The sequence below is a fragment of the Lactuca virosa genome, chromosome 3, assembly GCF_052849685.1.
Source record: "Lactuca virosa cultivar CGN04683 chromosome 3, Lactuca_virosa_CGN04683_v6, whole genome shotgun sequence".
Classification (NCBI taxonomy): domain Eukaryota; kingdom Viridiplantae; phylum Streptophyta; class Magnoliopsida; order Asterales; family Asteraceae; genus Lactuca; species Lactuca virosa.
Genome location: NC_136428.1, coordinates 386,898,172 through 386,970,260, shown reverse-complemented (window position 1 = coordinate 386,970,260; position 72,089 = coordinate 386,898,172). Strand labels below are relative to the sequence as shown.

The following is a 72,089-nucleotide window of genomic DNA, read 5'->3' as shown; positions in this document are numbered from 1 at the left end:
AAATAGAACTCTCATAATGTCAACCCAATACATCATCATAAGCATGTGGGAGAGACTATAGATGAATACACAAAGTAAGTCGTCATATTCACCCTTTTATTCATGTATAATTTGCATTGTAGTCGAGTTTATATTTCCAATATAGAAAGCCATTAAGAACAAAAAAGTGTTAGCAAAATCTACATCCCCTCAAGGTTTTTCATGCATATTGGTTTACAAGCTAAATATGTCATTTGGATAAGAAAATATATATAAAACGGGACTTATACCACCTTTTAACTTCTAAAAGACAATTATTTAACTTTACTTTAATTAGTTTCTAAAATACTAGTGTAACATCCCACTTTCCAATGCGCAAGCAAGCCATAAAGTTTCATCATTTGTCCAAGGTCAAATCTGGAAAATTACTACAACCAAACAAACACATCCACAACCGATCTAAAAACAAATGAAGGTAGCTACCACACACATTACTATTCTATCCGTACGTCTAATTTTTGAGTTTTAGCAAAAAGAAAAGAAAGTAAGGAGAGAAAAGAAGAGAAAGGAAAAGAAAAAAAATATTTTGTATTCCTAAGTTGGAGAGAAGTAAAAGAAAAATTAAACATTTTGTTCTTTTCTTTCCAAATCCTTCAAAATTAGAATGAAAGTTAGGAGAGAAAACGATCATTCAATTTCCTTCTACTTCCATCATTTAATGAAACTTGGAACACCAAATTCTTTTACTTTTTTCTCACTTCCATTCATTCATTTCTTTTCCCGTTAAGTTGAACTTGGGAACATTGTGGTAGTGTTCCAGCTTTAGACATGGCCATTCCCTTTTCTATTACCGACAATGATGAGGTTTCATAGGGTTGTTTAATGAGTTATAGTATAATATTTGTTAGAGTATATTAATTAGTTGTAGTTATCAATAATAATGACAAGTCATCTGTTGAATTTTCAAAAATAGAGCTAGGGTCGCCATAAGGTCTAGTGAGTTATGGTTTTATGAACAACGTTTTAAAATAATACAAAATCCACAAATCATTTCACTAGCAAAAGTAAGTCATTCAATATGCTCAAATAGTTTTTAACAGGAAGAGAAAGAACAGGCTCTGTTGCATCTTAATACTTAGTGATCTTAATACTTAGTGGTTGTGAAAATTAAGACAAGCCAACATTCAACCTTTATAACAGACTTTAGTATGTTTTATAATGTATGTATACTTATTCAACTAAGTTGCAATAGTGTATATCAATACATTTCAACCCCTTTTTAGCAAAAAAAAATCATATTACAATACAACTCACTCACTAAATCATCCACCGTATACAAGATACAACAAATATTGTTTATGCAATTTAAACGTTCATAGCATACGATCTAAATTAGCATGACACAAATAATCAACATATTTCAAATATAACAAAATATCACAAAAACCTCATTTGAAAAATCACATGGGCTCACCTTAGTAAGAAGGCTCAAGCATGTAGACTTTTACTACTTGAAACTCCTACAAGTTTCAACGAATATTCTAAGGCATTACTACTTCTTATAATTCTTAATTCTAAATTAAACGTGTCATATTACATACTAGGTTAAGTCCCCATATATTTAGTCCAGTCGGGCATTTAACTCAACCCTCGACTTGGCCACCAAGACAATGTCATTAACAAAAAGCATATATCTAGGCACCTTGTAACACCCCGTTTATTTATTAGATAAATAAATAAATTAATGAGGGAATAGAAGCCCTAAAATAAATAATTATATATCAAATGATGGTCTCGTAGAGCTAACTGTCACACTTCAAGAGATTGGGGTTAAAAGTGTAAAATCCGGACTTAATTTGTAAGTATTAATGAGGGCGGGGACTAAATTGTAACTTCTGGGCTTCATTTGAAGGGATTTTAGAGGCTTAGGGGTTGTATTGTAAATTAGGGGTTTTATTTTGTAAGCAATTATGGAAGGGAAGGCTAAAATGTAAGTTTTGGATTTCATTTGAAAGAGAATTGAAGGGCAGGGACTAATTCTGTCATTATGGTTCAAAGTTTTAAGGGAGCCAGTATATATGGTGTTAGCAACCAGCAAACCCTAACCCTAAGCGCCCTAATCCTCCAGCTGCCACCTTCTTTGCGTAGCCGCCACTCCCATCGGCTCTTCTTGTTCCGATCAACCAAAGACCGTCGAGACTACTGCTGCCGGTGACGTCGTGAGTGGATTGAAGGGCCATCGAGACCGGAGATAGAGATGCGAACGATGAAGAGTGGGCTGCCAAGACCATAATAACACCGGAGCTTGCTTTTCTTCTCCATTTCTTCTCCGGTGGTGTCTATCGGGCGTCGGTTGGTCGGGGTCGCCTCTCCGTGTTTCCTCTTCTTCTTCCGCCAAGTCTGGCGACAAAGCTGTAACTACAAGATCGGCGACCTGCTGCTCCCGTGGACCGGTCGGACTGTCGTGTTCTCCTCCGCCTTCTAGCCATCACGACACCGCCGCTGCTAGCCACTACTGTTGTCACTCACGTTGACGTGCTTCGGGATCTTAGGCGACGATTGAGTGTGTGTGATACCTTGCTGTCACCGAAAAAAGGGGCTCGTGAGGACCTCATTTCGTTAGGTGTTGCTGCCTGCCGCCGTATTGTTCTTTGCCACCATCAACCACCGTGTGTGGGGCGGCTGTGGGATACATTCTGGGTGTGTGCGTGTTTGTTCCGATGGAGTGAAGGGTGGAGTATTCGTTGGCCGGGAAACCCAAGAAAAGCCACCGCCACCATCTGCCGCCGCCGGCCACCACAAGGTGGCTGTGTGTGTGTGTGTTTATTTGTTTAGTGTGTGTTATTTTGATATTTAGCATTGTAAAATGTAAATTACAGCTTGGAATAATAAAAGAAACTGAAAACCACCACCTTAGGGTGGTGGCTGCCGCCACCGACCGCCGTGTCAGGTGGTTGTGTGCCTTGTTGGATAGTGACTAATTTTGGGTGTTTGGACAAGGGATTAAAACCCTAGTGGGCCCAATGGATCCCTAATGGGCCAATAAGGCCCAATGTGATCTAAAAGCCCAACCAATGGACTGGGCTAGTATTGGGTTGGTAAACCCTAATTAGGGTTTGGAAAACCCTAAGAGCATAAAACCCTAATTGGGGGAATTGTTCGGGACACACACAAGAATTAATTATTAAACTTAAAATAATAATTAATAATCATTGGCAAACTAACTTAAGGCAATAATGGACTTAATGGATTAAGTCCTTAATGGGTTAAGTGAGAAACACTTAACCCTAATCATCATTTTATGTGAAACCCTAATTCCACTTGGGTTTATTGTTGGGCCTTTCTATTGGGCCTTGATGATTGGGTAATTAATGGGCCATCTAGGATCAAGCAAATGGACTAGAATAATTAATGGGCTTCGAGGTAAGGCCCATATGAGGAGTTGGGCCCAATTTGGAAAATTAGGCCATAGTTTGGGCCTTAATGGTTATATGATTTTGGGCCATAGAATGTCGAATGTTGGACTGGACTTTTGGTTGGGCCTCAGAATGAGACCATGTGAAGGTTTGGGCCCAATTTGGAAAATTGGGCCATATGTTGGGCTTTGAGCCATAGTTGGACTTTTGGGCCTTTGGATTGGGCCTCGGGCTTGAATCAAGCCAAGTTAGGGGTAGAGTAGGCTTTTACCCCCAAGCATAGACTTATGGTTATGTATTGGAACCCAATTATTAATCGGGTATTGTTTGATGTTGACAGTTTGGGAATCTGTCAACCAGCAGCTGGAGTTGTATCTGCGGGACTTCAGCAGTGCCAGGTGAGTTATCCTCACTATACTCAAGGGTCTAAGGCACCAAGGCCGTCCCTTTGAATTGTTATTGGTTATGTTATGCTAGTATGATCTGTTAGATCGATATCCTAGAGGGTAGGATGATAATATGTGATGTGTGTTATGACCTGTTAGTTAGATATCCTAGAGGGTAGGATATAATATTATATGTTATGTGGTATGATCCGGTAGATCAGTTTGTTGTCTATAGACTGTTATGTGATTATCTGTTATATGTGCACATGTTTGTTTGACGGTTGAGGATTATCTGCTTTGTGCGAAAGCCAATAGACCTGGGCATTCCAACCTGTTGGTTGTGGGCCGTGAGTATTCCATCCCGAGGATGATTGGACTCATAGTATGTGGGCATTCCAACCTGTTGGTTGTGGGCCTGGGGTATTCCAACCTGATGGTTGATTGGACCCATAGTGTGTTGGCATTCTAACCTGTTGGTTGAGGGCCTGGGGTATTCCAACCTGATGGTTGATCGGACCCATAGTGTGTTGGCATTCCAACCTGTTGGTTGAGGGCCTGGGGGTATTCCAACCCGATTGTTGATTGGACCCATAGTATGCTATTTATGATTATGTGTGTATTGTTTTGGGTATGGGTATTTTGGGGGAACTCACTAAGCTTTCGGGCTTACAGTTTCAGTTTATTGTTTCAGGTGCATCAGGGGATCGTGGCAAGGCGAAGGCGTGATCGTACAGTTCCTCACTTTTTATGACTTTGTTTCTGGGATACTCTGATATGATACATTTTGAAAACAAGTTTTGTAATGGTTAATGGATCTGAAATGTTTTTAAAAGTTTAAATTTGGCATGATTTTTTTATGGGTGTTACACACCTCCCCTAGATCCCACTAGACATCTCATCCAAGATCAATGCGAAAATGTAGGGGCTAGGATTTGGACCCTGGTGTAGGCTGATTTCTACCGAGAAAGTCAAGTATAGAAAACAAGAATTGCAAACAATCTTTAATCAAACTTCTCTTTGATTAATTGGAAAATAACTCAAAACCAAATTGTAATTATACAATCTCATATCTCCATATCGGCTAAACAAGAATTGTATTAGGACTCTATAACCAACTTGTCAAAGTCCCAAGTTTACATGGTCTCCAAGTCCTACTCGACTTAGGATTCCAACAATCACCCTCGAATCTCTAAGTCCTTCTAGAGACTTCTTCGATCCCAATCAAGCTCCACATTTCCTTGAACTTGGTTCGAGCTAGTGGTTTTGTAAGAATGTTCGCCTTTTGTTCTTCACTGGGAATGTACTCCACCTCCATTTGATCGTTTTCAACAGAATTACGAATGAAGGGAAACCTCGTGTGGATGTGTTTACTCCTACTATGAAAAATAGGATTCTTCGTTAGTTCGATAGTTGACTTGTTATCAACTCTTAGAACCTCCTTCTCTTGCGCTTTGTTCATAATTTCTCCTAGCAAATATTTAAGCCATATTGCTTGGCATGCGGTCGTCGTGGCCGCCATGAACTCCGCCTCGCAAGATGATAAAGAAACGGTATTTTGCTTTTGCGAACACCATGTTATCGGAGATGACCAGTAGTAGAAAATGTGACCGGTTGTGCTTTTTTCGTCATCCGGGTCAACATTGTGACTACTATCATTATATACAATGAGTCGGTTTTGTCCCATTCTCTCGTACTTGATTTCGTATCCCGTTGTTCCCCGTAAGTACCGTAGGATATGCTTAATTGCCTCGCCATGTGTTTCTCTTGGACTTTGCATGTATCGACATTGTGACTACTATCATTATATACAATGAGTCAGTTTTGTCCCATTCTCTCGTACTTGATTTCGTATCCCGTTGTTCCCCGTAAGTACCGTAGGATATGCTTAATTGCCTCGCCATGTGTTTCTCTTGGACTTTGCATGTATCGACTAATGACTCCAACCGCATATGTCACATCGGGTCTTCTTTGCAAGATATATCTAAGGCATCTTACCACCTTTCGATATTGTGTTGGGTCGATTTCAGGTTCATCTTCGGCCTTTGACAATTTATTTCCCAATTCCATTGGAATCTGGGTCAAACTGCAATCATGTAAACCGACTTCTTTTAGAATGTGTCGAGCATACACTTCTTGGTTTATAGTAATCCTCGATTCTTGTTGTTTAACTTCAATGCCAATATAGTAAGTTAATCTTCCAAGATCCGACATCTCAAAGTTCTTGGACATCTCTAATTTAAACCTTTTGATCATGTTCAAATTTGTACATGTTACAAATAAATCATTAACATAAATTGCTAAAATCAACAAGTTAGCTCCTTTATTTTCCGGTACATCGATGGTTCTTTCATGTACTTTTGAAACTTCATACTCTTCAAAATCCTGTCAAGCTTCATGTTCCATGCTCGAGGTGTTTGTCTTAGACCATATAGTGCTTTTGTAAGGCGAGATACTTTATGCTCGTTGCCTTTCTTTATATAGACTTCCGGTTGTGATATATAAATGGTTTCCTTTAATTCTCCATGCAATAATGTCGTTTTAACATCAGCGAAAGTGGTACCAACGGAACCGGTAGCGGTACCCATGTAACAAACCCCGGAGTTACCCACGCACACCCACGGGAGTGTTCATATAAGGACTTCATGAGTTGCAAACCCAAATCCTTTAATGGAAATGGGGGAGTCATTGCTCTGATGTGATGGTTCAAGAAAACAGATTCGGTCTTCGCAATCTGTCTGTGCCCAGAAGGGAGCAAAGTGAAGTTTGCTGCCTGCACCTTCTCCGACAGAGCCTTAACATGGTGGAATAGCCATGTTAAGTCACTGACCCTATCAGTGGCTAACTCAATAGGTTGGGAGAACCTAAAAGAGTTGATGTTGTAAGAATACTGCCCAAGGGGCGAAGTTCAAAAGCTGGAACAAGAGCTATGGGAGCATACCATGGTCAGCTCAGACATAGTGACCTACACTGACAGGTTTAGCGACCTGGCATCACTATGCCCTGAGATGGTTACCTTGGAAAATAAGAAGATAGAAAGGTACATCTGGGGTTTATCTACCCTGCTTCAAAGAGATGTACTGTCTTCTAAACCAACTACATTCGATAGCGCTAAACGCTTGGCCCAACGACTCATTGACCATGGAGTCCGCCACGGCATAGTGGTCCCTGTTCCCGAGCCATCAAAGGGAGGAGACTATAAACAAAAGTCGGGGGAAAAAAGGAAGGAATGAACAACCCAGGAAACCCCGCAGGAGCAACAAATGGGTACTATATACACCACCACAACACCTGCTATTCCAGCACCTGCTAGTCGATATGATGGAACTCTCCCGAAGTGTGGAAAGTGTAACTACCACCACACGGGAGTATGTCGGGAAATGCAATGCTTGAATTTCCACATAACTGAGCACACTACCCGGTTCTGCAGGGCACCAACACAACCGATCTCCCAAGTCCCTGGAGTTGAAGTAAACCAGGCCTGCTATGGCTATGGTGAGACAGGACATTACAAGAGGGACTGCCCAATAACGAAGAACTCAGGTGCAGATGGATGGATTCTGATGATCACCATAGGAGAAACTTCCCCGGAGTCCCCAACGACCAACGGTACGTCTTTGATGTGTGTAAAATGCACTGGTTTTAATCCAACTTTTGAGTTATAAATTAAGCACACAAAGGCAGTGAACCTGTCTTTTAGTGGTATAGTTGGGTAAGTAGAGTGTCGAACTCAGGGAACGGTAAATTAAAACTAAAGACTAATTTTATCTAAATTAAATAGTAAATATGGGTTTTCTCTAGTTTTACAAGACTAGAAACTTACTAATACTACTTAAGCTAAGAACTAGAAAAACAAGGATTTAACTGAATTCAATAATAAAAGGGACTTCTGTTTAGTTCAACTCAATTGATCATATGGTTGATATTATGGTAATAGTGCAATGGATTAATTCTTCTATTGGCTACCGATTCAAGTGATTAGCCTTGCGTTCGCTACGATAATCCTTAGAAAACAAACTAACTCAAACAGTGATCAGTTGTCTAATTTAATTTAGTTCACTAGATTATTTATTCGGGTTAATTTAGACTTGTAATAGCTAACTAAATTGGTCCTTTAGTTAACATCTTGCTGATGGTCATCAAACAAGCTCACACATGAATTTACCTAATTTTTCTATTAATTCTAGTTTCACGTTCGTTAGTCCTAGACATATGATAAAGTGGTCACATAAACATATGGGGTTGATAATTAAAAGATGTTCATACTATTCAATTATCTTCCTATTAATAGAAAATTAGTTATCATTCACACATAAGGTTCTTTAACAAGCTAGAATCAACAAAATCACCAATATTAAATTAATCCTACCATAAAATCAAACCATAATATCAATTTTGTATCCCCAAACAGAAGTTAAAGAGTTTTAGCTCATGATTGAGGTAATTAACAGCAATAAAACGAATTCTAATTGTCTAACCATAATTGAGAAACAATATATTAAGTAGAATGATGAGAATGTGCCTCAAATCTTCTTTGGAATTGGATTCTAGGTTGTATCTTCGTTCTCTAGGGTTCTTCTGGCTCTTCAATCGCAGCTTGCTTCTCCCCAAAGGTTCCAGAAGTCCCTCAATCGGATTAAGACCCGCTATTTATAATTATCACAAAACAGGGGCTACTCGGCGAGTAGGTCGTGGACTCGCCGAGTACTAGTGTGAAATCCGTGTTCGGCAAGGAATCTTGACTCTTCTTTCGGGAACATTCTAATAAACTCGCCGAGTACATGCGTGGACTCGCCGAGTAAGTGTGTAGTTTTCCCTTTTCCTTCATTCTTTGGTCTCTAATTGCTTCTCCTTTTTCCTTCTGCTTCCAAGCATGTCTTTTGGACTGAAAACACAATATAAGCATTATTAAGTACCTTTTGTCCATATTATGCATATAATTAGCCAAAAATGAATAGAAATATATGTTAAACATATGATTAATTATGCACATATCAAAATACCCCACACTTGATTTTTGCTTGCCCCCAAGCAAAACTGAATTTTAACACATTAGAATCACATAGGACAACTCACGTCGAACCCAGCCATTATGCCAAGACCGCAACGCGCACATTTGTGTCTAAAATTCCTAATAACCCCCATACTCTAAATACTCACAATCCTCATAAACATTCGCCCACTCACCCCGAAGTATGCTCATTTTATGCATCCCTCCGAATCCATCCTCAGAAAACCTCTTAACCTCAAGGTGTTTTTGGTTGAGCAACCCAAGCATACATAATCTAGACAATTACAACTTTTTGATACCACTATAGAGCTCATTTGGAATTCTTCACTTCTTGATAATTTGAACTTTGATTTCTTTGAATTCACCACTTTTTGATTTTTGGTATCTTCACTTTTGAACTTTGGAATTTTTGATCTTTAAATTTACACTTTAATAGCTCCAAAACTCTTTCAACTTTTCTTGTAATTCTCTCTCTCTTTTTTTTTAACATGTAACTCACTTTTTTTTTCACTCAATACCTACATGCTTAAGCAGGAGCGCTCAACTTCAACCTTTATTGATTAATGATAACAATTTTCCTGGATACATTTCAAGTACACGATGCTAAACATATTGCATCCTTCGGGCTAAGCGAGGTTGTGTTTTTGTCTCATGATTTCACTAGAATAAGGGAGCCACAAATGCACTATAACGTATATAGGCTCAACTAAACATTTGGGTCCTCATGGAATCATCAAATATAATACTAGCATGATCCCTAATTGTTTTTACCAAAATATCTAAATTAGCCCTAGCAATTTTATGCAAAATTTTAAAATTAATCTAAATTTTAACTAAATGTAACCAACCCCCTACCCCACACTTAATTTATGCAATGTCCCCATTGCATATTAGGCATGAATAAGAAACATAAAAATAAAGAGGGAATTGGAACAAACTCCCCTGGGATAGTAGTGGCGAGGCTGATCATCTTCAATTTAGCTCCATCTTTGAATGACTTTAAACATGGGAACAGCTCATCCATTTCTTGGGTGTCATGTCGCGTGTGGTAGACTTGCAAATGACTCAAAGATGTAGGATACAGCTCCTAGAAACCTTCAGCAATGATCCTCTATGAAAGAGTTGTATAAAACTGCAATGAACGTGCCCAAAACAACTCTGGAATCCGAAAAATGATGATGGACTCGGCGAGTAAGTCGTGTACTCGGCGAGTATGTTGCTAACTGGCAGAGAAGTCGTGAATTTGTCCATGCACTCGCCGAGTAGGGTATGTGCACTCGGCGAGTAGGCGCTGAGTTTTCCATTCGACTGAAGTGTTGGATTGGGGTAATTCAGTGACTCTTTTTCTAATTACTTCAGTAATAAAGCACTCTACACTCCCAACTCTAACGGACTCGAACTTAATGGAAAAGACTTCGCACTCCCAATTGAACATTCTTTACTTGAACCTTGACCCATAAGACTTCTAAATGCATCCTAACCTTCCAATCCTGAAAAAAACAGACAAAATTGAAAGCAACCAAAAGTCCTAACGAGAAATAAAATCATCCAAGTTTAACAAGTTGTCCAAATCAAACATCACGAAAATAAATTAAAAACACAAAAGAAACATTCTTCATTCTTCATCATCTACGTCGGCTCCTCCAGCTCCACTTCCTCCTCCTTCATTGCCTTTCCTCATCCTTTCTTCCCAACTCATGATGTAGGGGTAGCCGGGTCCAGGTCTCGGTGCGATGTTCATTTGTTGGAAGAGATAGTCAAATGATTGATTGTTATAGTTAACTCCTCTTCCAATATCATCCAAGTAGCGCCGGTACTCAAGTTGATTCCATCCATCGTTCTCTTCTTCCACCGGAATAACCGGTGGGTCTTCCCGTACCCGCTCACTTCTTTGCCTCACTCGCCTTCCCGGCTCCTCGGGGTTAACCGGCCCATCCACATGAGGAATAGAAAAAGAATCACCAAATTTTTCCATAATCCTTGCCCTCTTATATAATGCGGTGTTGAACGGAGGGGGATAAATGACCGTCAGCGCCCTTGACTCTTGCAAATCTAATACCCCAAATGACCTTGCAAGCCTCGTCACAAACATCCCTCCATTAATCTTGGAGTTCATCTTCTCCTTGACAGCCCCTTCAGCAAGATACTTGGCTATGCGATAGGGGAGATTGCAGAAAACATCGGGAGTAATAATACTCCAAAGATAAAAGATGTCAAGGGTCGGGACCTTGTCCCAGTCCTTTCGCATATTAATCGTGCTAGCAATGAACCGATGAATGAGACGGTGGATCGGTGAACGTATGTGACCCTCCTGTGCGGTAGATGGGATGTACACCCGGTTAGCAATAGTATTCCACCAGGTAGAAGCAACCACTCCCTCGGGGAGATCTTTGTGGCAATTCTCTAAAAAAACTTCAAAATCTTCATTCAACATAGTGCTTTGCTCATAGATTCCAAGCCTCCATGAAAATTCAGCCATGCTGTATTGTCGCAGCTCTCCACCAAGAGAAAAGGAAACTACATTGGGATTGTAGTACTCACTACTACCTCGGAATGAGATGGTAGCAAAAAACTCCCAACATAATTCAGCGTAGACTGGTTCTTGAATTTCGAAAAGCTGTAACCAACCATCACATATGATGGTTGAATCCCCCAAATTACATTCTTTCACCAAATATGGTGTTAGCTCTTCTTCCAAACCAACTATCCCCATCCAATCCCAATCCACTGCATTGGGTAAATGAATCTCTTTCTGTTTTAAAGCCTCTAACTTGTTTTTGGCACGGGCTTGAGACGATTTAGATGTGATTTGGCGGAACGAGAGCCACGGGATGTCCCCTTGGCTTCCCCCTCTTGAAGACTGACCTCGTCTGGACATGGTACCTGCATGACAACATTAAGAAAGCACAAACAAACAACACCCAGTAATTAAAATTGAATAAAACAGATCTGTATAGCCTCCTACTCGCCGAGTTCATGTCCTACTCGGCGAGTAGGATGAACATCGGGACCAGAATCTGTCGAACACATATGGGTCACTTAAAACACCCAATTTTGCACAGGGGTTTGCTGTACTAAGTCCATTAACCACTAAACCAAAAGAAAATTTTCCTAACAACTCCTAATTTATGGTAAAACTAAAACCCTAGAATTTGAGGAAACCCCCAAATCCGAATTTAGATAAAATAGGGCAAATCAGTGATAAAGCTTGAACCTTTGATGAGTTGTTAAGTGTAAAGATCATACCCTTTCCCTTGAAAGTCGAGGATTAAGCCAAAAATCACAGAAATCGCTTGAAGGAGGCTGTGCACGGCGAGTGTGTGGGTAAAATGGGTAAAAACCCTTATTTCTCATATTTTTATACCGTCTGTGTAAGTAGGCTACTCGCCGAGTAGAAACGGGCTACTCGCCGAGTACAAATGCTTTTACGCGGTTTTTTTTGGTTATTTAGGCAAGCACTCGCCGAGTACTCGTACCTACTCGGCGAGTAAAGCTTGCAGTTTGACAAAAATTGAATTTAATTAATTTTTTTTTAACCCACTACCCCACACTCTAGGCATTGCTTGCCCTCAAGCAATCATTTAGAACATATTTCCAGAAGAAGATGAATGAAAAAGATCCTAAAGAATTAAAAAGAAAGTAAAGGAAAAAGAAATGCAAACTCTAAACTCGGGTTGCCTCCCGGAAGCGCTTCTTTTTAATGAGTCATTAGCTGGACTCCTCCCATTCTACGTGGCTGCAATCCCTTCCAGCAACATCAACTCTTCCATGCCGTCATTCCTTGGAACTCATTCTTCATACTTTTTGACTCTATGTCCATTGACCTTGAACGGGGTGCCATCTTTTGACAATAGCTCTATAGCACCATGTGGAAACACCTTCTTCACCAGAAAAGGACCATCCCATCTTGACTTGAGTTTGCCCGAGAAGAGTTTTAACCTTGAATTAAAGAGCAACACCTTTTGCCCTTCATGAAATTCTTTATTTTCCTTGATCCTCCTGTCATGCCAATTCTTAGTTTTCTCTTTATAGATCAAAGAACTAGTGTATGCATCATTTCTAAGTTCCTCAAGAGCATTCATTTGCATTAACCGGTTGTTCTTGAGCTCCTCCATGTTGAAGTTGCACATCTTTAAAGCCCAAAAAGCTTTATGCTCTATCTCCGCCGGTAAATGACATTGCTTTCCATAAACTAACCTATATGGTGTAGTACCAATAGGGGTTTTGAAAGCTGTACGGAAGGCCCAAAGTGCATCGTCTAGCTTATCCGACCATTCTTTTCGATTGCTCCCCACCGATTTCTCCAAGATTCTCTTTAAAGCTCGATTTGTCACTTCGGTTTGTCCACTAGTTTGTGGATGGTAGGATGTTGAAAATTTATGGGTTACCCCATATTTACTTAGCACCTTCTCTAGTTGATCATTGGCAAAATGAGTGCCTCGGTCACTTATGAGAGCTTTCGGGACCCCAAATCTTGAAAATAACTTCTTTAAAAACCTCACCACTACCCGACCGTCATTAGTTGGCAAAGCTTGTGCCTCCGCCCACTTGGATACATAATCCACCGCCACCAATATGTATTTGTTGCCTTTGGATATGGGAAACGGTCCCATGAAATCGATCCCCCACACATCAAATACTTCGCACACTTGGATACTATGTTGTGGCATTTCATTTCGAGATGAAATGTTTCCAGCTCTTTGACATGCATCACATTTTTTGACAAATTGGGTTGCATCTTTAAAAATCGTGGGCCAGTAAAACCCAGTGTCAAAGATCTTCTTAGCAGTGTAATGTGCTCCATGATGTCCACCCGTGGGCCCGCTATGACATTGCTCCAATATTTTCCAGCTTTCATTCCCGAACACGCATCTTCGTATGATTCCATCCGCGCAGCTTCGGAAAAGATATGGTTCATCCCAAAAGTAATACTTTATCTCGGAAAAGAATTTCTTCTTTTGTTGACTTGTGAGATCTTTTGGGAGGTAATTTCTAGCTAAGTAATTAGCTATATTTGCAAACCATGGTTCTTCTCCCACAGTCACCATAATATACTCGTCCGGAAAATCATCTCCAACTCTATCTTCTTGCAATCGTGGGTTTTCAAGCCTTGACAAGTGGTCAGCTGCTACATTCTCCATTCCCTTTTTGTCGCGTATCTCTATGTCAAACTCTTGAAGAAGTAGAACCCATCGTATCAATCTTGGCTTGGCATCCTGTTTGGCAAACAAATACTTGATAGCAGAGTGGTCAGTAAAAACAGTTGTTTTAGATAAAACTAAATAAGGGCGGAATTTATCAAACGCGTACACCACAGCTAATAATTCCTTTTCCGTGGTGGTGTAGTTTTCTTGGGCTGGATTTAAAGTCTTGCTAGCATAATATATGGGTTGGAAGTGCTTATCAACCCTTTGACCAAGGACAGCTCCTAATGCAAAATCACTAGCATCACACATTATTTCAAATGGTAAATTCCAATTTGGTGCAACAATGATCGGGGCATTAGTCAATTTTTCCTTTAAAAATTCAAATGCCTCTAAACACTCTTTAGTAAAATTAAATGGTGCATCTTTTAGGAGTAATTGTGTTAGAGGTCTAGTTATTTTAGAAAAATCTTTGATAAAACGCCGGTAAAAACCCGCGTGTCCTAGAAAACTTCTAATACCCTTCACATTAGTTGGTGGAGGTAATTTGGCAATGGTGTCAATCTTTGCCCGATCCACTTCAATTCCCGATTTGGAAACCTTGTGGCCCAAAACTATACCCTCCTTAACCATAAAGTGACATTTTTCCCAATTAAGGACTAAGTCGGTCTTTTCACACCTAGCAAGCATTAGGTCAAGATTTGTGAGACAATCATGGAAGGAAGATCCAAAAACAGAAAAATCGTCCATAAAGACTTCCATGAATTTTTCCACCATGTCGTGGAATATGGTTGTCATGCACCTTTGAAATGTCGCGGGTGCATTGCATAGCCCAAAGGGCATGCGTCGATAAGCAAAAGTCCCACTTGGGCAAGTGAATGTGGTCTTTTCTTGGTCCAATGGGTCTATGGGTATTTGGAAATAACCCGAAAATCCGTCTAGGAAGCAATAATAACTATGGCCCGATAATCTTTCTAACATTTGATCAATAAAGGGTAAGGGAAAATGGTCTTTACGAGTGGCATCGTTTAGTTTTCGATAATCGATGCACACTCTCCAACCGGTTACCGTTCGTGTCAGAATAAGCTCATTCTTTTCGTTGGTTATGACCGTCGTCCCTCCTTTCTTGGGCACCACTTGAACCGGACTCACCCATGGGCTGTCGGAAATGGAATATATAATCCCCGCATCTAAAAGCTTGACCACTTCTTTCTTGACCACCTCTTGCATATTTGGGTTTAGTCTTCTTTGGTGCTGCACAACCGGCTTTGCTCCCTCTTCCAGGTTAATCTTGTGTGAACAATAAGAGGGACTTATTCCCTTGATGTCGGTAATGCTCCATGCTATGGCCCGTTTTCGCTTCTTCAAAACTTGCACTAGTTCTTCCTTTTCAGAATTGGAAAGGTCAGAGGCTATAATGACTGGCTTTTGATGGCCATCTTCAAGGAAGGCATACTCCAAATGTTCTGGTAACTTTTTGAGCTCAGTTTTTGGGTTCTGTTTGTTGTACTCGCCGAGTGTAGGTAAGGGACTCGGCGAGTTGGTAGCTGACTTTACGAATTCTGTTTTTTTTTCGCTTGGACTCGGCGAGTAGATCGGCCCTACTCGGCGAGTTGAAGTGTCAGATTGCCTCATCAACTCTTCAAACTCAGCTTCTTCCAGCAGCCTCTCGATGTCCATTAAGTCTTTTTCTGCATCAAATTCTTCATCAGAAATTGTGAACTTGCTGGAATCTTCACTTATGCATTCCTCCAATAATTCATCAAGCATGTCAATTGAGAATGTCGTGTCGTCACTATTCCGTGCATACTTCATAGCTTGATCAACCCCAAATGTGACTGAATCTTCTCCTACCCGCAAAGTGAGCTTCGAGTCCCTCATGTCTACTATAGCACTTGCCGTGTTGAGGAAGGGTCTTCCAAGGATGATTGGGACTTGAGGATCCGCCTCCATGTCTAGAATTGTGAAATCAGCGGGAAAGACAAACTTGTCCACTTTGCCCACTAAGTCTTCACATATTAGTATCGGCGATGGTTTCGATTCGAGCTACCAGAGCAAATACTTCTTGAAAATCAATACCGAGTTGTTGTACGTAACCTTTAGCAACCAACGTTGCCTTGTATTTATTAATGGTGTCGTCTGCATTTTTCTTCAATTTGAACATCCATTTGAGTCTGATTGGCTTCACCCCCATAGGTTTGTTCACGATAGTCCAAGTATTATTCTTTTTTATCGAATTGATTTTCGCATTCATGGCTTTGACCCACTCTGGTTCTTTATTCACCTCTTCAACCAATACCGGCTCGTCATTGGTTGCTAGGAGAAATTCTTCAAGATTATGTAGATCAAGGTCATAGTCGTCAAATCGTTTTGGACGTATACTTGGTCTTGAAGGCATTTGGTTTATAATTCCTTGTTGAACATTGTTCACATTATTGTTGACCTGACTGGGTTGTTTATTTTCTTGTATATTAGCTTCGTCTTTGAATTCGTGATCCGATTCATTTGGTTCAATTGGATCAATGTTTACATCGTTTCCTTGGTTGTTGTTCGTCTCGTCTCCCGGGTAGTCCCATGGTATTATGAATGATCATGGTTCTTCATTGTTGGTTATTGCTTCTTTAACCCGATCACACCTTTTGGTTTCATCAAAAATAACGTCTCGACTCATGATTATTTTTTGTGATTCGATTTAAATAGCCGATAAGCTTTTGTAACCGGTTCGGAACCAAGATGTACTAGTGGTCTTGATCTTGCATCCAACTCCTTGAGATTTACCGGTTCAACTTTTGCATGTGCTAGACACCCAAATATACGAACATTTTCTAAATTCAGTTTTCTTTTATACAACTTTCCGTATAAAAATGTATCACCAAGGACTTGTGTTTAAACGCGATTAATTAGATTTGTAGAGTGATTACCGTTTCTCCCCATAAGTAGTTTGGAACATGCATTACCTTCATTATGCTTCGTGTCATGTCCATAAGTGTTCGGTTTCATCGTTCCAGAATTCCATTTTGTTGCGGTGAATATGGGGTGGTAAGGTGTCAAACAACTAATTAGCATTACTATAGGTTCTAAGCAGCATTTAACAAGCAAGTCCCTAAGCTATAAGGCATCTTAGGTATTAGGCAATTTAAGTCTATAATTCTTGAAAAAATCCCTAGCCTATATACTAGCATGCATTTCTAACGAATCATATATCAACAAATATAACAATATGGTTATTTGGGAATCACTTTCCTTTCTGATCTTCGCCTGACTGTACGCATCACATTTTTTTTCCTCTTTATATCATTTCTGTTATAAAAAGTTTTGTTTAAAATATTTAGATCCTTAGTTTGAGTTTGGAATCACACGAGTGTTCATCCAGTTCACTCAAACCAGGGCTCTGATACCAACTTGTTACATCCTAATTTTCTAAGCAATTTTTTTATTTTTATATATATTAAAATATATGTCTTACAAAACATTACAATTCATTATTATTTAAAAGAGTATCTTAGTGGAAGTCTATTAAACTTTATTAATGCTTTGATGCAGATACAGTCATGTGTGAACTTTTTTACGATCAGATGAACAACATGCAGAGCAGTTATTCAACAACTGTAAGCCAAAGCTTAGTGAATTCCCTCAAAATATTCCATACCACAACACATATACAATGCATACACATAATGACCTTCAACTTATAGTTGGTCCGCACCTTGGCCTTCAACATATAATTGGTCTGCCCTATATAGCCTTCAACATGTGGTTGGTATGCTTTCTCTTGGCCTCTAACATAGAGCTAGTTCGCCAGAGTCTATTGGCCTTCAACACAGGGTTGGTCCGCCCTCAACTCCACACACACACACACACACACACACACACACACACACACATATATATATATATATATATATATATATATATATATATGTAACAACATACATATAGTAACAATCCACATAATATGCAACTAAATATCCTAGTCTAATTGCCTAAGCACACACTACATGGTAACTATATCCTAACATACAGAGGATACATACTAGAGTATACAATATAGTGAGAAGAACTCACCTTGACAGATTATCAGAGGATTAACAGCTAACTGGATAATTCAGCCGACGACCAACACTCCAACGAGGATTAACCTATATTACTATAGTTTATTAGTTTCCTATGGTGATCTAGTAATGTAGGCTAGACCTATTACTAATCCCAATGAATACCGATCGTTCTATCAAATAAGGATCAGCCAGACAGGACAGTTGGGAGGCAGGACCATTTCGTCGTATAACCTTTCTGAAATCCAACAACCAAGCCAAAATGACCATTCTAGTCACCTCTCTCGTAAATAGATCAATTAGGATTATGATCGGGATTACTGATAAATCTTATTTACACATTCATAATAATGATTATGAATAGAAATATAAGTTACACTTAAGAGCCTAGTAAGCATAGCTTAACTTACAGAGAGTTTTGTAGCGTAAACCGATATTTGAGATGGTAGAGCTTTGATATAGGGGGCTGTTACTGGCCGAGCCTAAATGCCCAAAACCTTGCTAATTCTAAAATACTTGGAAATCTCGAAGGAAATACTTAGAAATCGAACTTATAAGCTGCGAGAGGGATTAGGAGAAGTGTGTGGGAGAAATGAGGGATTAAAGCTATTTATAGGAGAGAATGTGGGGTTGCGTGTCATGCATGGCCATGTATGTGCCGTGCACATGGGATTTTTTGGCTCCTAGGGTTTGCTGACACGTGGCACGAGTTGGGTGGGGTTGCGTGGTTGACTTCGGGCGCAAGCTATGCGCGATATGCGTGCACGCGTAGCGTTTTTCAAAATTTCAAAATTGCACAACTTCTTCGCACATGCTCCGTGTTTGGCGTTCTTTATATCCACGAAGCTCTCGACAAGATCCACAACTTTCATTTAGACTCCGTCGGTTACTTTTGACTTTATTTTTTTCGCACAGGCTTAGACTGTTAAAGCTCGTATAAAATGCATAACTTTTTTTATCCGAAGTCCGTTTTCTACCGTCCCTATAACGTTGGGTTCCTATTAACGAGATCTTCAATTCTCAATTATATTGTTTCGGCTAAAAATTGACTGATCTAAAATTGGATTTCTAAGTTGTACACTGTTATATTGAATCTTAGAAAAATCATAACTTCCTCTAATGAAGTCAGATTTAGACGTTTTATATATGCACGCTCTCGGTTTAACAACTACTACGACTTTCATTTAGATCACTTAGGCTAAAAAGTAATTTATAAAAAATACTTTTTACGATACATAGAGTCGTGCCGCTTTAATCGTGAAACTTCGAAGAAGTATAACTTCTTCATATGAAGTCGGATTTACACGTTCTATATGTCTACGAAAATCGTATCAACGTTTCCTACGTGTCTATGATGATTATTTTGGCTTAAGAATAATATATCTTTATTTCGTATTTTATTATAATCTACAACTATAGTAAATAAATAGGGTCTTACAATACACAAGATTTGAAAACAATTAACACTAAAACAGTATACGTGAGCATAAACCCAACAACTATGAATTCCTATTGAATCAAAACAGCAAGATGAGTCTTAGATGGATTTCTTAACTCTTGGAACTTTAGATGACTCTAATAAGTAGATGATGAGACAAGAGGCCAACCACCACACCACTAAAATCCTTTAAAAATGCTTCACAACTTCTCTTGAATCACACTTGATTGATATGAAAAGAAAACTTCAATTGGAACTCATTGATCTAGGTGTTGTTGGCTGCAAATAGGATAACAAACCCGACTATTAGGGTTAGGGTCCCTTAAATAGCCCATGCGTTACATTTTTGGCCCTCAAAGTATGTCAAAATGGCCCTGCACCCATGCATATATTCAAGGTTCATTTTATTACACCTTTCACACTTGAACAACAACTTATAACCTAGTAATGCTTAATTTAATAAAGAAACATAACGGAACACTAACATCGTTAACAATAGGAAATTTGGGTCGTTACAGACGTAAAATAAGAATATGAAATTATGTAAAAGAACTCGTGCAGTTGGACGTGTCCTCTAGAAAATGGTTGTATGTGGAGTCCTTTCTAGGAGGGATAACTTTGACCTAACGGTAAGGAGTGACTCTCTTAAATGAGAGGTCATGGATTCAAGTCTCAATAGGAGACATATTTGGTGTTTAGGATTAGATTAGGAGTGAGATAGTTTGTTGTTTAAAAATAATAATAATAACAAGCCTTTATGTTATCGACATGGTCAGTCTGCCAGATGTTATCATATTTATTAACAAGCATTTATGTTATCGACATGCTCACCTATGTTGATCAAAATATCAAAGAATGAAGAGCGTTTATTGAATGCTTGAAGGATTGATCCATGATGTTGTTGGGACGATTTTAGTTTGTGTTTTCTTTTTTATATTTGTATGTTTACATGTATATATGTTATATCTTTTTTGTTCAGTATGATAAGAACTATGAATGATCAATTAGTTACATATTTCATTTTGATTGTATGATTATTATAACTATTGTATCTGAATTGATCTAATTGGTTGTTTTATGTATAAACAAGTTTTTTTTAAACCAAATGTAGGTTGTGGAGGTAAAATTCATTATGCTTAGGTTGCTTCAATACCATTTATAATGTTAATAAACCCAAAGAACCACCGCAAACCAACCAAACATATTTTCTTGATTTTACTCACATTATTTGTACTTATGTGGTAGAACTATTTCAAAGATCAACATCCACGAGTTCGTGCTCACCAGGGCCTATCTTTCAGTAACCTTTATAAATTACAATTTTATATTATCATATTAAGTTTTTTGGAAATTAAAATAATATAAAAAAATATATCTAGCAACTTAAATTGACACATAAAATTTTAATATTTTTATTTAGTTCATATTATTTCTAAAATTAAAAAAATTATAAATATTTTTTAAATTAAATTGAAAACAAAATAAAATTCTATAACTACAATCATAAAAAAAAATAATAAGATATATATACAAAATACGTTAATGTAGGTCCATTTGTATATAAAGTTTTGCTACAAATTTTAATATATTTTGTTTATTTTTATTAAAAATAAAACCCAATTTTTACCTAATTAAACTTTATTATAAAACTAGTTTATAATCCGTGGGAACCACGGTTACAAAATTAATTAAATTTTCATAGCGAATATTCAAAATTGTTAATCAGTTATTTTAAATAAATTATTAATTTAGAGATATTTTTTAGTTATATAAAATCATAATCGTTAATTTAAATAAATATGTGAAATTATATCACTTTATAATTTATATTAATTTTATTTTAATTTTTATTGTAATGTTATTAATTTAATGTAATTTGAGTGGTAAATTTAAATTTTGAAATATGAAATTAAGAATTAATAGGTTGACAATTGGCATGCATTAATTACGAGACCTAATAGTGTGACACATGACAAAAGAAAAATAAAATATGTATTAATTAAGAGGCTTAATAGAATGACACATATCAAAAGGAGATTATAACTATTCTTTTATTAGAATAGATATAAAAAAGATACTCCAATAGTCAGATGATATCTAGAAGTGAAAGATCGTTATTTTGTAAGAGATGTGAGTGAAAACGTAAAGTTTGGAGGTGAAATTGCTAATATTATGAAATTAAAGTGGCCAAAGTGAGATATTTGACAATTTGAAGATAAGCCAAATAAAAGCCTATCGCGTTCGCCATAGACGCTAGCACAAGCTGCTCTCCATAGCTCTCAAGCTCTGCAGTATGCTGACGCTCTCATCTCCACCTCTTCAACTAAAGCCTTCATTTCCTTTTCCACGTAAGTTTCTCCCGCCTCTCAGACGCAGATATTAATGGATTGAAATTATAATTTTGAAAAGCATACCACATGACTGATGAAATGTCTCAAAGAAAGTGTAAGATTTAACCCTTTTGTAAGCAATGCGGTGTACAGATTAAGTAAAATATAGTTGTGTAGGATCATATTTCTTTCATCATTCTTGAAGAATCAACCTCACTGTATTTGGGAATTGGGAACTTTGGTAAATTAAGTTTCGATTTTGATTTAAAATAACTTTAAAGTGAAGAATGCACTTCTCTCCCAACAACCTACTGAAGAACAATTCCTTTTTTACCCCTGCTGCTAGTACTAATGGCTTAAAACATGTAACATGCAGATAGATCCCTCACATCTTTTCCTAGTTTAGGAGATATTTCAAATCAAAAAATGTATTCTCTCCATTGTTGCACAATTTGCAACTTGAAAGATGAAAGGTAAAAACTTCAAATTACTTTTTATACATTATTCTAGTTCCTTTAACAAATTGTTTAGTTTCTTAGTAAATGTATGTCATGCATGGCTAGAGAACAGAATGGAACCATGGAGAATTTGAAGGGTAGACGACTCCTTGTGTTTCTTGTCTCTTCAAGCTTATTTCCAACTCTACCCTCAATTGGGAAAACAAAGATGAAGAACCCATATGATGAAAAACGCCTACTCGAACAAAATAAAAGGGTTCAGAGAGAAAATAATGCACCAGATGAGTTCCCAAGTTTTGTTCGAGAAGGTCTACCCTTTTTTTTTGTTTCTTATCTTTTATTTATTATGGGGGATAAATGGAAGAAATACTTTCATTTCATTTCTTCGAATATTAGTTTACAATTAGCTTATTGAATATGATTTAGGGTTTGAGGTTAAAGTCGTTGCATCAGAAAACTATGTAAAGCGTGATTCCGGACTTATATACCGTGACTTTGTAGTTGGAACCGGTGATGTCCCAAAGTCTGGTCAGCAGGTTTTTCCATTTCTTCATATTATTTTTCTTTCGACTGCATCTACATTCAAGAAATAGCAATGTACTTTCATTTATTGATGATTTATTTATTTATTTATTTTTTTTTTGTAGGTGACTTTTCATTATATTGGTTACAATGAATCCGGGCGTCGTATCGATAGCAGTTATCAACAAGGCACTCCCGCCAAAATACGAATGGGCACCAATGCATTGGTACCAGGTCAGCTTTTTTTTTTTTTTTTTTTTTTTTTTTTTTTTAAATATTTTCTTACCAAAATGAGCAATGTACTTTACTTTTTCTCATAATAGCAACATACTTATCAATAAAGAAATGAAAGTATGTTGCTATAACTATTAAAGAATTATAAGTACATTGCAATTATGTGTAAAGAAAATGTAAGAAGAAAGTACATTGTCTATATTTCTAAAAAAAGAGTATAGTACGTTGCTATTTTTTACAATTTTTCTATGGAAATTTAAAAGCAACTTGTTTGATGCAAAAAAGTCAACCTAGTACTTCTTGAATTCAATTTAAAGTTCAGAAACAACTCATTAAATGTTTGACTCTTTCATTCAAATTTATTGACTTTTTGGGTTGAAAAATCGACTGAAAAGTTAATATTGAAGTAGTAGTCAGACTTAATTTTGGTTTTTTTTTTTTATAACAAATCATTTGATACTTAGAATTCATGTTTATAAGTTAAAAATAAAGTACATTGCCTATATTGATACAGGATTTGAAGAAGGCATAAAAGATATGAAACCTGGTGGGAAGAGGAGAATCATCATTCCTCCAGAACTTGGACCTCCAGTGAGTTAATTTTTATATTCCTTAGCCATTTTGTATTTTTTTTTATAAAAAAAAAAATCATGAGCTTTTTTTAAAATGTAATCTTATTTTCTAAAAACCACTAGAATCTATATATTTTCATTATAATCTTATTTTAGATTTATGTTGATGAGTTTTTATTATGTTTATTTTCTATTTTTATTAATAACAATTTTTATCAAATAATGTATAGTGTGTAGTTGTAAAAAAAAAGAAAATGTTATCAAATATGACCATCTAACGTGCATTACCTTTATTACTCATGAGCGACTTAATAGTTAAAAATGTATCCACATGGTGCTGACTTGGCATCCATGTGGACCTTTCATTTAATGTCTAGGTAACAAACTATTTGCTTTTATTACAAAACACCATTGTTTTTTAAAAGTACTATCAAAAGGTAAGCAACTGAAACGTTTTGTTCACATAATACCCTTATTTTAATGGTATTTTGTGAACAATACTTAAAAAAAAAACAATGGTTTTTGTAAAATAAGAAATAGTTAAAATCTATAAATTCTCAACACGTATTAAGACTTATTGAGTATAATGGAAGAATTTAAATTTGAAATTTATGAGGCAATTACAACATTCAATCAATAAGTACACTAGTGGAAAAGTTTGAATTTGAAATTTGTTAGGTTTGACTCTTGAAGGTCATTTTTTTATAATTTGTAGGTTGGGCCTTCTACATTCTTTAGCGCAAAACAGTTTGAAGTTTTTGATGTGGAACTACTTGGTGTTAAGGATTGTACAAGGAGAACCATCGCATTTTACTCTGATGTCGTATGTGATTAAATTCATAGTCTTTGTAACAATTTTGTACATCCATTCGACTTTGATCTTGTTAAAAATGTGTAATGTATTCATTAAATATAGTGTTAGATCATTTATGATTTTAGTTCTTAGTTTATTTTGGTTAAATCGGGTCTTTATAGTTTCTCCAAAAGGGTTGTTCTTCCAATAGCAAGTGCCTCATACAATCTCATCCAAAATGCATCATGTGAGATGTTAGGAGTATGTTTGTCACAACTTTTGAACTTTTAGCTTTTAAGAAATACTTCAAGTTAAATTAAAGAAAAAAAAAAACTTTGTTTTGAAATACGAGCACTTAAAGCTTTTATTAAAAAAAAATTCATAATTTAAAAGCTACTTCAAGTAGTTTTTTTTAAGAGATTTTAGCTTTTAAGATCTCTTAGCTTTTAGTTTTTATGTAAATTTAGGCCTTTCAAAATCTTATAGCTATTTTTGCAAAACACTTCCATACAAACAAAAGCTTCATCTTTCAGCTAAACGCTAGTTTTGCCAAATATACCCTTAGGTTTGAGGGTGATCTTTGTATTTAGCTTGCATGTGTAATTGCTACACAACACAAGATGGAACCGAACAAGGATATTCATGTCTTTTCCAAAAATGAGAGATTAAAAGGGAGTCTTTGTCTGGTCTTTTTAGTTGAGACAAAAATTTGCAATTTTTGTCTCATTGACATCAATCTCAGTCCAATACACATCAAATGCAGCAGTCTATCGTGCCTTACTATTCTAACAAACAGTGGATACACATGACTAGCAAAACTTACATAATTCATACTAATGGTTATTCAGTTTAAACTTATATACAATAATACAAAAATTATAGAGCTTCTTCATCAGGGGCTTTTTGGTAAATAACAGTTTCGCGATCGGTTACAGGATTCGCATGATATTGCCCGTAAAAAGCATATACACCAACCGCCACAATGCTTAGGACAATAAATCTCATCCAGGCTTCATAGTGAAGCTAAAGATTTGAAAGTTAAAATCAATTAATATATCACAATAAATATTTATAATAGTTTAATGTAAAAAAAAATTTATATTTTGATGACATTGCTATAACTGGGTGGATTTCTCAAAATACAATTTTGTAATATGAACAAATCAATGAAAATACGTTGCTATTTTTTGCATTTAACATTATTAAAATTTCAAGTTAAAATTACTTGTGTAGTTGTGTTTTTTTTACTTGATGAAAAAATAATGACTTGATAGAGAAAGCCTTGGGAAAGAATGCCTTTCACATTAAGTCTTTTCCTTCATTTATTTTTTTCTTTTGATTTGTCCAAATGTGTTGTGATTTTCTCAAATGTTTTTTTTTTCTTTTTAAAAAAAAAAGATCAATTATCAATACAATAATTTTTAATATGGTTTTGTTATAGGGTTAATCTCATAAAAGACCTTATATTTTGTGTTTTTTCCAGATTAAACCTCAACTTTTTTTTATGCAAAAGACCTTGTATTTTTTCATTTTTTCCGATCTGGATCTTTTAGTGATTTTTCTCTAAAAAAAGTTGTAAAATGTGTGTGTGTGTGTGTGTGGGGGGGGGGGGGGGGTTCTGAAAAAACTAAAAAAGTTAAGGATTTATTTGGAGACATTTAGAAGGTTGAGGGTTTTTTCGGAAAAAATGAAAAGATATAAGGTCTTTTTCATGAAAAAAATAAAGATGAGGTTTAATCCAGAAAAAAAAAAAAAAACACAAAACATAAGGTCTTTTATGAGATTAACCCTTTATTATATAATATTTTCGTAAAGGTATTCAAAAAGCAAACCTGAGCAAATAAAAATATGTTCACAAAGATGCAAAGAGAAGGCACAATTGGAACCCATGGGCAAGAGAAACCTGATGCTTTTGTTTGTTCCTACAACAATTTTATAAAAAAAAAATATGCATTAGAGAAAAAAAATAGTAGTGTAAATTTTTTAAAGACATGAAAGTGTGTTGGTATTTGCTGACCTGGCAAAATCGAAGAGCTGCAGTAGCAAGTAAAGCAATGGCGATTGGAATAATAAGAAATATAAAGGCAAGGGCAGAAACGACATAACGAAAAACAATTCCAGCAGCAAAACCACAAGAAGCAATGACAACAATGCATATGATGCCTTCTTGCCTATGTGTCACTGACACCAAGATGGATGATGAAATTTGATTTCCAATATTGTCCTTCCATCGAAGAGTTATTACACATGCTGCCACTACTGAATATCCTGCCTGTACTCAATAAAAAATGTTTCACTTCATCATCTCTGGTCATGACATGACATGACATGACAAGACTGTTTGTCCTGTGTACTGTGTACTGTGTAGCAATGTAATTTTATTAATTTGTTTATTATAGCATTCTACTTTCATTTCTTCCTATTACAACATTGTAGTTTGAATACAAAGCAAATTTCAATGCCATAATTCGTTAGATTTTTCAAAGTAAACGTTTTAATAAAAGTAGAATTTCTTAATAAAGAAAATAATGAAAGTATAATGTAGTATTTCATTGCATTCAGACCAATGAAATACATGATTTATTGAGTGAAGCTTGGAATATTTATAATTAAAAAAAGAATGAAAATGCTTCTTCCCGTTTTTTGCATAAATCCGAGAAATATCAACATATTTTGATTTATTTCTTTATTACAGAATCTTGCTTCCATTTTCTTTTTGTATTTCTTATTAACAATTGCACTTTGACAAATCTAACAAATTATAGCATTTTGATGTAAAATTATATTAAAATTATTATTTATTATTATTATTACCAATGAGCCAACTGAGAGAACATGTGAGAGCAAATGCACATTCAAAAGTCCAGCTAAAAGACATGCAATAAATCCAACCCAAATTTGAGACTGAATTGGAGTGTGGCGTGTTGGATGAACACGAGCAAATATTGCAGGTAATAAACCGTCTCTTCCAAGCCCAAGATATAATCGTGACTGTTCATGTCATAACAAAAAAAAGTTATTATTTTTTGAAAAAGTAAAATAGAGTGGAATGGAATGAGTGATTACATTCCATGATCATGTTTCATTGGCTTATAGGAATGACATGAACTCTCCCTCTCTTATATGAATTATTTTATGTTATATGTGAGTACAACTGTACAAGGTAGAGTTATAGACGAAAATACCCTTCAGTTAACAGACAAAACTTAACGGAGTTAGCAATAAGGACCAACCGTCAAAAGTTTTGAAAACACAGGGACCATCTATGAGGTTTTTAAACCACGGGGACTAAACTTCAGATTTTGAGTAACCACAGGGACCATTTATGATGTTTTTTCTTTATTTACAAAAATGAAAATTAGACAATAATAGAAGCTCATTACAAACCGAAATAAGGCTATAATAATAAAAAATATATATTCTATAATTTGTTTTTAGAAAATAAAAGCGCAAAAAAACATTATTTTTGGGCAGTTTTGCAGTTTAACCAACAATACTTTATTTTTTCCAATTAAACTGTACACTTTTTTTCAATTTAACCATTTTGACCTCTTATATCAGGTCAAAATGATTGAATTGAAAAAAGATATATATCTGAAACTTTTATGTTTTTATTGGAAAAAAATAAAGTAAAAGTAATTAAACCGCAAACTTGCCAAAAATATAATGGTTTTTCTGTAATTTGCCCAAAATAAAATATAATTTAATTAAAATCATGAAATCCTTAAAAAAAAATTGTATCATTAAAAAATTTACTATGAAAAACAGGTCCATTCCATCATGCCAATAGAAACAACTTTTTTTCATTCCAATGGAATAACCGATTCCGATTCCATCGTTTACCAAAAACACTACTTTAAGTTATTGGGCTTACTTACCTGAACATAAAGCCCAACTAAAAGGGTAGTTGTAAGCCCAGCAACAGCCCCAATGCTGATTAAAGTGGATACAAAATTTAATCCTTTTGATTTAAAAGCTTCAGCCAAAGGAGCATCTTCTCCAAGATATTTGTAAGGTATCATTCCAGTGATCACTAAAGAAACACCAATGTATAATGCTACACAAACAACAAGGCTTCCAATGATGCCTATTGGTAAATCCCTCTGACATAATTTCCAAAAAAAAAATAAACAAAAATAAGAATCTTTATCTGTTATAATAGAGTTAATCACAAAAAAAAAATAACCAAAAGAGGTATTACTTTTCAACATTTATTAAAAAATGACCACCTGTTTTTGGGAAAAAAAAAGTTTGAGATATTACTTTTTTGGGTTAATCTTATAAAAGACCTTATATTTTGTGTTTTTTCCGGATTAAACCTCAAGTTTTTTTTTTTGCCAGAAAAAGACCTTGTATTTTTTCATTTTTTCTGATCCGGCCCTTTTAGTCATTTTTTCCAAAAAAAATTGTAAAATGTGAGGGTTTTTTTCGAGAAAATCTAAAAAAGTTGAGGGTTTTTTTTTGGAAAAAAAAAAGACAAATTTGAGGGTTTTTTTTGGAAAAAAAGAAAAATACAAGGTCTTTTTCAGGCAAAAAATAAAGTTGAGGTTTAATCCGGAAAAACACAAAATATAAGGTGTTTTATGAGATTAACCCTACTTTTTTTTAAATCAAATTTCTTGAAAAATGACATAATTTCCCAAAATAAAAAAATCCCAAGGTTTTTTAAAAGGAACATGGAAGATGGTTTTTTTAAGTGATTATGTATATGTCATCATTGGGAAAGAGTCACTCATGTGTTACCAATGTAGTAAATTTTAGATTCTCCATGCAATAATAATAATAATAAAAATGTTGTAACCAATTTTTTTTAAATTCCCCATATAACAAATATGTTTAAGTTCCCAATGTAACAACTAGATTGAGTTTTACTATTTTTAAATCTCCCATGTAATGTAACCATTATTCTTTTTTCTAAAAAAATTCACATTTTTTTTTTATTTTGTGATATGACGTCATTTTCACAAAATATTATATCATTTTCACAAAAAAATAAAATTTTGCGAAATATGATGAACTTTTTTTTAAGAAATAGATAGTTATTTTGTGATAAATGTTGAAAAGGTGGACATTTTTCATTTTTGTGATTTAAGTTTATAATATAAGATATAATAAGCTTTAAATAATCAAATAAATTATAAATATAAGATACCTGTGGTCTCTTAGATTCTTCAGCTGAATTAGCAACTGCATCAAATCCAACATATGCAAAAAAAGCAACAGTTGCTCCTGTTAACACAGATTTAAAACCATTTGGAGCAAAAGGTGACCAATTTGAATCATCAACTTCAAAAGCACCAACAATAATTACCACAACAACGATAATTATCTGTCATTAGCCACAAAAAGATGATAAATGTTATGAGTCAATGTAAGTGTTAAAGGTCTGTTTAGTTGGATTGGAATGGAATAAGCAAGGGAATGGAATGAGTCATTACATTCCATGATCATGTTTGGTTGGCATGTAGGAATGGAATGAAATTTTTTATATCATATGTTGATTCAATGTATATAGTTTTAACTCTACTTTGTACATTATATTTGGGCGATTTTGAAGCTTAACCACTTATAGTTTATTTTTCCAATCAAACCAAAAAAGTTTCATACAATTTAATTTCCAAATTAACCTTTTTTTACGTGAAATAGCATATGTTAGAATGGTTATTTTGGGAAATTACCATTTTCGCTCATATTACTGTGAAAAACTTCATTTAGGTCAAAATGGTTAATTTGGAAAAATATCTGAAACTATTATGGTTTGATTGGAAAAAATAAAGTAATAGTAGTTAAACCTCAAAACTACCCCAAATATAATGGTTTTTTTAGAAGTGTGAAATTTAAAAATAAAAAGATTTGTCATTAAAAATTACGTAAATAAAAATATAGGTTATATTGCAATTTTTTATTCCACTCCATGATGGAATAAGATTAAGAACCACTCATTAGCTAAGGAATGAAAAATTAACAAAATGGAAAAAAGAATCACATTCCTAAAAGAATGGTTCATTCCATTCCATCATGTAAAAGTTAAAACAAACAACATTTTATTCTAATGGAATAAAAAAGATTATATTGCAATTTCTCATTCCATTCCATGATGTAATAAATCAAAATAAACAAAAGGAAAAAGAATCACATTCCTTCAAGAACAATTCATTCCACTCCATCCAACAAAACAAACAACATTTTTATTGTAATGACACGATCGATTCCATTCCATCCATTCTTTAATTCCATCATTGAATACCCAATTAACAAAAGACAATAATTGTAATACATTACCTTGGTTATAGTCATAATGGTATTCACTAATGAAGATTCTCCAACCCCACGACAGAGGATCAAAGTCAAGACTACAAGTAGAACAGGAGCCAATAGATTAATAGATATAAACCCAAAAATCTCCTTTCCACCATGTCCAATCCAATTTGGAATATTGTTTTTAAAAAAGGGTAGAAGTTCTAATATGTTAATGATATAACTTGCTAAACTCCTTGCTATGCTAGCTGCACCAATATGATAATCAAGCATCATTTGTGTAAAAACAAGAAAAGCAGTGAGTTCATTGAAAGCTGTGTAGGTATATAAGTATGCTCCTCCAACAACTGCAGGAAAACGAGATGCCAGCTCAGCATAACAAAGAGCATTCAACACACATGATGCTCCTGCTAGTATAAAGCTAATTGTCACTCCTGAAAATAATAAAAACTGTTAGTAATTAATTCTCAAGACAATCTTCTAGATCATCATTATCTTTGTTTATGACCTATCTTACTAAGATTATTCATTATTCAGTGTTCTTGAGGCATTATTAGTCTGAGATTATCATCAAATGAGATGATGGTATCAAGATTTCAGAGTTAAAGCACTTTCTAGAGTCTAATTTCAGGTCATGGATCTATGATGTTTCCTATAAGGGATTCTACTGTCTAAATAGAAGTATGTTCTTGATATGTTCACTACAGGAATCATCTTCCGAACATGGAAATACTATGAAGGATCCAGATCGATGTAAGAGTATCATTATAAACAACAGAAATGATATTGATTGATTTGATTCTGTTTTATCCGACCTGATTCATGCTAAATGCTAATCAGGATATGGATTTGAAGTTCATCGTCAACTTGTTAAACCAAGTTAAACAATGCTTCGGAGTTGAGTCTCCTTGTTCGAATTGAGAGTAATGCATGGGAATTTGGACCAGCTAGGAGAACAAGAAAAGAAAACCCTAAATCTAAGTTTTATACAATTCATATGCAGAACATAACTAACATAAAACAAACTATCACTTCGTCTCCGACATTTAATTGCATGTTATAGATTGGGTAAAACACTTGATTTGAACTTATTTTTTTTACTGAGACTAACCAGGACCAGCATCGCGCGCGACGGTGCCGGTGACGACGAAGATGCCGGCTCCAATTGAAGCGCCAATGCCGAGGAGAATGAGGTCAAAAGGCCCGAGGCGGCGAACTAGGCCTTCGCCGGAGTTTATACGAACGACGTCCGATGAATTGCTAAGTGGTTTAGCTCTGAGAGCTGAAGACCAGAATCGAGAGAAAAATGAAGGAGAAGAATCTCTCATCTTTAATTCTTTTTTTTTTCACAGATTTTTTTTCATTCACCGGAAACTTGCCGGAATTGTTCTTTGCAAACAATACCGGAAAGAAGTTCGCCGGCGAAGAGATGACGTCCGACAAAGATCGGTTTTTTGTTTATTTATTGCTGTATTTCTGTAATTAATTATTCGCACGATAAAAAGAAACCAAATGAACCTTGAGTTGTGGAATTGTTTCAATTTGGTCTATGTGTATTATTGATTTGTTGCAACTCAACATTACTACATTGGTGTTTATGCTCTATTTCAAGTCATGTGAATTCGAAAATGTCCACAAAATTATATATAGCTTGAAAATCGATCGTAGACGATAATTGTTATACATTACATGTGACTTTTTAAGAGAAAAAATTAATCTTAATCAACTTTATTAAATCTGTTAGTTAAATTTCGGCTTGTGTAATACCTTGCAAACCATATTGATTTGCATGTATCATGTACAATAATATTTTTTTCATGGAAAATGGTGGCAAGACAATTTAAAGAAAAAACACTAGGGGTGAGTTCGGTTCTGAAACCGAACCGAACTCAACTGAAATATAGAAAACGAGAACCACATTTGTGGATATGGAGGAACCGAACCGAATTACACGGTTCCCAATCAGTTCTAATCGGTTTTGGCTCTGGTTCGGTATGATTCCAACGAATTACATATTTGGTTCCCAATCGTTCCAATTTTGCTTCCAGTAGGTTCTGATTCAGTTAAGTTCTAACGAATATATTGCTCACCCTAAAAAAGACAACAAACTTTTAAAAAATTCCAAAACCTCACAATCCTTTCCAACGACTCTTTTACATATCATAACACAATGTTGATGTGAAAGTTTAACACTTTTTTTTTCATATCGAAATCCACTTTATGAATGTGTTTTGTATTTTCATTTTATTTGAAGCCCATTTTATTTGTATAGTTAAATATCTTACGAAATTTTTAGCAATTATTATGAAAAGTTTGATAATAAACGTATCTAAATTTCTTGTTAACAAAAGTTTGTCCCGATACACCATGTATAGAGTCTATATGAAGCATTTCAAGATCACCATCAAGGAGACATAGTGGTGATCATTCGGCAAGAAACATTCTAAAATGGAGTTGGCCGGTTTGAATCTCATAGAGTTCAACTTTAGGACGATATACAATTAAAAATATAGATGTCTTTTATGATGTCGGGTAGATGGTAACAATGATTTTTCAATTCCAGAGTACTATGTCAGAAGAGATTTCAAGTATTCATGTGCACTAATTGACTTTGGGCATGAACAACAATAGAGAAGGTAGTGGTTGCACTAATTAGAAATCATAGGTATTTGATTGCAAATTACTCGATATTAGGGTTCATTTTGTAATTCAACATAAAAGATTAGGTAAAATGCAATTTTAAGCTTTTGAATGTCGACCATTTGTGCCCATTGTGGAATGTCGACCGTTGGTATGCACAAGCCTTCGACAAATTTCTTTCTTTCTTTATTTTGTTTTTGTTTTTGTTTTTTGTTTTTTTTTTTTTTGCAATATTGAGATATAAATTTGCATATAAGTTATGAAGTAGTCGTGTTTGATATACTTGAAAATGAAATATAGAAAAAAATCAAATTGTTTGTTGGAAACTTGGAACGAAGACATATACTGTTATAAATGGAAGCTAAATAGTGGATAGCAACACAAAAATAAAAATTAGATATTTAATCCGTACATTCAATTCTTTTTAGCCTTAGCATTTCGAAAAAAAAAAAAACAAATTAAAAGAAAGCAACAATGTTATAAAAAATAAAGTGTTTCCTATACTTATGAAAGAATAACATGTACCGATAAGTCCAAATAACAATCATGAAAATCGAGTTCAAAATCACCCGCTCCAGTCGAGTGTTGGAACGCCCATCAATCCGCTAAACCATATCCAAGGCAGAGACAACCTCAAGAAGGGCAGTATCCACCCATTTAGCCACATGTCTCTACAACTCTTTAGCTAACGAGCACTTGAAAAAGAAGTGACTAACATCTTCCGTATCCTTTCTAAAAACTGGATACAACACAAAATCAAGATCAATACCCCTCTCATCGAGGTTACACCTCATAGGAATGCAATCCAACAAAACATGTCATATAAAGACATTAATCGTTATGGGAATAAACCTATTTCATCGAGTAGCAATACCACATATAGGAATTCGGGTATCAACAATATGACATTGAATAGACCGCATCGGAAATACTCTGGACGAATCAAGCTCCTCCCCCAACAATCAGTAGGGGTGGAAAATCTTGATACCATTAGAAATAGTGCTCATAGTCACAAAAGTTTGTAATATTATTATTAATGGTGTTAAGACCCATTTTGACGATTGGTGGATGCGGAATAAATAATATCTTGAGATTTACCGAACATAAAATGAAGAACATGAAGAACATATGATGAGAAATTCCATAGATTAGAAAAGAGAGATAAAATATTACAATACAAGAACATGGATGGGAGAGAAGACTCTCCCTTGGTGGGAGAGATCCCACCACTTTCTGTCACACCCCCGGACCAGGCGGCGGAAACGTCCGGAGGCGGGTGACTTCATTGTGTAGTACCATAACAACTTAATATAAATGAAACATGGCAAATACAAACTTCATACATCAATATAATCAACTTACATTGTTTTACATCATGTTTATGTTTTCGAATTACACAAAAGAAACAATTGTGAGTAAGTTCCAAAATACATCAAAATAATTCAGCATCCGCGGCTCACAAACCTGCTTACTGATTTCCTGAGAATACAAGTCGTTTGAAAATCGTCAACATAAAAATATGTTGGTGAGTTCATAAGAATTTGTATAAAATTTGTGTCAGTTGGAAAACCAGAAAATCCAATATTTTCTTATCAAAATAGTTGTAAGTCTCGTTTTAAATCAAGTATAGTTGCTTGTGTGTTAGTTTATCATTTTCAAATTCGTATACAATTGTATTCCCCAGAAAATCCTATATTTTCTGAATGTGTAAAAATGGTAGTATTGAAACCCTAATACTTGTGTGATAAAGCTGAAGGGTTTTGAGCATTCTAACACTCCTATGGTGTACATGCAACCCTAAATACCTTGGATCTATGTTTTCTCTATTATACATGCAAACTTGAAGTTTCCAAGGTATTACCCTAACTAGCATACAATCTTTGATACATGGGTAATAAAACAAGGTAGAATACATACCTTTTGTTGTAGCTTGATTCCATGGAGCTTAAGAGCCTAGTGCCTTAAGTGTGACACCTCAAATGGTTCACACAACATCACCAACCTCTTGGAATAACTTGGGAGAAAAGGTTTTTATGCTCAAATCGGCTAGCCCTCATGTGTACACACACTAGTGCCAATTTCTTGAGCCATGGGGTCCTTATATATTGTGGCTATTAGGGTTACACCATGTAACCCATGTCTTTCCATATTCTTCATGCTCCATGGGTTAAAACCTCCATGGGTTTAGCCCAACATGAAGAACTATGGATCATAAGCCCACATATATAAGAATGAATGATTTACACAATCAATCCCCATATATTTAATTAGTCTCCTTTTGATCACAAAATTAATTCCAAATTAATTCTTGATCAATACTAATTAAATAATATGATTTCATATATTAATATATTAGAACTTATAATATATTAACAAATCATAAATACCCTTTTCTCACAAAAGTCTATCCAAATTGTTCCGATGCCATGCAACCCAAATGGACCATGCCAATCGGGTCAAGTACATACCAATTATAGTTATGGACTTAGACACTAATCCAACAGTCTCCCACTTGGATAAGTCTAAAACTATTATTGCGTATGACTTCAAAACTCGACTAGCAATCGTAGCTCTTAAAAGTTGCTATCGAACTCTGAACAAATCAATGACGCGTCCATTAGATAAGGGATCATATATTCCTCCATTCTAGATATAATATGGATTGAGACATGGATTATAATCATTCTCTCTGTCCATTTGTTGTTTCCCGATTTCCGATTTATGACGATCGACTAATTGAACAAATCAAATCAGTCCAGGCTTGGCCAAGCACTTCGGGGTGTCATCACTAAATCATCGAGGGGCCCACACATATCGCTTTTATCCCTTTAAGGGTAAAAGGAATGGATAAACTTCGACTCATATGCTTGTTCTACTACTTGTTGAATCATACACAAAGGCACGTTTTATAACATCGAGTTACCAATGCTTTTTCGTACAATCAATGTATAACCAACTCATAGGCAACAACTCATATCTCTAGGTTTGAAGAATATAAGATATTATCGTCTCATGATCACTCGTGATAAAATCCATGAAGTGAGTCAAATGAGTGTGGGTTTAATCCAATACTCAGAACTTATGAGCACTCATGAATGTTGTAGCAACTCTTGGTATGTCCACTACCTTGGACATCTACAAACCAGCTTCATGACAGTCTTGCCTTAATACCTACTTCCAACGTATTATCGACTGTGGATGGTTTGAATAACTTAGTCATTCAGGAAGAACGACCTAGTTATTCTGGAAGTCAAAACATGCAAAGTGAAACACAAGAATAATCGAATCCAATATGGTCTCAAAACTTATGAATATAAATAGAACACCTTTTATTTATCACCATATTGAGTACACATTATTCATTGCATACTGTTTCAAATTATCAACTTGATATTTGAATTAAAACAATAGTTGTCCCATGCTCCAAGCATGTACACTATGTTTTCTAAACACTAGTCATGCCATACACCAAGTATGCACACTATGTTTTTTCAAACATTAGTTATGCCATATACCAAGTATGTACACTAAGTTTGTCTATGATCTTTTACTTTGTGAAATAGATCGATTGAACATAATTCCAATGATTCCCATTTCACAATCCTAAATCCTTACCGCAAATGCAAGAATTCCAAATTCCTGCCATTTACCGAAATCTTGTTAGATTTTAAACTTATATGCACTGATCCTCTGTAATGATTATGCACAAAGTCACAAAGACTTGTCAACAGACATTACAGAGTATTCCAATGGAGATCAACTCTATGGAAACGAAGTCTCATATTCAAAGTACATTGCGTTGAACATCCTTCTTGCATTAAGTTTTCTAATCTTACACAGATTGAATAACTTCCACCTATGGAAAACATTTCCATATTCCCATTTTGACTATCACTTCTGAACAAGAGTTGCCTCCTTTCAGAATATGTCAATATGGTCCTTCCAAAATTAACACTATACTTCTAACTGTCCCTGAGCAACCAATCTTTGGTAAACCTTAGATTGTCCTCGATAATTGCTTAATCATTTTAGTCATATCCAATTCTAGACCTTTTCCCCTCTTAATGCCCCCAGACACTTTGGAAAATTTAGAAAGGATAAATATTATAGCACATGCAATCGATCCTATACCTGAAGCATATGAGACACGATTCATAATGTCTTACATAAAGACATGATTCTAGACCAGTCTTTTGCTACAATATTTTTTATTTGCCATGTTTTCAAAATTTGACTATGAAGAGGGATGCCGTAAACATAATCAAATTTTGAGAACACAATATATATAGAATTTCCTCAAGTTGAGCCATTCCAACATAAAATTCATATATATATATATATATATATATATATATATATATATATATATATATATATCCTTGACTAAATATGATTAAAAATCTCACGATCTAAGCTTTTAGATTTGAAATGAAGTATAATTTCCTCTCCCTTAATTATAGCAAAACAACTTTTTTCCAATTGAAACTTTTGTTTTCTATAATTAACATTGCTAACTTGCAACACTTATTATAATTATCATACTCCCACTTGCATGATGATTATTGGCATAACACTTATGCTCCCACTAGCTTTGACATGTAATCATAAATCAGTTGGACTTCTATAAATCAATACTTTATTGACTTTTTTACTAGAGTTCAGATTTCTGATACGAGATGCTTTGATAAAACTTTATGAAAATCATACACCTTTCCTTAGATAGCACACATGTGTGTCTAAACAATTTCAGAACTATGAAAAGGTATGTTGTAATCATAGTCTCAATTGTTTAGACCTTTGCCATTTCTCACAAGTCCATGTTAGTGTGCCGGTTAACCACACACGCTCCACTAACGACTTTGAAAATGCAAATATCACAATTGCTATCTACTTAAAACCACTTAGTGAAAGCGTTTCCTCACCATCATTTTCATGAATCGGAGAGAAACCTTATGACACTTAGATTTTATGGTGTATGTGTTCCTATTAATGTGAATTTGTCAAAACCATAATCACAAGACAAGGTTAGTGACAAATACAAACTCTTATGGATTGATCTTGTGCAGTATTAACTTCTTGCCACCTGGCAGCACAAGGGCCTGCCATTGCTTCCAAGTTGTTATGCAACCAATTGAGAACTCTTAGAACTCATATGCAAAGTCAACTTTAACTGGAATGGGCACATAAATAGGAATATGTCAACACGATAGGTTATAAACCTCACGTCGTGTGCTATTGATAAGCTACAAGTTTTATTCTTGATTAGACTCTTTCAAGATATTTTAGACTCCCACTGTCCTCTTGACATATAAGACTCTCTTGCCAAGACCCATTGCTTGACAAACAAATATTTAAGAGATAGTGCAGATTCTTATCAAGATAAACACTTCACACAATTGGCCTAAGTTGGTCTCTGTTTTATCCAAAACATCACAACTTACCAATTTCAAATGTACCAGAGTAGAACACATTTTACTCTTACATTTGATAAGTGTTAATAAACCTTCTTGAAGATGTGTCACTCAAATTACAATCTTGGAGTATGACTCTAAGACTTGTTTTGGAACTAAGTATGATTCATCTTTTGATTTAAACAATTCAACAATTCACGATTCCTCTTCTTAGTCAAACAAATGCACTAAGATGTCCTTAGAGGACCAATTGTGATATGGTTTCTTAATCATTAAGATGATTACAAAACATGATACTAAAGTACTCTCCCATCTTTTCAGATTGGGGAAACTTTTATCTTTCTGCCTAATTTGATTCTTCTCATTCGTTCTGCCATACATCGAAACTTTTCCAATGCTTCAGAATTATACTTAAACTTGTAAGTATAACCATATTTACTAACCTTTAGTAAGTCATGAAGAATAGTCTTATCGATCTTTTGTGGTGGACTTGACCAGTGCACAAAAATGTGTACTCGATCCCTTAGTTCTTCACTTGACTCACATATACATGTGAACAAGGAATTACTCTTAATTTTTCCAAAGATGAAAATTCTCATTCATCATACAATACAACTTTCATGATTCCAAGTTTCTATCCAACCGAAACTTGGGTGATGAGAATCTTTCCTTATTTGGTAAATTATGACACTACCACAAACGAAAGTATCAAATCCATTTTCCAATGTTGCTATCAATGGAATCATATAAACAACAATTTTTCCACAAATGCCATTGTAAGGATACTTAAAATAAATAAAACGAAACTTTTCTTTTATTTAAAACTTGCGGAAAAGACTTATCCTTACAATGCAAATGCATATGAAAACTATGTTGTTATCTATTCCTAAGCAATCTATCACAACTCTTAAGCAGCAACTCAAAAATTCTGATCACGGAACCATGCGATCGAAATCCATCTTCGCGATCAGAATCAACTTACTCTTCTTTAAGCTTCCTCTCTTTTCTTTGATTCTTAAAACTTCAACATGTGACTCAGTCACATCATGTAATAAGAATCTCCAAATAGGAACTTAATAGAGTTAGATAGCGGACTTACCTGAAGTAGAGTCAAACTTTTTGACTTGACCAACCTTATGATCTTTCAGGTAAATAGGGCAGCTTTGTAACCAATGCCCCTTCCTTTGGCCATAGAAACATATGGACCCTTTGGGAATGGTACATGAGACTGTCTCAGACTTAGCCTTTCTCTTTACCATTTGGTCAACCGAGTTGACAATGGTCGATCCCTTTCCATTGGGGAAGAGAACGATTTTCTGGATATCCAATGTTACCATTGTCAATGTCCATGGAAGTTTGGGAAGTTGATCTTCTAATCAAATTTGCTTTACCAGTGCTCCAAATCATTGCTGAATCAGTAGCACCTAGCAAATAGATAAGATCATTAAGGGTCATGTCATAGTCTGTTTCATAGTAGTCCCAAAGAAAACTCACTATGTGACTTAGAAAGTGATTGAACAACCAACTTTCTCAAGACTTTGACACCCAACTCTCCCGGCTTGTCAATATGTGACTTTATCTCCAAGATGTGAGCACACATAGACTTTGCTTGCCAATAGGGCTTGAGTGACCTTGAACTATTCAAGAACTTGTGGGTTAGGGAGAATACTTGGAGGAGGTGGAGGGAGTGAAGAATGATTTTTGGGACATCATCTTCATTGGGAAAGCTTGTTCCAAGAGGTTTGGGAAGATCATAAATGTCTGAACCAGACACCTTTTGGGAGATATTCAAGATAGTTGATTTAAAGTCCTTAATATAACACCCAATATGAAATATTAAGGGTAGGACCCAAAACAATATTTTATAACTTGGAAGAGGGATGCCGTAATCCAAGCTATAAAATATTTGAAGGTAGGCGAATGACGATTCACCAATTTCCACCATGAAAAACGAAATAATTTATTAAGTTTTAATTGGATTTGAAACCCCTAGATCTTTTGAGATTCATTGAACTTTTCAATGGCATGTTTCAATCTCGATTGTGCCCTCTCATGTTTTGTGACTGGGATGCCGAGGATCACAAAACAATGTGTGAATAACCATGCAAATATACTTGGTACCCTTAATATTTATCACTTAATTGATGTGCCGGTTAACCACACGCGCTCCACCGATCCTATGATAAACATTAAGGTACGCTTTGCCTACCTTGTTAAATCCAGGTTAGTGTGCCGGTTAACCACACACGCTCCACTAACGACTTAAACAAAGTGCAAAGTGTAACTTCATGGGTTAGCACCAAATTCACATTTTCCTAAGTAACTAAGATTGGGAATTTATAAGTGTTTAGTTACTTAGTATTTATCATTAATACTTTTAATGAAGGGAGAATTATAGTCCTTGTCCTACCCGTTCGGCTAACGACCCTCCACCAGTCAAGGAAGCGGTGGGTGAGAGTGGACACCCATTAAGTTGCCATTTTATAGGCAACAACCTTATACCCCCCTTATAGACCGGCTTTGTGAATGAGGTCTACTAACGGTAAGACTGACTTTGTTCTTATATATATATATATATATATATATATATATATATATATATATATATATATATATTAACTTATAATACTATAAAGTATAAGGGTTGAATTTTAACTTTTAAAATTCTAAGGGCTTAACTTGGAATTAAAGTATTCATGAGGGGAAACTTTACAAATTCCAAAACTTGAGGGCAAGTTTTGAACTATTCAAAAACTTTTCAATTCCATAACTTATGTGTTTAAAGTAGTTTTAATGAAAAAACTCTTCAAGTTCCATAACTTGAGGACAAGTTATGGAAGACTTCAAAACATTTAAAAATGAGACTCTCCATTTTTCATAACTTATGGAAATCTTATGAGTTTTAATAATCATAAATGTGACTTTTTCATATAACTTGAGGACAAGTTACAAAAACACATATTATGAACAACTTTTAGATCAATTTGGATTGAAAACATATTATCACATAACTTTTCTATAAACCTAAATCAACTCATAAGAACAAGATAATTCAAATCAAACACTTTTCATGTAATTAGCCTAACCATTAAACTAATACAAAACATGAATCTATTGACAATTATCTATGACATTAGATTAACATGAACATTACCACATCAAAAAACAGGTTTACAATAATAATAACCCTGCATGAAAGAAAAATCTCTGTTGTGCTGAAAAAAAACCGATATACCCAAATTGCGGTGCCGGAACTCTCGAAGTGGTCTTCAATAGAAAATAAAGTCCACATGCTCAAGATACATGATTCGTCAACCGGATATCTAGAGCGACAAGTCATAAAGATCCCATAAAGCGAAGAATGTAAAACAACTTTGTTGATCAGGCGCCGTTGCGGTGCAAACATCACAAAGAACAATATGAAGTCCGACTGCGGTATGGAGTAATCCTCGTGAAAAGAATAAAATTCTTCCAATATAATCGGCATAAAGTAAACCAATGTGACTATCCAAGGTTGGGTTGTGACAAAAAATGGTTTTTTTAACAAAATGGTTTTAATAAAAAAATTGGTTTTAATAAAAAAAATTTGCTAAATAATAAAAATTGGTGTTTTTAAAAAAACTAATTGGCTAAAAAAAATTGGCTGAAAAAAAAAATTTGGTGTAAAAAAAATTGAATTAAAAAAAATTAATTAAATGGTGTTTAAAAAAAAATAAGGCTTTTAAAAAAAATAAAGGGGGAGGGGCTGATGAGATGAAAAGAGGGAAGGAGAGAAGGAGGGAGGAGGAGGAATAAGGAGGGCTGAAGATGTCACACCCCCAAACCGAAACGGCGGAAACGTTCTGGGGTGGATGACGTCATATGTAGTATTACAACAATTGCATCATAGTAATCAAAGTAAACACAACCATTACATTGAAAATATAAAAGGTATTTACATCTGTTTGATTCATATTCATATACACCAAAAGCAGTAAAATATAAAGACATGACTCTATATGATCCGTCTTCTCAAAAGTCTGCTGAGGTACCTGTCTACTGATTTCCTAAGAATACAAGCGGTTTTGAAAAGAGTATCAACATTAAGCTGGTGAGTTCATAAGCATGTTTTGTAATGAAAACCTGTTAATGAATCAGTGAAAAAGTTTTATATGTTTCCAAGAAAATCCAATACTTTCTAATGTATGAGTTTGTTACAGTGATCTATAAGTAGGAAAACCCTGGCTATCACTAGTATGCATAGAATGTTCTATTGGAAAACCCTGGTTATCACCAGTATGTATAGAATGTTCTGTTGGAAAAACCTTGGTTACCACCAGTATGTTGTTGGATTAATGTCTAAGTCCATAACTATAATTGGTAAGACTTGACCCGACCCGGCATGGTCCATTTGGGTTGCATGGCATCATGCATTTGGATAGACTATAATGAGAGAAATAACACTTAAGGTTGGTTAATATATTATAAGTTCTAATATATTAATAAGGTTATTTAATTAGTATTGATCAAGAATTAATTTGGAATTAATTAAGTGATCAAAAGGAGATTAATTAAATATATGGGTTGATTGTGTAAATCATTCATTCTTATATATGTGGGCTTGTGATCCAAGATTCCTTATGTTAGACTAAGTCCATGGGGTGACCCATGGATACTCCATGGAGGTTAAAATCCATGGAGCATAAGGAATGGGTAAAGTTATGAGTTACATGGTGTAACCCTAATAGCCACCATATAAAAGAATCCCATGGCTCAAGAAATCGTGCACTAATGTGTGAGTGTGAGGGCTAGACGATTTCAAGGAGTGTTCAAGTTTCTCTCAAGTTATTCCAAGTGTATTTGGTGTTGTGTGAACCATTTGAGGTGTCACACTTGGGGCACTAGGCACTCAAGCTTCACGAAGACATTCTACATCAAAGAGGTATGTATTATATCTTGTTATATTTATTATTTTGTATGCTAGATTAAGATAATACCTTGGATGTTCATAATTGTATGTATAATAGAGAAAACATAGATCCAAGGTGTTTAGGGTTGCATGTACACTTAGGAGTGTTAGAATGCTCATAACCCAACAGTGGTATCAGAGCCTAGGCTTGTTTTCTTGTTATACTTGCAAAAGTAGCTGAAAAATCGAGTTGGATGCATATATTCGATTGTTTTAGCTGGAATTGGACTAGGAACATTACCCTAAGATGTTTTTGGACTTATAAACTTGTTTTTGATGTGGTAATGTTCATGCTAATCCAATTTCTAAGATAATTGTCATAATTTCAAGATTTGTATTAGTTTGTATGTTCATGCTAATTTCTTGAAGATTGATGATTTGAATTATCTTGTTCTTATGAGGTTCTTAGATTAATAGAAAAGTTGTGTGAAATAGTTGTTTTCAATCCATTTTAATCTAAGAGTTGATTCCAAAGTGTGTTTTTGTAACTTGTCCTCAAGTTATATGAAAAGTCACATTTAAGAATCATAAAACTCATAAAAGTTGGCAAAGGTTACAAAATGAAGAGTCTAGTTCTAATTAAATGGTTTTATGACTCCATAACTTGTCCTCAAGTTATGGAGGTTCAAGAGTCTCTTCATTAAATTAAAAAAAAAAGTGTAACCTTAATTAGTTCCATAAGTTACAATAAAAAAAGTTATTTTTTTTATTAATTAGTTTAAAGTCTTCCATAACTTGTCCTCAAGTTATGGAACTTGAAGAGTTTTTTTTTTAATTAAAAATACTTTAAACTCATAAGTTATGGAATTAATTAGTTTTGAATAGTTTCAAAACTTGCCCTCAAGTTTTGGAATTTGAAAAGTTTTCACTTATGAATACTTTAATTCCAAGTTAGCCCTTAGAATTTTAAAAGTTAAAATTCAACCCTTATACTTTATAATATTATAAGTTAATAATATTTATATATATGTATAAGAGTAAAGTCAGTCTTACCGTTAGTATGCCTCATTCACGAAACCGGTCTATAAGGGGGTGTAAGGTTACTGCCTATAAAATGGCAGTTTAATGGGTGTCCACTCTCACCCACCGCTTCCTTGACTGGTGGAGGGTCGTTAGCCGAACGGGTAGGACAAGGACTATAATTCTCCTTTCATTAAAAGTATTAATGATAAATACTAAGTAACTAAACTCTTATTAATACCTAATCTTAGTTACTTAGGAAAATGTGAATTTGGTGCTAACCCATGAAATTACACTTTGCACTTTGCTTAAGTCGTTAGTGGAGCGTGTGTGGTTAACCGGCACACTAACCTGGACTTAACAAGGTAGGCAAAGGGTAACTTAATATTTATCATAGTATCGGTGGAGCGTGTGTGGTTAACCAGCACACTGATTAAGGGGTAAATATTAAGGGTACCAAGTATATTTGCATGGTTATTCACACCTTGTTTTGTGATCCTCGGCATCCCAGTCACAAAACCTGAAGGGCACACTCGAGATTGAAACATGCCTTTGAACAGTTCAATGAATCTCAAAGATCTAGGACTTTCAAATCCAATTAAAACCTAATAAATTATTTCGTTTTTCATGGTGGAAATTGGTGAATCGTCATTCACCTACCTTCAAATATTTTATAGCTTGGATTACGGCATCCCTCTTCTAAGTTATAAAATAGTTTGTTGGGTCCTAGCCTTAATATTTCATATTGGGTGTCATATTAAGGACTTTAAATCAACTATCTTGAATATCTCCCAAAAAGATGTCTGGTCTAGACATTTATGATCTTCCCAAATCTCTTGAAACAAGCTTTCCTAAATGAAGATGATGTCCCATGGATATCATACTTCTTTCACCTCCTCCAATTATTCTCCCTAACCCACAAGTTCCTAAAAAGTTTAAGGTCACTCAAGCCCTATTGGCAAGACAAGGTCTAGGTGTGATCACATCTTGGAGATGTAGTCACATATTGACAAGCCGGGAGAGTTGGGTGTCAAAGTCTTGAGAAAGTTGGTGGCTCAACTACTTTCTAAGTCACATAGCGAGTTCTTTTGGGAATCCTATGAAACAGACTAAGACAAGACCCTTAATGATCTTATCTATTTGCTAAGATAAACTTCCTAAAACGCTATGGACATTGACAATGATGACATTGGATATCCAGTAAAGCTCTCTCTTCCCAATGGAAAGGGATCGGCCATAGTCAACTCGGTTGACCCAATGGTAAAGAGAGAGGCGAAGTCTGAGATAGTCCCATTATCAAGGGTCCATAGGTAACTATTGCCAAAGGAAGGGGCATTGGTTACGAAGCTGCCAAATTTACCTAAGGATGTTAAAGTCAATAAGTTTGGCTCTACTTCAGGTAAAGTCCATTGTCTAACTCTATTAAGTACATGCTGATTCTGATCGCGAAGATGGATTTCAATCGCATGGTTCGGTGATCAGAATTTTGGGCTATTACTTAAGAGTTATGATATTTATATTGCTTAGGAATAGATAACAACAAGGTTTTCATATGGATTGTAAGGATAAGTTTTTCCGTAAAGTTTTAAAATAAAAGAAAAAGGTTTTGATTTTATTTATTTTAAGTATCCTTACAATGGCATTTGTGAAAAGTTGTTGCTTATAAGATTCCATTGATAGCAATATTGGAAAAATGGATTTGATTCTTTCGGTTGTGGTAGTGTCTAATATTACCAAATAAGGAAAGATTCTCATCACCCAAGGTTCAATTGGATTGAAACTTGGAATCATGCAAGTTGTATAGTATGATGAATGGGAACTTTCAGCTTGGAAAATTAAGACTAATTCCTTATGTGAATAAGGAAAGGACTAAGGGATCGAGTACACATTCTTGTGTACTGGTCAAGTCCACCACAAAAGATCAAGAAGACTATTCGTCATGATTTACTTAAGTTAAGTAAATATGGTTATACTTATAAGTTTAAGTATAAGTCTGTAGCATTGGAGAAGTTTCAATGTGAGACAGAACGAATAAGAAGAATCAAAGTATGGCAGAAAGATAAAAGTTTCTCAAATCTGAGAAGATGGGAGAGTACTTTAGTATCATGTTTATGATCATCTTAATGATTAAGATACCATATCACAATTGGTCCTCTAAAGTCATCTTAGTGCATTCTTATGACTAAGAAGAGGAGTCATGAATTGTTGAAATGGTTAAATCAAAAAGATGAGTCATACTTCGTTCCAAAACAATTCTTAGAGTCATACTCCAAGATTGTAACTTGAGTGACATATCTTAAAGAGGGTTTGTTAACACTAGTCAAATGTAAGAGTAAAAGGTTATCTACTCTTGTACATTTGAAATTGGTAAGTTGTGATGTTTTGGATAAAACAGAGACCAACTTAGGCCAATTGTGTAAAGTGTTAGTCTTGATAAAGAATCCGCACTATCTCTTGAATATTTGACAAGGGAGTCTTATATGTCAAGAGGACAGTGGGAGTCTTAAAGCTCTTGAAAGTTTCAAGACTTAATCAAGAATAAAACCTAAAGTCCTTCACTAGCACACGACTTGAGGTTTATAACCTATCGTGTTGAAATTTTTGTGCCTATTCAAGTTGGCTTTGCATAGGAGTTCTGAGAGTTCTCAATTGGTTGCACAACTACTTGGAAGCAATGGCAGGCACCTGAGCTGCCAAATGGCAAGAATTTAAGATTGCACAAGTTTAATCAATATGAGTTTGGATTTGTCACTAACCTTGTCTTGTGATTATGGTTTTGACAAATTCACATGGATAAGAACAGATACACTATTAAATCTAAGTGTCATAAGGTTTCTCTCCGATTCATGAAAATGATGGTGAGGAAACACTTTCACTAAGTAGATTTTAGCTAGATAGCAATTGTGATATTTGCATTCTCAAAGTCGTTAGTGGAGCGTGTGTGGTTTACCGGCACACTAACATGGACTTGTGAGAAGTGGCAAAGGTCTAAACAATTGAGACTATGATTACGACATTCCTTTTCATAGTTCTAAAATTGTTTGGACACACATGTGAGCTATCTAAGAGAGGTGTATGATTTTGATAAAGTTTTATCAAAACAATCTAGTATCAGAAATCTGAACTTTGATAAGAAAGTCAGCTGATTTCAGAGTACATGTCAAAGCTAGTGGGAGCATAAGTGTTATGCTAATAATCATCATGTTAGTGGGAGCATGATAATTATGACAAAGGTTGCAAGTTAGCAATGTTAATTATAGAAAACAAAAGTTTCAATTCGTGAGGTTGCAGGGGTTGAAAAACTTGTTTTGCTATAATTAAGGGAGAGGAAATTATACTTCATTTCAATTCTAAAAGCTTAGATTGAGATTTTAATCGTATTTAATCAAGGATATATATATGAATTTCATGTTGGAATGGCTCAACATAGGAAATTCTATATATGGGTCCATTATTTGCGTTCTAAAATTCGATTATGATTACGGCATCCCTTTTCATAATCTGAATTTTGAGAACTTGGCAAATTGAAATGGAAATATTATAGCAAAAGACTGGTTTAGTCTTTATGTGAGACATCATGAATCGTGTCCCATATGCTTCAGATATAGGATCGATTACATGTGCTATATTCATCCTTTCTAAAATTTTCCAAATGCCTGGGGCATTATGAAGGGAAAAGGTCTAGAATTGGATATGACTAAAATGATTAAGCAATTGTCGAGGACAATCTAAGGTTTACCAAAGATTGGTTGCTCAAGGACAGTTGGAAGTATAATGTTAATTCTGGAAGGACCATATTGACATAATCTGTAAGGAGGCAACTCTTGTTCAGAAGTGATAGTCAAAATGGAATATGGAAATGTTTCAAAGTTAGAAATTATTCAATCTGTGTAAGATTAGGAAACTTAATGAAAGAAGGATGTTTCCAAGGAGCTGATCTCCTTTGGAATGCTCTGTAATGATTGTTGTCAAGTCTTTCTGACTTCGTGCATAATCATTAAGAGGATCAATGCATATAAGTTTAGAATCTAACAGATTTCAGTAAATGGCATGAATTTGGAATTCTTGCATTTGCAGTAAGGATTTGGGACTGTGAAAAGAGGATCATTGGAGTGATGTTCAATTGATCTATTTTACAAAGTAGAGATCATAGACAAACATAGTATGCATACTTGGTGTATGGCATGACTAGTGTTTAGAAAACATAGTGTACATGCTTGGAGCATGGGACAACTATTGTTTTAAATTCAAGTATAAAGTTGATAAAACCGAAACAATGAATAATGAGTAATCAGTATGGTGATAAATAAAAGTGTTTATTTATATTCATAGGGTTTGATACCATATTTGATTCATTTATTCTTGTGTTTCACTTTGCATGTTTTGACTTCCAGAATAACTAAGTCGCTCTTCCTGAATGATTAAGTTATTCAAACCATCCACAGTCGGTCATATGTTGGAAGTAGATATGAATCAAGACTGTCATGGGTTGGTTTGTAGAGGTCCAAGTTGGTGGACAAAGTGGTGCTACAACACTCATGAGTGCTCATAAGTTCTGAGTATTGGATTCAACCCGCGCTCATTTGAATCACTTCATGGATTTTATCACGAGTGATCATGAGACGATAATATCTTATATTCTTCAAACCTAGAGATATGAGTTGTTACTATGAGTTGGTTATACATTGATTGCACGAAAACGCATTGGTAACTCGATGTTATAAAACGTGCCTTTGTGTATGATTCAACAAGTAGTAGAACAAGCCATATGAGTCGAAGTTTATCCATTCCTTTTACCTTCGGGATAAAAGCGATATCTGTGGGCCCCTCGATGATTTAAAGATGATACATGCGAGTGCTTGGCCAAGCCAGGACTGATTTGATTTGTTCAATCAGTCAGTCATCATGAATCGGAAATCGGGAAACAACAAATGGACAGAGAGAATGATTGATAATCCATGTCTCAGTCCATATGATATCTAGAATGGAGGAATATATGATCCCTTATCTAATGGACAAGTCATTGACAAAGGTCAGAGTTCATCGACAAGGTCAGAGTTCGACAGAAGCTTTTGCGAGCTACGATTGCTGATCGGTTCCTGAAGTCATACGCAATAATAGTTTTAGACTTATCCAAGTGGGAGACCGTTGGATTAATGTCTAAGTCCATAAATATAATTGGTAAGACTTGACCCGACCCGGCATGGTCCATTTGGGTTGCATGGCATCATGCATTTGGATAGACTATAATGAGAGAAATAACACTTAAGGTTGGTTAATATATTATAAGTTCTAATATATTAATAAGGTTATTTAATTAGTATTTATCAAGAATTAATTTGGAATTAATTAAGTGATCAAAAGGAGATTAATTAAATATATGGGTTGATTGTGTAAATCATTCATTCTTATATATGTGGGCTTGTGATCCAAGATTCCTTATGTTGGACTAAGTCCATGGGGTGACCCATGGATACTCCATGGAGGTTAAAATCCATGGAGCATAAGGAATGGGTAAAGTTATGAGTTACATGGTGTAACCCTAATAGCCACCATATAAAAGAATCCCATGGCTCAAGAAATCGTGCACTAATGTGTGAGTGTGAGGGCTAGACGATTTCAAGGAGTGTTCAAGTTTCTCTCAAGTTATTCCAAGTGTATTTGGTGTTGTGTGAACCATTTGAGGTGTCACACTTGGGGCACTAGGCACTCAAGCTTCATGAAGACATTCTACATCGAAGAGGTATGTATTCTATCTTGTTATATTTATTATTTTGTATGCTAGATTAGGATAATACCTTGGATGTTCATAATTGTATGTATAATAGAGAAAACATAGATCCAAGGTATTTAGGGTTGCATGTACACTTAGGAGTGTTAGAATGCTCATAACCCAACATATGTATAGTAGTTTCATTAATTAAAATAAAACTAATGAAGAATGAAATCCCGTAAACAAAAGATTAGTTTATACTATTGTGAGTCGTATAACCATGCTTGATATGACCTAGTGACCTTTACGACGTTCTTCAAGTGTCGGATATATGACATTTGTCACCCAAGACATGCCTACCTAACTGTAGCTAGCAGTTCTGGTGTGGGATTGTCAGTCCCGAATAGATCTATTCACAAATCTCACGCTCTCCCTCCAGGAGACTCTGGTTATACTATGATAGGATTTAGCCTGTACCCCGAAAGGTACAAATGAAGAGTTGTCTCACAATCCTGTATTAACTAGTTTACATATAGTTCTGAATTGTTTTATTGTATTTAAATCCGTTTATATACTTTATAGAGTAATAATAATACTTAAATAATTATTTAGTAAAGTATCCTTGTTACCCGAGAAACACCATAAACTAAGTCTGTCATAGTTTATGTCTTTAAGTGTAAAACCGTGTATTGAAATCCCAAACTATACCTATTATAGTTTGCAGGTATGTTATGTGCTTGGTTTGTGTATTGATCTGAAAACTATGCAATTATGCTTATAGTTGAAAACGTCCCTTATGCTCAGCTTGTTACAAAGGGATAAAATATCTAAATATTTTATAAAATGTGGAAACCGTATGGTCGTGTCAATTGCATCAGTTTTAAGCGTTTTGAAATCCTTTTGTATAAATTCACAAAATCATTTGTGTTTGGCTTGTATTCTCCCCTTGAAAACATTAAAATCATAAAAGCATAGGGGTATGAACTCACTGTTAGTTGCGTGAAAGTGTCGGACAACGAAACTGGAAATGAAGACCCTCGGGTTGATGTACACGACACTTAACGGGATCCTAATAACAATTAAATACATATATGCATTTTATTAGCCAAACCATTATTTATAGTGTTGGAAAAACACTTGCTTTTGGTTTAGGAATGTTACCGGTACTCAATTGAATCGGAAAAAGCGGGTTTTTCAGCCAAGTTCACGACTTGGGAAGGTTTGCGGCCGTGAAGGGGATTACGGCCGTGAACTGTTCTCGGTCGTGATTTGATCTCGGCCGTGAACGGTTTACTGCCCTTGAAGGGTTCACGGTCTTTGAAGGTTTGAAGGGTTCAAGGTCGTGAACTCAAGAACATCAGTGTTTGATTTGATGAAAAACGGATGTTTTGATGCTCCAAAACGGGTTCCAAGGCGGATAGAGTGATAGATGAAGAGAAATCTTGTGTTTTTGGATGATGATTTTTAGAGAGAGAAATGGTGTTCGCGGCCAGAAAAGTATAAATGAGGGTAGGGGTCACGTATATATAGGGGGGTTCATGGTCGGTGATGGGGTCCACCAGCCACCAGTCGTGAACGGGTTTACGGCCGTGATCGGGTTCACGACCGTGAACACCAGTCAGGCCGGAAACTACTGATTTTCAAAGGAATTTTGGGTTTTCACGCGATTTTGGTTCCGACTGTCATTTAAAATTTAATTATAATATAACTTAAATGATTTCCAAACCATAAGAACTTAACGGAACTAAATAAAATTCAAAATTTATTTAACAGAATCGGGTTAACATTAACGGAAAAAGGATTTGGGTTGTCACATCATCCCCCCGATAGAGGGAATTTCGTCCCGAAATTCAAACATAGAATACAATCATGAACACGGAAAAAGATGCGGGTACTTCTGTTTTATTTGATCTTCGCGCTCCCAAGTAAATTCAGGTCCCCGCTTGGCATTCCAACGGACCTTCACTATCTGTATGCGACTTAGTTTCGTTTGTTTGACTTCCCGATCCATCATTTCGACTGGTTCTTCCATAAAATTAAGGTTCTCGTTGATCTCGATCTCATCAAGAGGGATCACTAGGGTTTCGTCAGATAAACACTTTTTAAGGTTCGACACATGGAAGACAGGATGAATATTGCTAAGCTCTTGGAGTAAACGAAGTTTGTAAGCTACGGGACCGATCCTAGCGAGGATCTCGAATGGTCCTATGTATCTCGGATTCAGCTTTCCACGCTTTCCAAAGCATATCATGCCTTTCTAGGATGAGACCTTCAATAGAACACGATCACCAACCTGGAACTCCAGAGGTTTTCATATCTTATCGGCGTAGCTCTTTTGCCTATCTCTTGAAGCTTTTAGTCGTTCTCGGATTTGTATGATCTTTTCTGTGATTTCTCGGATGATTTCTGGGCCAGTGAGGGAGCTATCAGGAACTTGACCTCTAGCTAACTGCGTGTCACCCACCTCAGCCCAACACAAAGGGGATCTGCACTTACGACCATAAAGGGCTTCAAACGGCGTAGCCTTGATGCTAGTGTGATATCTGTTGTTGTAGGAGAACTCGACCAAGGGCAAATGGGTGTCCCACGACCTGCCAAAGTCTATAACACATGCCCTCAACATGTCTTCCAATGTTTGAATGGTCCTCTCACTCTGCCCGTCTGTCTGTGGATGGTAAGTTGTGCTCATATCCAACTTAGTTCCAAGAGCCTTCTGCAGTGATTGCCAAAATCTCGAGGTGAATCTGCTATCCCGATCGGAGATAATGGACACATGCACACCATGCATATGAACTATCTCTTGGATGTAGATTCGTGTTAGTCTTTCCATCTTGAATGTTTCTTTGATTGGCAGGTAGTGGGTGGATTTAGTCAATCGATCGACAATTACCCAGATGGTATCGTACCCACTCGGAGACTTGGCCAACTTAGTGATGAAATCCATCGTAATCCTTTCCCACTTCCACTCAGGTATTTCTGGCTGCTGAAGTAGACCTGAGGGCTTTTGATATTCCACCTTCACCTTGGCGCAAGTCAGGCACTTGCCCACCAAGGTAGCGATCTCTGCTTTCATATTTGGCCACCAATAAAGCTTTTTGAGATCCAGATACATCTTATCCGAACCTGGGTGAACGGATTATCTAGTCCTGTGAGCTTCGCTCATAATAACCTCTCTGTAACCGTTGAACTTTGGGGTCCAGATTTGGTTCATGAAGTAATAAACTCCATCTCCCTTGATCTCTAAGTTCTTTTCCATTCCCCTCAAGGCTTCATCCGACATGTTCTCTGGTTTTAAGGCTTCCAGCTGAGCCTCTATGATTTAAGCGGACAGATGGGAATGGATGCTCATTTTCAGTGTCTTCACTCTACGACCTGAATACTCTTTCCGACTGAGGGCGTCCGCTACTACATTGACCTTGCCGGGATGATAGCGTATTTCGCACTCATAATCACTGAGTAGCTCTACCCATCGTCGTTGCCTCATGTTCAACTCTTTCTGATCGAAGATATGCTGAAGGATCTTATGGTCGGTGATGACAATATACTTGGTTCCATAGAGATAATGTCTCCAAATCTTTAACGCAAAGACCACTGCTCCCAACTCCAAATCGTGAGTTGTATAATTGACTTCGTGTGCTTTCAGCTGTCTCGAGGCATAGGCAATAACCTTTCCTCGCTGCATGAGCACACAGTCTAGGCCCTGATTTGATGCATCGCAGAAGAAAACGAAGTCCTCCGTCCCTGAGAGAACAAATAGATCTAATGCACAGGGACAAGGTTTGAAAACTCAAACCTTGAGTTAATACTTTAAGATCAATGTCTGCTTACTAATAGATATTCTAGTCAAGTTTGGATAGACCAGTCAAGTCTGAGTTAATGCATTCAACAAATATTCAAGCCATAAATGAAGAACGAGAATAATGATCAAAGTAAGGTTAATAAATGAAGAACAAAGAGAATGTTTGAAAAGCGAGAGAAGTGAATGAGATATTGCCAAAAAGTTTGAACAAATCTTTCTTTTGATTTAACATTGAATGCTCCTATAAATAGGAGTACATGAAACATGGTACTAACCTAATACAAACATACTGGATAAAAGAGTTACATCTGAAATTCTGAATATCCGTGTTGACAAATAAAGCTAAGTCCTATGACTAGTTAAATCAAACAAAAGAAAAATACATTTAATGAGTAAAGACATAACACTGATTATGGAATACCACACATTCCGGACACATAGTCCATTCCGGAATGTCTTCACTTTCTTCCTTCGCATCACCAATTTCTCATCAGGTTCCGGACACAAACATATTCCGGAGCAGTCTACACTTTGGAACTTCAACTGACTTCGGTTTTGACAAAAGACTTCAGGATTGCTAGAGGTTCACTTTCAGGTTCCAATAATCCCCCCCTAAGTGAACTTGTTGGGATTAAACCCCTAATTGTGATTTGATGAACAAGATGCGGAAAATAAGAACAAACACAAATATGAAGATATGTCGAATGATCACTCAATTTATTCAATTATGAGGAACAAATTACACTTTTAAGAAATAAGAATCTAACTCTACAAGAAACCTCACAACGTGGCGGCTACATTTTGTCTCACTCTTAACCCTAATTATGAATAATACATGACTATTTATAGGGAAAAGACAAGTCTTGGGATTTTAACCTACACTTCATCAAGGGGGCCCATTGCCATCATCCACGGAGTACTTTGAAACCCTACAATCACCCCCCTCAAAGTATGGAATTGATGACAATGCTGTAGCTTCCAAAACAAACATCTAGCAAATAAGAAAAGATCTTGCAACGAGGAATATTTGAAGCAATCCACGAATCTTGATTCTTCAATAGTCTTCAACCACGGGTTCTAGGATATATATAAAAACCAAGCACTGAAGTAATGTCTTTAAACTTCATTTTCTGATGTAATCCCAATGATCTTCAATAAAGCCAAACCCGCCATAAAAACCCATTTCAGAACAAAGAAACCAAATCACTTCTTATCTTTGAAGAGCTCCCCCTCCAAGTCACAATGATCTTCAAATAAGCTAATGATATAAGTCACCAAAAATTATCATGTAACAACCCAAATTTTAAGATTCGTAACGCCACTTGATCGAGAAAATACTAGAAGTCGGAGATATAACAAGTCCTTAGAAGAGCTCGATGAAGAACTGCTACTATAAAGGATACTTCTCTGCAAAAGCTTTAGAAGAGCTCGATGAAGAACTGCTAATGTAAAAGCTACCTTCATAATTCTACCACAAGCTTTATAAAAAATCTTCAAATTTAAAAAGTCACAAATCCAATTTCGAATGGCCATACCAAATTCTCCCCCGATTTATAATAAAAAACGTGATTATAAAGCCTTCAAATGGTCATGAGAATGATCTTCAATGGATAAAAAATTACTACGCTCCCCCGTGACAAAATGATATACACAATGAAGTATAAAATTCGAAAAAGTCGTGAAAATTTGTCGTTATCACGAAAAACGACTTTCCGAACCGCCAAGACTTGATGGAATCTTTATTTTGCTGTTCACGAAAAAATATATGCATTAAAAAATCCAAAACTGTTCACCAGCCCACAAATTTGTAAACTTTTTTGAATATTGGGCAGAAACTGTCACTTTCTGAAAGACAGGGGCTAGAATGGTAATTCTACATCATTTTCTCTTTAATTTGTAACAAGTTCCAAAAATGATCCAAAATTTCCAAGATGCTAAAGATATAGGGACCAAAAATGTAAGTTCATGTCATCTTCCCCATATACCCCTGATGTACAAGCCTGATTGGAACGTCTTGTAACTTCGAATACCACCACTTCAGTGCACTTTCGTTTCAAGCACAAGCAACCGAATCTAAGTTCATTCCAAGATCGTTGATACAAAAATGAAACCATGTTCGTTCCGAGCATCACAATGTGAATCCAATTTCATGACAAAAGCGAAACCTTAGCCAAACCGAATCACAGGTTCGCTTTCCCCTCTTTCGTTCCAAGGCTAACAAACGAACCCAATCATAGGTTCGCTTTCCCCTTTTTCGTTCCAAGGCTAACAAACGAACCTAAGTTCATTCCAGGTTCATTGTTGATCAATAACGAGTGCGAGTCCAAGATCCAATACCGAATCCTTGATCGTTTGCTCCGAATCAATTCCAAAATCGGAACAACCCAATCAACGAGCACAGGTTCACATTTAACAATTGTAGAAGTTACGAATATGAGATTGGTTAAGTATCCAACACCGTACTTGTTCGTCCATATCGATCAAACACAGCGCCAATACCGAGCCATGTTTCACATCCGAGTCACAGTCGATTTTGACTATTTTGTTTGACTGGTAATAGCGAATAAGCATACAACCACCCCAATTTCGTTCGTTCACATGCCACTCCCGATTAAAATTTCAATGCTGAAGGCAGAGAGCCCGATTGCCCCAATTTGGATTTTTGCATTGACCAACGTTCATCCCGATTAACACTCGTTCGCAGGTAAGGAATCCATTCACAACTTTGACTTTGTAGTTTCGTTTTAACCTTTTGATCTGATTTTGACTTCCAGATTTGACTATTCAAATTGATCATCGACAAAACTCAAGTTCAACATTTCTCAGATCGATTTCAAGATCAAATGATTTCTCTAATTAAATTCATCACTATCTTCATCAGTTCTTGACTTCACAGAACGATAAAAAATTGATATTCGATAAAAACTTGAATGAACAAATTGATTTGGTTCAAACACAAAATCAATTAATAGGATTAGAATCGATTTTGATGACAGATGATTCGATTAGCGATAAATGATTTCATGGAATGATAAATCAATGAACAGAAATCGATCTTTGGTATCTGGAACAAAAACGACACGAACAACAGTCGAAACTATGGGCTTAAGGAATGAATCTTGAATAGTAACAGACCAATTATTTGGGCCAGATTAAAACAATGGAATCGATGTTGATATTGGGTGAATAAACAAACAGATCCAATCATGAATACGAACAGTAAGATGAATCAGATTAAAAAAAATACTAGATGAAAAGTGGAAAATATCATAAATCTTCATGAACAGTTGCTTGAACAGAAAAATTGATTCCATACCGCCAAAACACCAATAATCTTCAAAATTTTATGCAGAAAATCATCAAATCAAGAACCGATACTTCAAAAATCAATAGATATTCAAAGACCCGCTCTGATACCACTTGTTGGGATTAAAACCCTAATTGTGATTTGATGAACAAGATGCGGAAAATAAGAACAAACACAAATATGAAGATATGTCGAATGATCACTCGATTTATTCAATTATGAGGAACAGATTACACTTTTAAGAAATAAGAATCTAACTCTACAAGAAACCTCACAACGTGGCGGCTACATTTTGTCTCACTCTTAACCCTAATTATGAATAATACATGACTATTTATAGGGAAAAGACAAGTCTTGGGCTTTTAACCTACACTTCATCAAGGGGGCCCATTGCCATCATCCATGGAGTACTTTAAAACCCTACCGAACTTAGCAATCAAGTTAGTTTAGATCGCTTCTTCCTTGATGAATGTGTAGGCTCGGAACAACCATTCTCGTACTTCGATGTACCAGGTCAGCTGACTCACAAACTTTGCTTTCACTTGTTTCGGAGCTTCAGATTTGGAAGTTCTATTGATGAATTTCTTGAGGGCTTTGGTTGGAACCAGGTGTTTATCAAGGACTCGGAAAAAGTCCTTCTTGTTTGTCTTCTTTGTCTTGTACACAAACCCTAGAACAGATTATCAATAGGGCCTTCTGCTAGAAGTTCAGCTTCCAGAAGCACAAAATCATTCTTGGCAACAAAATCTTCAGTTCCGAAGAGATGAGCCAACTCATAATCACGTCGACAAAATTTCGTGACATAGTCTTTGAGGAAGCTCGGAGCAGCATGGTAAGCACCCATACTGATATCATCTTTTTGAAGTCCTCGGAAGTGAGTAGCCAAGGTGAGAATATCATTTGGATTCATCACCGGAAATTCAGCATCGGTGATGGTTTTGTAGGATGGTTTGTTTCGGACAACATGGTACCGGAAGAGTGGACAGTTGAGTTCGAATTTGGTGAGAACCTTTCTTCCGTACCCAAAAATCTTTGTGATCCTTTTCCTCGTCCATACTTCCTTTAGGGGAAGTGCATTCTTGTCATAGAAGGTTTTTAACCTTTCTCGCTCGGTCCGGATGGTGACCTCCGGATTGTCATTGGGATGGAGAGGAGCAAATTTGATGTGAAATTTGCTGAAGGGAGAGAGAGGAAGATCAAGTTGTTCGGAATCATCAGAAGGGATGTCATAGTACATAACAGGTACTAAATCAAAATCCCTAAGAATACCTTCACGGTTGAGAGGAGAAATGCCACGCATCGGATCAGGATTGTCTTTGAGCGCTTGGATCCGGATGCTGTCCTCTAATGCCTTGTTAATTTCCTCCTGAGACCATCCAAGTTTTTGCTTTGGTGGAGGTCCGGATTCCGTGATAGGCTTCTTGCCTTTGTCTTTGCTTTTGTTAAGGACGGAGATCACATGTTGCATGTTCTCATCCATAGTGATCTTGGGAGGAGAAGATGGAAGAGGTTCTTCCGGAATATCGTCAGGAGTCCAGAGAGGAGAACCTTCATCTATCTGAGCAATCTTGGGCTCCGGAATTGGTGGCAACATGGAAGGTGTGGCTCGGAAGGCTTGAGAAGTAAGGAAGGATTTGGCCTTGGCCATTTGAATTCCTCTTCAAAGCACATCCGGCAAGGAAGATGGCCACGAAACTGTGGACCAAATTCTTTGCTCTTCCTCAGTCATTTGCTTTGGGAAAAGCTTCTGTGGAGCCTCAAGAGCAAGTACTCCCTTTGTGACATATTTTTCTTCATCACTGTCTTCATCATCATCATCATCTTTCCATATAATTCCAGAAAGGACATGAACTTCTTCATCGGAACTGAGATCTTCATCTCGGAGTTGAAAAACCAAGGCAGGCTTCCACGGTTGACTTGGACCTTCTCCCCCTCTTGCATCAGTGGCTTTTGGAACCGGTACAAGCAGCAATGAGTCCTTCAGATCATCAAACTTGTTAAAAACCTTTTGGAGGCCGGTGTTGAGTTGACGAGTGAGTGCATCGTAAGCATCGGAAGTGGGCGCTTGAGAGGAGATATGATCAAACAGATATCTAAGGATAGCAAGCATCTCATCAAACTTGAGATTCGGAACGTCAACAATGTTCCAAGTGGAGCGGAGCGATTTGATGAGAACTTGTTGTATGATCAAGTTCATTTCGTCCTTCTTCTTGATTTCCTTCTCCAGCCTTTGAATCTGTTTCTCGTGACGAACATGTGTCTGCTTGATGAGATCATTGGTAGCAATAACCAAGTCATCATGGACCTTGAGCATGGTGGTGATGGTGTCGAGATAGTGCTCGACTGAAGCATCATATTTGGCTTCAACTTCTTCAATTGAGTGTTTGATCCGGATTGAGATCAGTTGATCTAACTAAGCTTCTCTTTCAGCCACAGAAGGTCCAAACTGATTTGATAAGGACTGGAGAATGGCATCTAGTTTGGAGTCCAGTCCGGACACCTTTGTATCAATCTTGGTGTTGAGCTTAGCCACAGAAGTTTCAAGAGTGGTAACCTTCTTCATTGTGTCTGAAACATTGGATTGGATATCCAAAAGAGCAAACAGATCAATATGTTTTCCTTCTGAGGATCCGTTGTCTGAACTGGAAGGTTGATGATTATGTTTCGGAGATGCCGGAGTAATTGGAGTGACAAAAGGCCCGGGTTTGTTGGTGGCTGCATCATCATGGAGCTTTGTTTTGATTATGATTCATGGTGAGTAGATGAGGAGGATCCGAAATCAAATGCCGGTTTTGATGAATATGGCTTTAAGTGAAGTTGAACTGAGGAAAACATGTTAGCATCCGTAACATGCGTAGCATCGGTTGTCAACAGTATTTCTTCGGAGATTTCATCATCCGAAGCTGAAGGATTTGAAGCATGAGGAGGAGAATTTGGAGTTTCTCCGGATGTGAACACAAGATCTACTAATTCATCTGTAGGAGAGAAATAGGGCAAGTTACTTTGCATGCCTCTCTTCTTCATAACAATAAGATTAGACTCCACTTGCGATATGGTGAGCTCCGGATGCCGAGAGTGTGCCCTGTTCACATAGTCTTCCGACAATGGATCGTTAACTCCTGCTCATCCTGTACCCTTTCCGGGTATCAGACCAGTTGCGACACCTGAGGTTGGAGGGACAACTCCAGCCTCGGAATGCTTGGGGTCCGGAACAGGGGTTCCAGAGTGTGTGCGTGATGAAATGAATGGGATATCAAATTGGACACGTGGGTTTGTTCCAGGGGCAAGGAACTTTGTTCAACACTGGCATCACCTTTTTGAGAAGGTGAGGGTGGATTATGTGCAGACTCCCTGTGAGTGTGTGCATGTGATTTTGAAACATCGAGGAGTACCTCGGATGAGTGGGTAGGAGGGGTGTTCGGAAGGCCAGAATCAGCTTGAATGTCATGAGCTCCTTTCTGTTGAGAGGAGGAGCTGACTTTGGTTTTCTTTTTAGGCTTTGGCTTTGAAGGAGAAGTCTTCCTTTTGGCAGGCTTTTTAATTTTAGGTCCGGACACAGAAGGATTGGCCTCTTCCAGAATGGGCTCAACAAAGACTGGGGCAGGTTGTGTTGGGTCAAACACAACTGAAGTCTCCAAATGTTGTTTCAAATAAATGGAATCGGAAGGGATTAAGGCCAACATGTGGTCCGGAAGACGTATAACCGGACCTAAAGAAGATTGGTCCGGAACTCTATAATTCTTGACAGTTTTAAAAGTGAGATATACCTCCTTCGGAATGGTGGCAACAGGAATAGGTTCGGACCTTTCTTTGTAGAGCTGTTGAATTGTCAGGGCCCAGAATGTAACAACCCGTTATTTCAAGTCAAAAATAAAATGTTAAATAAACTTTATTGGTATGAATGAAATGGTAGATATCGTAACAAGATTTCTGAAAATATAAAGAACACTAAATACCGAGTTATAACGAAGAAGTTATGACCAATCGAAGATCCGTGACAAAACCGGCAAAACGTTGTGTGACGGAAAAAGTGAGTTTACAATCGAATGCTTTTTATCCTTAACAATCAAAATGAAAGTCGTAGAATTCGTAAAACCGTGAACGTATATAAAAAGAACGCCCAAATCTGACTTCGTATGAAGAAGTTATGATTTTTCTAAGATTCGGCACAACAGTATACAACTCAAAAATCGAATTAAAGATCGAACGATTTTTAGGTAACACAACCTAAACGAGAATCGAAGGTCTCGTCAATAGTAGTACAACGATAACAAGACAGACAAAAACGGATGTCAGATGAAGAAGTTATGAATTTTTAACGGACTTTTCCTATCCCGGCCTGTTAAAAATATAATTTTAAAAATAAAGTCAAAATTTGCTGACGGAGTCTAAACTAAAGTTGTAAAGCTTGATCTCACCTACGTGTGGATATAAAGAACGTCAAAAACGGAGCTCATATGCAAAAGATATGAATTTTTGAAGTTCTGGGCACAAACTTCGAGGATGACCGAAGCCGTACGCCCAGCGTACTTCGTATGTACGCCCCGCGTACTCGGAAACAAGGTCAGCAGCCGGCCACGTCACCCTTCCTTCGCATGTCGACACGCATCATCCACGTCCGAGGCCCGAGTTCCGATCAAAAGCCACGTCTCACGAACGCACAGCGTATCAGGGTACGTCCAGCGTACCGAAGTATGCCCAACGTACCGAGGTACGCCCAACGTAATGAGCAGCTTCGGACCCCCTATAAAAGGAATGCGAGGTCTCACCAGCTTAAATGCTGAAACTTGTTAAGAATCGTGGAAAAGAACATATAAACTATAATAGGTATAGTTTATGGATCATATGAACTATTTAACAGAGTCCAGGTTAAGACATGGAAATAAGCTTATAAACTATAATAGGTATAGTTTATGGATCAAAGGATTCTTTTTAAAAAATTACTTGTTATTTAAAAAGAAGTTTTTATTACTTTATGTAACTAATTAATATAGGATTGTGGACCACTCGATGTACCACTCATGGTACCCGTTAGAATCCTAATTATAACCAGAGTCTCCTTGAGGGAGAGCGTGAGTTGGTGTATAGATCTATATGAGAATGGCTATGTATTAGTATGGTTATAATGAATATTCACAATAAGTATATTAACTAATTATTTACATAAAGATATACTTTTCCTAAACTTTTCCAAGGGATATTAACTATATGATACTCAGTATATACAATAAGGTTAGATAAAATTGAAATCCGATAGATAGTGGAATGTGTGACTTCCGCCTCATTTCCTGTTCCTTGTTTGGTTGTGGGCTTAGGGCAGATTCACTCATTCAACTGTCTGTTCGATCTCGGCTTTATACAACTCGTATGTATTAAGTGATCATAGGAGGGTAGTATCACCGTGTGACAACCCGATATTTCGAATCAATATAATGACCTAAAAAGTCAAAAATTGTAATTTCTTTTGATATAATGAAATTAGCGTCAAAAATAAAATGTTCAAAAGTTTCTATTGGGTTGCATAAAATGATAGATATCGTTTCAAGGGTTTCAGAAGTATAAAGAACACTAAAATCCGAGTTATAACGAAGAAATTATGACCAATCTAAGATTCGCGGCAAAAACCGGCAATACTGGTAAACGTAAAACACGAAGTTTCAATATAATAATTATTAGCCTTATGTGTCTAAATGAAAGTTGTAGATATCATTAAACCGTAAACATACATAAAAAGAACGCCCAAATCTGACTTCATATGAGTAAGTTATGATTTTTCGAAGTTTCGGACATAACAATAGACAGCTAAAAACTCGAATTAGAGATCGAGCGACTTTTTGCCATCATGACCTAAACGAGAATCGAAGATCTCAATAATAGTAGCGCAACGGTAAAAAGTCTGACGAAAACGGACGTCGGATGAAGGAGTTATGGATTTCTGACGGAGTTTTCCTGTCCCGGCGTACTAAAAATAATATATAAATAATATATTGATAATATATTAAAAATAAATTCAAAATTTGCCAACGGAGTCTAAAAGAGAGTTGTAGAGCATAATCTCGCCTACGCGTCGATATAAAGAACGTCGAAAACGGAGTTCGTATGCGAAAGTTATGAATTTCTGAAGTTCGCGGCGCGAAACCCCAAAACTGTCAGTGGCCACGACGTGGAAACAGTGCCCACGACGTGGCATGACTTCTGACGCCTCCTGGAGTCTGCCAAATCCAACTTGCGATGACGCATGCAGTGACGGTCAAGCCCACGACGTGGAAATAGTGTCCACGACGTGGAAATGAAGAAATCAGCTCTATAAATAGAAACCGAAGGTCTTGGGTTTTGGATGTTCAATTCTACCTTCCTTGCTACTTTTGCTCTGTGTTAAGCATCCCGAGACTGCCCCGAAGCCTCGGTAACACCTCTAACTCATGACGCAAGACCCGAAGTCCCGACGTATCCGAGAAACTTGCTTTCTTACCAGTCGAAGCGCGGCCCGAGTTAAACATCGTCTTCTTCACATCGTCACTTCTATCATGTGAGTTCATACCCCTACAACTATGTTTTCAAATACTTTGTAAATGCTTTTATACACTTTTAGGGGGGGGGGGATACAAGTAAACACATGATTATCCTCGTGTGAAAAACATCAATCTTTTGCTATACTTGTTGTTATTTAATCAATAATATGTGATTTATAACTGTGTTTCAAACAATAGGATTTCATATACTTCAAACTGTGTTTCAAACAATAGGATTTCATGTACTTCAAACTGTGTTTCAAACAATAGGATTTCATATACTTCAAACTGTGTTATCAAACAAATTACTTTTAAATCATTTTATAAATTGACATCAAGTCATCAATATTTATTATTAAACTCTTCAAAAGGTTTTACAAAACTTCCTTTTTAACTTATATATCGTCAAATGCATGTCTATATATGTATAGTTATGTAAGTAATGTTTAAAGGACTTAGAACTGCTAACCCACTTTATTTCCTTTTTCTTGTTTGAATGTGTACTTAGAGTAATCGGTTAGTTGTCCGAAGGTCGTCTAAACATTAGTTATATATTATGTATACATATGTAGATATAAAAGTACCAGTCAATCATTCAAATACTACAAAGAAGAATACTATAACATAAATTACTAGTAAGCTATTATAGGTATAGTTTAGGAGAAGAATATCATAAACAAATATTAGACAGAGAATACTATAACAGAGAATGCTACAACAGAGAATACTATCATATACAAGTACACATAGAGAATACTATCATATACAAGTACACACAGAGAATACTATCATATACAAGTACATACTAAGATACTATAACAGAACGAACATACTAAGATGCTATAGCATGGAACAACTACAGGATCTAACTATACCAATGATCACTAACGCATTGTTCTAAACAAAAGGTGATAATAAATTGGGTATACATGATCATATAACTTTAATGTGGATATTACGACCTAGCAATTCGTTGCGGAAGTCACCCTTGTTTCCCAAATCTCTTGTAGGGAGAATGTTTAGTATGGGAACTACTCATCACATTATGACCTTAATAAAACAAATATGTTTTCAGGTAATTAGTACTGCAGGTTGTCAATTCTGAAGACCCCTGAGTACTTACTTTTCCCATTACTTTTATATAGTGACAGTTCTACTTGAAAGTCAATGCAAGCTATTTTCGAGTTAAGACAGTTATAAACTAGGGGAAAAACATCCACTTTTATAGAGAAACAAACATTCAAAACAGTCGGGTCTTGGCAGAAGACTACTTTTTATACTAGTAGGAAATATGGGATTTTCTAGGGGTTTTTAAACATATACAAACATTTACATTGAACTTTTACAAACATTTACATTCAAACTTATACAAACATTTACATTGAACTTTTACAAACATTTACATTCAAACTTATACAAAAATTGACATTAAATACTTATGAACTCACCAGCTTAAATGCTGATCTACGCTTTCAAAATAACTTGTATTCTCAGGTCGTCAGTAGACAGGTACCGACGCCATGTTTTGAGAAGACGGAGCATCTTCAAGACTCGTCTTTTATTTTGATTATTCATTTTTGGTGTATTATTACTATTAAAGAACACACTTGTATGAAATTATACTATTAATGCAATGTATGATGTTGTTGCTTATTTACTACTTTGCATTGTTATGATACTATATATGACGTCCTCCGCCCCCGAACGTTTCCGCCGTTCTGGTTTGGGGGTGTGACAGATTGGTATCAGAGCATTGTTTATAGTGAATCAGGTATATCAACCCATAAAAGATATACAAACTATAAACACAATGGGATTAAAATACTCTGACAAAGAGTTTATACTTTTAAGTACTAAAATACTTAACTAAAAGTATACCTAATTACACACAAACATACTTACTATAGAACAGTGTCATACTAGAACATAACAAAAGTATTTAATTGTTGGGCACAACAGTCAAACTTGGGCAGTTATGTAATCATATCTCGGATCAATATAACATGATCAACTATATTCATTTAAGATATGGTGAACGTGTGCTTGGGAGTGATTGTGGTGTTGCAACAAACCTAAAATTTACCAAATTATACATCTTCTTATACAGAAGAACATGAGAACAAAACATAAATTAAAATACTATAGGAGTGTTTTAGACACTATTCATTCAAAGAACAAACTCCTTAGGAGTAGCAGCAAGTTTCCCTTATAGAAACTTTTTATTTGTTTATTGATGCATTTAGGAATTTTTAGATAAATTTCTTACCCTCATTTCTCGTCTAGATAAATGGCTGAACTAAGTGTTCACCCGAGGGATAACCGTCACCAGTAGGAGATATTCTACCTTTCTTTCCTTGGTTTGAGGAATAGTCTTCCTATCTATGCTCCAAGTAGCACTTTTCCATGTAACTATCCCTGTACTGTAAGTACTTTTTAGTTAGGCCTTTATGCTGTCAAAACTTTTCTACTTCGGATATGATGTAAGACCTACTCCAAGGTCATTTCTCCCAAACTTATTACATCTTAAATATCAATGATGTGACATTCGGCTAGTTCCCGAAAAACCTTTGTCCAAATACTTTCATCCTTTTAACGTTAGAACTCTATCTAATTCTCACCCTAGTCCATTTATTGAACTATGATAACTTAGCTCATGGATCACTTCCAATTCTTTTCGAATGTTGGATCATGTTATCCACCAACCAATGATAGTCTAGATTGGATAAAAATCGTCTGGCGACCATTCTATGAACTTTCTTCCATTCTTTACAAGTACTACATCATAGGGATGTAGGTCAAACCATCGGGTACAGTTTAACAAAACGGAAAATTTACATTTACCGGAATGATTAGAATACATCTGAGGCCACCCACAATCGCTCACAAACTCATTTTCTTATGGTGTAACAGAATCATGTCGTCGAAGAAAAGTAAACAACCCATCAACAAAACACCGACTCTTCAGATAGATGCAGCTACTTTTCAAGTTGCGGTCTCAGCTGCCGTGACAACTGTCATGACTCACCTTAACACTAACAATGCAAATGTTAGCAGGATTGTTATCAATAATTCCAATCAAAGTAACAACCAAGTACATCAACGAGTATCAAACTACTACGACACCTCGAATCTCAAACCCAAGAGCAATAAACGAAAGTTTTGGGATAGATTTAAAGGCAAATCACCCCAAGGGACGAACAAAAGACAACAACATGTGGCAGCCTTCGCGGCCACGACGTCTGTAACTCCTACTACCATCCCTACTAGTATCCTAGTTATCCCTAACCCAGCCAGGCAGTATGCTGGAAATTTGCCGAAGTGCAATAAGTGTAGTTTCCATCATCTAGGTAGCTGCCGACAGTTACACTGCAAGGACTGTAAAAAGAACGGGCACACTACCCGTTTCTGCAGGACTCGGATCCAACACATTACTTCGACCACCAATGTCGAAATTTCTCGAATATGCCATCTATGCGGCGTAATGGGACATTTCAAGAGGGACTGCCCAACAGAGAAGAGTGACGGGGGAACAGGAGGAGTTTGACCTCAGAATAACAAAAGGCATCAAAGGATCCTGCTGTAATATGGGTACACTTCTGAATCGCAGTAATTAATTACACTTATAATTATACCCTCGGTCGAATCAAATCTTAACACTTGTATAAAACTAGTGCAACTCGAGTCATATCTTTCTGCGAGGTCCCATCAGTTCAAGGGACTCTCGTGCTGCTTGTACTTGCTTTTACGCAGTATACCTTATTCGCAGCAGCAGCATCATAGGTAAAACTAAAGTAGTGAAACTCCTTCATAAGTTGCACAGTAGTGTTCTTGTAACACCGTTCTGAACTAGTCTAATGCCAGTTATTCCGAGTAGTCCAACATTGTCATTTGACATGAGTCGATTCGATCCTCATAGTGCCAGTTTCGTGCGAAAATTCTTCTCCCTGTAATCGACTTTCTAGAAAAGCCGAAGTTCCAGAACTCCGAGGCACTCATGCATAGATTGCCTTATGTTTCGTAGCTTTCCCGAAGTAACCTCAGCAAACCTCCCCGAAATACCACTCGTATAGTACATCAAGTTCAATCTGAAGGCCCATGCGGTTAATCTATGACTGAGGAATGTATACGCAAGGGTGGTACATAATCAAGGTTCTACAGGTTTAGAATTGATGACTCTGTTTTAACTTCTTTTCGTTGTTTGGATGTGAGCTTAGAGAAGAATCATTTATTCGACTACCTTTTCAATCTTAATTATATACGAATCGTATACCCGAGAATGTGATTGATGAACCAGGTATGAGTTCTACTATGAACTTCAGGACGGAGACCACCCAAGACTGCGAGTGATCGTGATTCCGTGAGAATAAACTTAGAAGTACCTATCCTTTTCCTTAATTCATGAGTAATCATACTTTCTTTTAGATCTTCACGACATCTAATCCACCCCAAGGTTTTGACGTCATAATCGGTATGAATTGGTTGAGTCTACATCGAGCCGACATCATGTGCTTTGAGAAAGCAGTTCGTCTTAACCTCCCTAACAACGAAACTCTAGTTATTTACGGCGACGAATCAAGTGCGAACCTTCGCATCATTTCGTGTATGCAAGCTCAAAAGTGTTTACGAAAGGAATGGCATACATTCCTTGCACACATCGTTGATACGAGCCAAGAAGTGAAAGACATTCAGAACATTCCAGAAGTACGCTACTTTCCCGACATCTTTCCAGAAGAACTATCGGGATTACCTCCACAGCGTCAAGTCGAATTCCGAATCAACTTAGTTCCAGGGGCTACCCCAGTAGCCAAATCGCCTTATCGTCTAGCTCCAGTTGAGATGCATAAACTTTCCAGTCTGCTTAACGAACTTCTCAAGAAGGGATTCATTAGGCCAAGCTTCTCACCATGGGAAGCATCGGTCTTGTTCGTGAAGAAGAAAGATGGATCGTTTCATCGATGACATCCTTATCTACTCCCGAAGTAAGGAGGAGCATAGTCAACACCTCCAAATAGTACTATATTCACAGACCACGAGAACATGCAACACACATCTAACCAGGAAGAGTTATCACCCCAGTAAAGGCAAACAAAATAAACAAAGCCGTACCCCCCCCCCCCCCCCCCCGATAGTGAAAGGTTCGCTGGAATGCCAAGCGAGGACCTGAGTTCACTTGGGAACGCGAGGATCAAATGAAACTTCTATCTGTAGCATAGTTATCAATTCTGCTTAAACTCTAATTTCGGGATGAAATTCCCTCTAACGGGGGGATGATGTGACAACCCGTTATTTCGAATCAATACAATGACCTAAAAAGTCAAAAATTGTAATCTCTTTTGATATAATGAAATTAGCGTCAAAAATAAAATGTTCAAAAGTTTCTATTGGGTTGCATAAAATGATAGATATCGTTTCAAGGGTTTCAGAAATATAAAGAACACTAAAATCCGAGTTATAACGAAGAAGTTATGACCAATCTAAGATTCGCGGCAAAAACTGGCAATACTGGTAAACGTAAAACGCGAAGTTTCAATACAATAATTATTAGCCTTATGTGTCTAAATGAAAGTTGTAGATATCATTAAACCGTAAACATACATAAAAAGAACGCCCAAATCTGACTTCATATGAGGAAGTTATGATTTTTCGAAGTTTCGGACATAACAGTAGACAGCTAAAAACTCGAATTAGAGATCGAGCGACTTTTTGCCATCATGACCTAAACGAGAATCGAAGATCTCAACAATAGTAGCGCAACGGTAAAAAGTCTGACGAAAAGGGATGTCGGATGAAGGAGTTATGGATTTCTGACGGAGTTTTCCTGTCTCCGCCTACTAAAAATAATTTATAAATAATATATTGATAATATATTAAAAATAAAGTCAAAATTTGCCATCAGAGTCTAAACGAGAATTGTAGAGCATAATCTCGCCTACGCGTCGATATAAAGAACGTCGAAAACGGAGTTCGTATGCGAAAGTTATGAATTTCTGAAGTTCGGGGCGCGAAACCCCAAAACTGTCAGTGGCCACGACGTGGCATGACTTCTGACGCCTCTTGGAGTCTGCCAGACCCAACTTGCGATGACGCATGCAGTGACGGTCAAGCCCACGACGTGGAAATAGTGTCCACGACGTGGAAATGAAGAAATCAGCCCTATAAATAGAAACCGAAGGTCTTGGGTTTTGGCTGTTCAATTCTACCTTCCTTGCTACTTTTGCTCTGTGTTAAGCATCCCGAGACTGCCCCGAAGCCCCGGTAACACCACTAACTCACGACGCAAGACCCGAAGTCCCAACGTATCCGAGAAACTTGCTTTCTTACCAGTCGAAGCGCGGCCCGAGTTAAACATCGTCTTCTTCACATCGTCACTTCTATCATGTGAGTTCATACCCCTACAACTATGTTTTCAAATACTTTGTAAATGATTTTATACACTTTTAAGAGGGGGGGGGGGGGGGAAATACAAGTAAACACACGATTATCCTCGTGTGAAAAACATCAATCTTTTGCTATACTTGTTGTTATTTAATCAATCATATGTGATTTATAACTGTGTTTCAAACAATAGGATTTCATATACTTCAAACTGTGTTTCAAACAATAGGATTTGATATACTTCAAACTGTGTTATCAAACAAACTACTTTTAAATCATTTTATAAATTGACATCAAGTCATCAATATTTATTATTAAACTCTTCAAAAGGTTTTACAAAACTTCCTTTTTAACTTATATATCGTCAAATGCATGTCTATATATGTATAGTTATGTAAGTAATGTTTAAAGGACTTAGAACTGCTAACCCACTTTATTTCCTTTTTCTTGTTTGAATGTATACTTAGAGTAATCGGTTAGTTGTCCGAAGGTCGTCTAAACATTAGTTATATATTATGTATACATATGTAGATATAAAAGTACCAGTCGTTCTTTTAAGATAAACAGTTTTCGATAGAACTTTCTCAAAACAATAACATTTATTACCGAAAACAATGTTTGATAATAGAGTTAGTGAAACTAGAAACTTATCTATAAAAGGTTTAATATGTATTATTAAACTAGTATAACTTGAAGGACCTTAAATGGTTATTTCTATAATTCCTTAGTTTATACATCAGAGTTATATATAATTAATATCCGATAGGTAGTGGAATGTGTGATTTCCGCCTTACTTCCTGTTCCTTGTTTGGTTGTGGGCTTAGGGCAGATTCATACATTTAACTGTCCGTTCGATATTAGATTATATATAGTTAGTATAAACTAAGTGATTATAGAAGGAACTATTGTGGTTACCATTTTACAAAAAGGAAATATAAGACTTTCATAAGGAATATTTTCATCATATCTCAAAGAACTATTACAGTTAACTCTGTAAGCACCTGGTGAATACGTTAGGGTTATATACAATAAGGATCTAACAAACAATGAGATGTGTGACTTCCGCCTAATTTCCTGTTCCTTGTTTGGTTGTGGGCTTAGGGCAGATTCACACAATCGATTGTCTGTTTGATCTAGATTGTATATAACTTGTATTCATTATGTACTCATAGAAGGAATTGTAAGAGTCATTTTTACTTGTCATTCATCACATCAGAAAATATAGGATTTTCTGGAGGAACAGGCGAACTTTTCTAAAGAACTTAGAGTGTACTTTTTATAACAAAAATACTTATGAACTCACCAACTTAAATGCTGATACTCTCTTTCAAACCACTTGTATTCTCAGGATCGTTAATAGACAGGTATTTTCTCGGGTGTTGCGAAGACGAAGCTTTACGTCTTAACTTTTGTTGAACCTTTAATGTATTTGAAGTAATGTTTTGAACATAATGTAAATATTATATTATCAATACGATGATTGTTGTTACTTTGATTACTATGATGCATGTGTTTTGATAATTAACATGAAGTCATCCACCCCCGAACATTTCCGCCGTTCCGGTTTGGGGGTGTGACAGATTGGTATAAGAGCATTGTTTATAGTGAACTCAGTATATCAACATATAAAAGGTATACAACTATAAATACAATGGGGCCGAAGTGCTCTGACTAAAAGTATACTTTTAAAATATAACAATATTTTATAAGAGTATATATAAATACTAGAACAAATATCATAAGAAGAACAAAACAGATTTAAAGAGTGGACACTGCGGTCAAACCTGGACAGTTATGTAATCATATCTGGGATCAATATAGCCTGATCAACTAT

General features: G+C 36.1%; 2 protein-coding genes and 1 long non-coding RNA gene across 5 annotated transcripts; 2 read left to right on the top strand and 1 right to left on the bottom strand.

The window, feature by feature from the left end:
- The first annotated feature begins 21,614 nt into the window (after positions 1–21,614).
- On the top strand, positions 21,615–24,477 carry LOC145167717 (FKBP-like peptidyl-prolyl cis-trans isomerase family protein). Of its 3 annotated transcripts, none has more exons than XM_079086952.1 (7): positions 21,615–21,771; positions 22,130–22,226; positions 22,317–22,519; positions 22,638–22,747; positions 22,859–22,967; positions 23,482–23,558; positions 24,255–24,477. In XM_079086952.1, the coding sequence occupies exons 1-7, from the start codon at positions 21,717–21,719 to the stop codon at positions 24,372–24,374; spliced, it is 771 nt and encodes a 256-aa protein (XP_078943078.1). In that variant the 5' UTR covers positions 21,615–21,716; the 3' UTR covers positions 24,375–24,477. The 3 variants fall into 3 exon arrangements, with proteins under 3 accessions (XP_078943078.1, XP_078943077.1, XP_078943079.1); XM_079086951.1 differs by having other exon boundaries at positions 22,293–22,519; XM_079086953.1 differs by lacking the exon at positions 21,615–21,771 and having other exon boundaries at positions 22,324–22,519.
- A 613-nt stretch (positions 24,478–25,090) lies between these two features.
- LOC145167714 (cationic amino acid transporter 9, chloroplastic-like) lies at positions 25,091–32,062 on the bottom strand. The gene is made up of 8 exons (XM_079086950.1): positions 31,702–32,062; positions 30,615–31,024; positions 29,485–29,661; positions 28,211–28,435; positions 27,147–27,323; positions 26,350–26,604; positions 26,165–26,254; positions 25,091–25,355 (listed from the first exon to the last, which is right to left on the bottom strand). The coding sequence occupies exons 1-8, from the start codon at positions 31,916–31,918 to the stop codon at positions 25,209–25,211; spliced, it is 1,698 nt and encodes a 565-aa protein (XP_078943076.1). The 5' UTR covers positions 31,919–32,062; the 3' UTR covers positions 25,091–25,208.
- LOC145167716 (uncharacterized) lies at positions 30,935–31,780 on the top strand. The gene is made up of 3 exons (XR_013741384.1): positions 30,935–31,042; positions 31,128–31,343; positions 31,431–31,780. It is a non-coding gene; the product is annotated as an uncharacterized LOC145167716 (long non-coding RNA).
- Positions 32,063–72,089: the final 40,027 nt, after the last annotated feature.

Bases quoted from the DNA above. Each gene is read 5' to 3' on its own strand.
- LOC145167717 (XM_079086951.1), top strand. From the start codon at position 21,717: ATGCTGACGCTCTCATCTCCACCTCTTCAACTAAAGCCTTCATTTCCT. The intron at 21,772-22,129 runs GTAAGTTTCTCC...TGTAACATGCAG, and splicing joins GCCTTCATTTCCTTTTCCAC to ATAGATCCCTCACATCTTTT. The intron at 23,559-24,254 runs GTGAGTTAATTT...TATAATTTGTAG, and splicing joins CTCCAGAACTTGGACCTCCA to GTTGGGCCTTCTACATTCTT.
- LOC145167714 (XM_079086950.1), bottom strand. From the start codon at position 31,918: ATGAGAGATTCTTCTCCTTCATTTTTCTCTCGATTCTGGTCTTCAGCT. The intron at 28,436-29,484 runs GTATCTTATATT...AAATTATGTCAG, and splicing joins AAGAATCTAAGAGACCACAG to AGGGATTTACCAATAGGCAT. The intron at 26,605-27,146 runs GTAATAATAATA...TATTGAGTACAG, and splicing joins TTCTCTCAGTTGGCTCATTG to GCAGGATATTCAGTAGTGGC.